Here is a 72,089-nt window from a genome sequence, read left to right on the forward strand (position 1 = left end):
CTAGTACACAAAGTGACCAAACGTACAGGAGACATTTTAACCCCAAAATCACATGTCTTGAATCCCTTTTTAAAATTCTTCACCATACAACCTAAGGGATCCGGAATCGTTGACTGCGACGCGCCCATACTTATCAATGGAACGTCGCTGACAACGAATACTATGCACGCGTACTATTCAACAGTCACACCCGTTTCCTCTGGCAACAGCACCACGTGGTACAGTTACCAAGTGAAACGTATACAATAACACAATAAACACTCAGGGAATTCCCGTACACACACAGCTGTTACACCAGTCACTAAATAATCAATATTATGCCCTTTGGCGTAACTATACAGTCACCCACGCTATAATTCTCTATATATGAATTACCCGTCTATAACACACCCCAGTAACATCGTCTTTTACAAATAGCGGTTACAGTACGGTTAGCATAGGTCAAAGCACAAGTTAAGGTCACAATACAATTATTAGTGGTTATGGTGTTAAACATGCAATGGACGACAATTATTAGTACTTATATACAGTGTCAGTAAATATACAGGGTTATGGTACCGTGCACTATAATACAGCAACACACTATTAACACTCTCGCTAGACGGCTGAGCTCGCGCTATCTAACAAGATATACACTTTACTAACAATCTTTAACACATTTACAATCCCAACTAAACTATTGGCCAGTACCTTGATGGACTACCTAAAACTATATACACCCGTTTTGGTTAGCCACACTGCCCAAGCACCACATATAGCGAGCTAGAGGACCGAATTTACACAGGCGCCTCTTAGTCGATTACTATCAAAAATCTAGTGGGTTCCAAATTTACACGCCTTCCCACTTAGCCAAGATAGGTTGAGAGCTAGCGAACCGAATTTACACAGGCGCCGCTTAGTCTCCCGGTCCCTCCGACCTAGCGAACGTAATATACACCCTAGAACGCTAGTCTAGACAAGACACCGGTGTCCGGCTAGGGCTATTTACACAGGACCCCGCCTGACTAACCAAATCAAACGGTCTGACTAAAGAGCGTTCGATTGAGCGGTGCGCCTTCGCTCCTTCCCTCCGACAGAGGGGGCAGATTCCATACACAAATAACCCCTTATGGGCCTACCGCACAATCGGTATACCCCTAGTGGGTCTGCCGTCTAAAACAGAAGTTGTCTTACCTCCTCGTTCCTGAACCTGAGTTCACACTCATCGACGGGGACACCCCAGCACTTCTCACGTAGAGGCCGATGATCTCCTGGACAACAGACCAGTGGCGCCGAGACGAAGGGAGGTCCACGCAGAAGTTCAGGGGTGCAGCCGTAGAGAACGTGGGCAAAGATAGACCGTCTCACGCCTCTGCCTCTCAGCTACCGTTGAACGATGAGCTTCCCGGCCAATGCACCAAATGATACCGGAGAAACTGACGGAAGCGAAGCACAGAGAGATGGACACAGGTTTCTTCAGGAAGGAAGAGATTCTTTATTGGATCACCGATCGGGACTCAGAGGGACTAGCGTCACCAAAATACCACAAGTTCTGAGCCCCGGACAATAGTGCAGGCTCCTTATATAGGCACATATCTCCTCCCATATTAAGCTCCACCCGCACATTCTCTTGACCAATCAATACAAATAAGAATTAACTTCCTGCTTGACCGCATGGCCTGTCCAGCACAATGGAGGAGGGGGAATACTACATCCTGTATTCTTGCACATGCTCCGTACACTACTGATCGTATCTTGCCTCGTGCAACCAACTGATCGATACGTCAGCATATGCACGTACACATGCCACGTGGTAATCTCGGCCTACTAAATTTATTTTTACCGAGATTCCACCACACCTGAACCTGTGGAACTATTTTTGGGTATACATACAGGCGTGCGGTCGGTCCAAAGGGACTTTTTAATATCTCTGGAACCACTGGACGGATTCTCACGAATTTTGAATATGTTGTTCCACAATTTATGTTGTCCATAAAAATGTAAGTTTTATTCCTGTGCTATGTAAAATGGGAAAGTTATAAAAATGCATAAAAATGTATAAGTTTTAGCTTGGAGATAATTGAGTAGATACAGTAGGAAACTCAATTATCTCCCAAGCAGAGGGGAGGGAACCTGTGGGCTGTACCATTCTGTTATTGGTTATTTTATGCCTCCCCCTGGGTGTGTCCTGTGTGTACTTTTTGTAAATAAAAAGCAGGCTGGGTGTCCCAGACCTCAGTTCTTCTTGACCCTTCAAAACGTAGCCTCGTCTCGTTCTTGGAAGGGGATTATTTGGGAATATTACTCTGCTCCTGTTTACAGCTGAACCTGCCTCTCTCTGGATATCATGGATGGGATTATACCAGCTCTACTTCTCCACAGCAACTTGCAGGGAAAAGGACGTCTCAAACGGCAGATACCCTCTCTCTACTTGGGTAGCCGTTACACTCACATTTGTTTTTTGCTGTTGATCCAAAAGAAGGCAAAAAACCCAGTTTGAAGCACTTCCAATTTTGCAACAAGCTAGGAAAAAAAAATTCCTTCTTGACCCCAGAATGGCAGTCAGATTTATCCTTGGATCAAGCAGTTATTACCCTACATTGAAAGATTATATCCTTGACTATTCTGTTTTTGCAAATATGCATCTAGTAGCTGTTTGACCGTCTGTATGGACTCTGATAAAACCACTTCTTCAGGCAGCGAATTCCACATCCTTATTGTTCTTACAGTAAAAAAACTTTCCTTTGCCTTAGACAAAATCTTCTTTCTTCCAGTCTAAACGCATGACCTCGTGTCCTATGTAAAGTCCGTTTTGTGAATAGATTTCCACACAATGGTTTGTATTGGCCCTGAATATATTTGTATAATGTTATCCTATCCCCTCACAGGCGATGTTTTTCTAAACTAAATAGGTTTAAATTTGTTAAACTTTCTTCATAGCTGATATGTTCCATTCCTTTTATTAATTTTGTAGCCCACTTCTGCACTTTTCTAGTGCCATAATATCCTTCTTTAGAACATGTGCCCAAAATTGCACAGCATATTCAATATGTGGTCTTACCAGTAGGTTGTCTATCCCTGAGTTCATCCTGGCTTTTGGAATTTATAGGGACGTGGTGTGCTCAGTTTATCCGGAATACAGAGAGGCGTTTGACCTATATTTACACAAGTTGGTGGACCTGGGGCATTCATATAGTGGTACATCTTTTTATGATTACCACAAATCATTCTCCGCAAAGGCGTCTGCGGCCCTGGCTAAGTTTAATTTTCAGACAGACTGGAGCCAGTTGGATACAGAACTATTTTGCAGGCACTTCGCGGGCCTCAGGTCCCCAGCTTGTAGTATTTTGCTCTTCATCCTCACACGCCACAAACCCTTTGTCCTAATACCCCTGAGCTGGGGGTGGCCTTTCCTTTTCCTACTCACTCAGCTAAACCTAAGAGAGTGATAAAGGACAAGCTCGGCCGTACTATTGTATTCCTTGATAAATCTCAGATCTGCAATAACTTCAATGCAGGTTCCTGTGGATTTAGCGTGTGCCGGTTATTGCATGTGTGTTCTCTGTGTTTCAGGGCACATGCCAAAACTATGTGTCCTAATAAATTGTGTCCCAAACCCTACATGGCTTCAATTAATGTGACTTTTTTTGCCACTTACTACAGAACCACCCCTCTCCCCACTTGGTGGAGCTTTTGGTGACTGGATTCACGGAAGGGTTCCATACGGGAATCATTTACATGCCTTTTTGCATTGTAGAATGTAAGAACCTACTGTCGCCAATCCAATATCAGTTAACAATCTGGTTACAGATTGAATTGGATCAAGGTTTCCTACTTGGGCCATTCAGTTCCCCACTTTTCTCTGCTTGGAGAACTAACCCAATTGGGGTGGTCTCTGGTAAAAGTTCCGCTAAGCAAAGGGTGATTGTCGACCTCTCTGCTCCCCACTCTTCCATGATCCCCAGTCAGAACTCTCTCATTCCTTCAGAGGAATTTTCCCTGCAGTATGCTACTATTGATAACGCCATCGACGCAATTATGACAGCAGGAAAGGGGGTATGGCTTAGTAAGACCGACATCATCAACGCCTTCAAGCTCCTCCCAATTCTTTGTGGCATCTACACGGCATTAAGTGGCAAGGTGCTTATTATTATTTACTCGTCTCACTTTTGGTACAAAGAGTAGACCCATGATTTTTGATACCTTTGCTGAGACTTTATGCTGGCTACTGCTCAATGTCTGTAGATGCCCTACAGTTATTTACTATTTGGATGACTTCCTGACTATTGAAAGTAACTTATTCCCACCTAGTAGCCTAGGAACCACTATCCAGCTATTCCAATACCTTGGGGTCCCCGTCTCCCCTAAAAAGTCAGAAGGACCCGACAAGATTAATTTTCTTGGTAGCACGCTAGATTCGGTCAGCATGATTGCCAGTTTACCTAGAGATAAGATTGAGCGCATCCTATCCAATATCAACTTATATCTCTCTACTAAATCCTGTAATCGCACAGAACTACAGTCTCTATTAGGCTCCCTCAACTTTGCCATGAAATTATCCCACAGGGTAGGGTTTCCATATCTAGACTGCTCAATCTGTTTCCCCGCTTTCAGTCGGATATTTCCAGCATTATACTAGACGGGCCTGCTACAGCGGATTACCGCATGTGGCAGGAATTTCTCAGAAGATGGAATGGGAAAAGCATGTTTATCCCTTTACTTACCTCTGACTTCCTGATGCAGCAGCCACCTCAGGCTTTGTGGCTATTTTTGGTGATAAATGGCTTTTGGGGGGCTTGACCTATAAAAGTGTATAATGTACGAGGTTTTTCCCTACGTCTGCCCTGTTCGAGCTCTACCTTATCATAGCTGCTGCAGTAGCTTGGGGTACAGTCTGGTTAGGTCAAGTGGTTAGATGCTGTTCGGATAATTTAGCAACTTGCCAAATAATTAACAAAGGTCATTCTAAATCTCTGACCATCATGAGCTTCTGAGGAAATTGACTTAGATGGCAGCCAACTATAATTTCTTCCTGGTATGTGTGCATATTCCTGGCATTCAGAACGTAGCAGCTGATCATTTATCTCACTCTCAATTTCAGGAATTCGACAATGCATTACCAATGGCAGCCCTGGTGGCTACCCCAGCTCCGTCATGGCAGGACACGACATTGGATTCAGAGATCTGCTAACACATGGCATACTCCTTTCATAACTAGCATTGTCCAACAATAAAGTGGGGGCTGCTTGGTGAGAGGTGCCTTAAGGGTGGGTGGCAGTGGCTGCTGGGTGAGAGGGCTGCTGAGTGGGGGCAACATTTCATCCTTTAATCCAGGCAGCAAAATGCATGGTGCATAGGTCCTAAAGTTGTGGTGGCCGACGTTTGCAGGAATTGCAGCTGCGGCCAGGCCCCCTGGAGGGACTGGCACGGTCACACCTATGACTCCTGCGACCATGGTAGGTACGCCACATTTCCCCCTTTATAATATTGTAAAGTTCTGCGGACACTACATAAATGCCAACAGTTTAACCCATCAGGTACCTCCTGGCACTATAACAATGTGGCAAATGTAACCTCATCACGGGATCCTGGAGGAGCCTGCTTGCCAGACTCTTGCCCCCGTACTATGGGCCCTGCAAAAAGAACTGCAAAATACATTTTAAAAGACTCACTTCGTTTGGGTTCCCTGTGCTGTTCGGGAACCGAACAGATCCACGACCTAAAGACCACCCGGGAGCTTGCTAAACATTATTGACACCTTGTAACGATTCTGCCAGCAGTGTTCTAAGTGTTCATTTGGGTTGCCGCCGTTTGTATGCCCGAACACATGGTGGGCCATCTTGTTCCCGCAAACGCAGGCAATGGTGTCGTTGAGTGCATGGAACTAAAATCGGGGAATTTACCTGGAATAGTTTGTCTGAATGGGGTGAACAAGCTCAACATTATACTTATGGATTATGTTCGGAATTTTGGTCGCATGGAACTCCCGAACGGGACCGGCCACAACAACTGAATCCATGGAACTGTTTTGGGCATAGGACCATGTGTACGGCCGGTCAGAACTCCACACGGTGCCGTTTTGGCTGTTGGGCACTCAGATCCAGGCTATCCAGGGATGTATAGAATGTGCGGATTCCTAAATGAGAAATGTGTATTTGTATGTGTTTTTAATATTTTGTATTTTATGCTGAGTCACAGTGACATTGTGTTTTGTGGCACATTGTGGGTGTGTTTGGGGGCGTGTCACTGTGTTCCGATTCTGTATATAAGTGAGCCATTTGGCCGGATTAAACGGACTACCTCCAGCATTCAGTCTCGGCTAATGTCTGCAGGGAAAAGCTATACTTGCTATAATCACTTGCTTTACTGCTCTTTGGATTACTATGCCTGCTATACTCTCTTGGAGGAGAGGTCTTCCCACTGGGAGCTGGATCCAGGAGTTGGTCCAGGGTGGGAAGGTACAGCGAGACCCTAGCCAAGCTGCAGTGGCTAAGGGGACTACAGTGCTTATGGTACTTGGTGATACTAGGAAGCGTGATTGGCGGAGGTACCCAGTCGGTGTGCCTGGCGGTCCGCCGCAAACAACCTATTTCAAATTAAGTTGCTATGGTATCTGGATTGTCCCTTTATATGCATGCAGAGAGCTCGCTTCTATTTAATTTAAACTGAGAATGTTTGTCCACGTTCACACCCCTTCCCACGGTGTCACAGAGCGTGGAGCCATGCATTCTGGGTGCTCTATAACCTATAATCGGGTCCGGGGTGAATGCTAGAATTGTGCTCTTCTATTGCTACCTCTTGGACAGACTTACAGATCTAATCGCACATTATTCACTTTGAAAATGGAGAAAATAAAGAGTTAAAACGTAATGAAAGTGCTTGCAAGACAAGTCAGTACAGGCCACTCGCTGCTCTTCAAAATAGGCGTCAAACAAGGATGAAATATACAGATTAATCATCTTTGGAATAAATCACCAAAACCTGCATGTTTCCTGCACATCTTGGCACAGCCACAAACTGATACCAACCACTGTTACCTGCACTGGCAATTGGAGTTGGCAGATTTGGCAGTTGGAGGTGGCAATTAGAGTTGGCAGGGGGAGTTGGCAGAAATGGCAGGTGAAGTTGGCAGAGTTGGAAGGTGGTGTTGGCAGGTGGAGTTGGCAGAGTTGGCAGTTGGAGTTGGCAGGTGGAGTTGGCAGAGATGGGAGGTGAAGTTGGCAGTTGGTAGAGTTGGCAGTTGTCAGAGATGGCAGGTGGAGTTGGCAGCAATTGGGAAGTGGAGTTGGCAGTTGGCAGAGTTTGAAGGTGGAGTTGGCAGAGTTGGCAGTTGGCAGAATTGGAAGGTGGAGTTGGCAGATTTGGCAGGTGGAGTTGGCAGATTTGGCAGGTGGAGTTGGCAGATTTGGCAGGTGGAGTTGGCAGATGAAGTTGGTAGTTGGCTGAGTTGGCAGTTAGAGTTGACAGTTGGAGTTGGCAGTTGGAGTTGGCAGAGTTGGGAGGTGAAGTTGGAAGTTGGCATTTAGAGTTGGCAGTAGTTGGGAGGTGAAGTTGTCAGTTGGCAGAGTTGGCAGTTAGCAGAGATGACAGTTGGAGTTGGCAGTTGGTAGTTGGAGTTGGGAGGTGAAGCTGGCAGTTAGAGTTGGCAGTAGTTGGGAGGTGAAGTTGGCAGTTGGCAGAGTTGGCAGCAGAGATGACAGTTGGAGTTGGCAGAGTTGGCAGGTGGAGTTGGCAGAGTTGGCAGTTGGAGTTGGCAGAGTTGGGAGGTGCAGTTGGTAGAGTTGGCAGTAGTTGGGAGGTGAAGTTGGCAGGTGGGGTTGGTAGAGTTGGCAGTTGGAGGTGGCAGTTGGAGTTGGCAGAGATGGCAGTTGGAGGTGAAGTTGGCAGTTGGTAGAGTTGGCAGTTGGCAGTAGTTGGGAGGTGAAGTTGGCAGAGATGGCAGGTGGAGTTGGTAGAGTTGGCAGTTGGAGGTGGCAGTTGGAGTTGGCAGAGTTGGTAGGTGGTGTTGGCAGTTGGAGTTTGCAGAGTTGGCAGGTGTGGTTGGTAGAGTTGGTAGTTGGAGGTGGCAGTTGGAGTTGGCAGATGGTTTGCAGAGATGGCAGTCGGAGTTGGCAGAGTTGGTACGTGGTGTTGGCAGTTGGTAGAGTAGGCAGTTGTAGTTTGTGGGGTTGGCAGAGATGGCAGTTGGAGTTTGGAGGTGAAGTTGACAGTTGGCAGGTGAAGTTGGCAGAGTTGGCAGTTGGAGTTGGCAGGTGAAGTTGGCAGTTGGCAGAGTTGGCAGGTGAAGTTGGCAGAGTTGGCAGTTAGAGTTTTACTGTTCCTCCGATTTGGTTACTTTTTCTCACTTCATCCATGAATCTCTGGGTGTCCTGCAACATATATAAATAAAATAATATTTGCAGTTAATTCTGTATACATCTCGAAATGGAACTATTGATTGAAAGTCACGAGGAGAAGTTAAAAAAAAACTATATTCAAAGTTTTTTCTTATTTTTCTTAAGCAGTAAAACATGATTTTAAATTCTTCTTCATCATCATAACTGGGGGATTATACCTTTCTTAACCCCCTTAACCTCCTCCCATCCCCCACTTCCTTCACCCATGTTTGTCAGTGAGTGTTGAGAGTGGGAGCACATTATTTAAGCATGGGATAGGGGGTTCACCCCCACAGGGGTCTTTAACATCAATCCAGTAGGTACAGAGCAGAATCCAAAACCCCCATCTCTGCCAGTCAAACCCTCCTCAGCATCACCCCATCCTGGCACTGAGAGGAGAGAGACATGCCCAGCCCCAAAACCACAGGAAGCCTGTATCTGTCTGAGAGGAGAGACTCAACCAGACACCCAGTGCTCTCAGAGGAGAGAGACAGCCACTCAGTGCTCTCAGAGGAGAGAGACAGCCACTCAGTGCTCTGAGAGCAAAGAGACAGCCACCCAGTGCTCTGAGAGGAGAGACAGCCACTCAGTGCTCTGAGAGGAGAGAGACAGCCACTCAGTGCTCTGAGAGGAGAGAGACAGCCACTCAGTGCTCTCAGAGGAGAGAGACAGCCACTCAGTGCTCTAAGAGCAAAGAGACAGCCACTCAGTGCTCTGAGACGAGAGAGACAGACACCCAGTGCTCTGAGAGGAGAGAGACAGCCACTCAGTGCTCTGAGAGGAGAACAGCCACTCAGTGCTCTCAGAGGAGAGAGACAGCCACTCAGTGCTCTGAGAGGAGAGAGACAGCCACTCAGTGCTCTCAGAGGAGAGAGACAGCCACTCAGTGCTCTGAGAGGAGAACAGCCACTCAGTGCTCTGAGAGCAAAGAGACAGCCACCCAGTGCTCTGAGAGGAGAGACAGCCACCCTGTGCTCTGAGAGGAGAGAGACAGACACCCAGTGCTCTGAGAGGAGAGAGACAGCCACTCAGTGCTCTGAGAGGAGAGAGACAGACACTCAGTGCTCTGAGAGCAAAGAGACAGCCACCCAGTGCTCTGAGAGGAAAGAGACAGCCACCCAGTGCTCTGAGAGGAGAGAGACAGCCACTCAGTGCTCTGAGAGGAGAGAGACAGCCACTCAGTGCTCTGAGAGGAGAGAGACAGCCACTCAGTGCTCTGAGAGGAAAGAGACAGCCACTCAGTGCTCTCAGAGGAGAGAGACAGCCACTCAGTGCTCTGAGAGGAGAGACAGCCACTCAGTGCTCTGAGAGGAGAGAGACAGACACCCAGTGCTCTCAGAGGAGAGAGACAGCCACTCAGTGCTCTGAGAGGAGAGAGACAGCCACTCAGTGCTCTGAGAGCAAAGAGACAGCCACCCAGTGCTCTGAGAGGAGAGACAGCCACCCTGTGCTCTGAGAGGAGAGAGACAGACACCCAGTGCTCTGAGAGGAGAGAGACAGCCACTCAGTGCTCTGAGAGCAAAGAGACAGCCACCCAGTGCTCTGAGAGGAGAGACAGCCACTCAGTGCTCTGAGAGGAGAGAGACAGACACTCAGTGCTCTGAGAGCAAAGAGACAGCCACCCAGTGCTCTGAGAGGAGAGAGACAGCCACTCAGTGCTCTGAGAGGAGAGACAGACACTCAGTGCTCTGAGAGGAGAGAGACAGCCACCCTGTGCCCTGAGAGGAGAGAGACAGCCACCCAGTGCTCTGAGAGGAGAGACAGCCACCCAGTGCTCTGAGAGGAGAGACAGCCACCAAGTGCTCTGAGAGGAGAGAGACAGCCACCCAGTGCTCTGAGAGGAGAGACAGCCACCCAGTGCTCTGAAAGGAGAGAGACAGCCACCCAGTGCTCTGAGAGGAGAGAGACAGCCACCCAGTGCTCTGAGAGGAGAGGCAGCCACCCAGTGCTCTGAGAGGAGAGACAGCCACCCAGTGCTCTGAGAGGAGAGACAGCCACCCAGTGCTCTGAGAGGAGAGAGACAGCCACTCAGTGCTCTGAGAGGAGAGAGACAGCCACCCAGTGCTCTGAGAGGAGAGACAGCCACCCACTGCTCTGAGAGGAGAGACAGCCACCCAGTGCTCTGAGAGGAGAGAGACAGCCACTCAGTGCTCTGAGAGGAGAGAGACAGCCACCCAGTGCTCTGAGAGGAGAGACAGCCACCCAGTGCTCAGAGGAAAGAGACAGCCACCCAGTGCTCTGAGAGGAGAGAGACAGCCACTCAGTGCTCTGAGAGGAGAGAGACAGCCACCCAGTGCTCTGAGAGGAGAGACAGCCACCCAGTGCTCTGAGAGGAAAGAGACAGCCACCCAGTGCTCTGAGAGGAGAGAGACAGCCACTCAGTGCTCTGAGAGGAGAGAGACAGCCACCCAGTGCTCTGAGAGGAGAGACAGCCACCCAGTGCTCTGAGAGGAAAGAGACAGCCACCCAATGCTCTGAGAGGAGAGAGACAGCCACTCAGTGCTCTGAGAGGAGAGAGACAGCCACCCAGTGCTCTGAGAGGAGAGAGACAGCCACCCAGTGCTCTGAGAGGAGAGACAGCCACCCAGTGCTCTGAGAGGAAAGAGACAGCCACCCAGTGCTCTGAGAGGAGAGAGACAGCCACCCAGTGCTCTGAGAGGAGAGAGACAGCCACTCAGTGCTCTGAGAGGAGAGAGACAGCCACCCAGTGCTCTGAGAGGAGAGACAGCCACCCAGTGCTCTGAGAGGAAAGAGACAGCCACCCAGTGCTCTGAGAGGAGAGAGACAGCCACTCAGTGCTCTGAGAGGAGAGAGACAGCCACCCAGTGCTCTGAGAGGAGAGACAGCCACCCAGTGCTCTGAGAGGAAAGAGACAGCCACCCAGTGCTCTGAGAGGAGAGAGACAGCCACTCAGTGCTCTGAGAGGAGAGAGACAGCCACCCAGTGCTCTGAGAGGAGAGACAGCCACCCAGTGCTCTGAGAGGAAAGAGACAGCCACCCAATGCTCTGAGAGGAGAGAGACAGCCACTCAGTGCTCTGAGAGGAGAGAGACAGCCACCCAGTGCTCTGAGAGGAGAGAGACAGCCACCCAGTGCTCTGAGAGGAGAGACAGCCACCCAGTGCTCTGAGAGGAAAGAGACAGCCACCCAGTGCTCTGAGAGGAGAGAGACAGCCACTCAGTGCTCTGAGAGGAGAGAGACAGCCACCCAGTGCTCTGAGAGGAGAGACAGCCAAGGTGGGATCCTGAGGACATGTTCACCAGAGCAGTCAGCAGACTGGGCAGAAAGAGACCAACCTCAGGTAAGGAGACCCCCAGCCCTGTCTGTCTCTGTGTGTGATACTATGTATCTCTGCCCTTTCTGTCTGTCTCTGTGTGTGATACTATGTATCTCTGCCCTGTCTGTCTGTCTGTGATACTATATATCTCTGCCCTGTCAGTCTGTCTGTCTGTCTGTGATACTATATATCTCTGCCCTGTCGGTCTGTCTGTCTGTCTGTGATACTATATATCTCTGCCCTGTCGGTCTGTGTGTGTGTGTCTGTCTGTCTGTGTGTCTGTCTGTGATACTATATATCTCTGCCCTGTCTGTCTGTCTGTCTGTCTGTCTGTGATACTATGTATCTCTGCCCTGTCTGTCTGTCTGTCTGTGTGTGATACTATATATCTCTGCCCTGTCTGTCTGTCTGTGTGTCTGTCTGTGATACTATATATCTCTGCCCTGTCTGTCTGTCTCTGTGTGTGAAACTATATATCTCTGCCCTGTCTGTCTGTCTGTGATACTATATATCTCTGCCCTGTCTGTCTGTGATACTATATATCTCTGCCCTGTCTGTCTGTCTGTCTGTCTGTGATACAATATATCTCTGCCCTGTCTGTCTGTCTGTCTGTCTGTGATACTAAATATCTCTGCCCTGTCGGTCTGTGTGTGTGTGATACTATATATCTCTGCCCTGTCTGTCTGCCCTGTCTGTCTGTGATACTATATATCTCTGCCCTGTCTGTCTGTCTCTGTGTGTGAAACTATATATCTCTGCCCTGTCTGTCTGTCTGTGATACTATATATCTCTGCCCTGTCGGTCTGTGTGTGTGTGTCTGTCTGTCTGTGTGTCTGTCTGTGATACTATATATCTCTGCCCTGTCTGTGTGTGTGTCTGTCTGTGATACTATATATCTCTGCCCTGTCTGTCTGTCTGTGATACTATATATCTCTGCTCTGTCGGTCTGTGTGTGTGTCTGTCTGTCTGTGTGTCTGTCTGTCTGTGTGTGATACTATATATCTCTGCCCTGTCTGTCTGTGTGTCTGTCTGGGTGATACTATATATCTCTGCCCTGTGTGTCTGTCTGTGTGTCTGTGATACTATATATCTCTGCCCTGTCGGTCTGTGTGTGTGTCTGTCTGTGATACTATATATCTCTGCCCTGTCTGTCTGCCCTGTCTGTCTGTGTGTCTGTCTGTGTGTCTGTGATACTATATATCTCTGCCCTGTCTGTCTGTCTGTGATACTATATATCTCTGCTCTGTTGGTCTGTGTGTCTGTCTGTCTGTGTGTGATACTATATATCTCTGCCCTGTCTGTCTGTGTGTCTGTGATACTATATATCTCTGCCCTGTCTGTCTGTCTGTGTGTGATACTATATATCTCTGCCCTGTCTGTCTGTCTGTGTGTCTGTCTGTGTGTCTGTGATACTATATATCTCTGCCCTGTCTGTCTGTCTGTGTGTGATACTATATATCTCTGCCCTGTCTGTCTGTCTGTCTGTGTGTCTGTCTGTGTGTCTGTGATACTATATATCTCTGCCCTGTCTGTCTGTCTGTGTGTGATACTATATATCTCTGCCCTATCTGTCTGTCTGTGTGTCTGTCTGTGTGTCTGTGATACTATATATCTCTGCTCTGTCGGTCTGTGTGTGTGTCTGTCAGGCTGTGTGTGATACTATATATCTCTGCCCTGTCTGTCTGTCTGTGTGTGTGTCTGTCTGTGTGTGATACTATATATCTCTGCCCTGTCTGTCTGTCTGTGTGATACTATATATCTCTGCCCTGTCTGTCTGTCTGTCTGTGTGTGATACTATATATCTCTGCCCTGTCTGTCTGTGTGTCTGTGATACTATATATCTCTGCCCTGTCTGTCTGTGTGTCTGTGATACTATATATCTCTGCCCTGTCTGTCTGTGTGTCTGTGATACTATATATCTCTGCCCTGTCTGTCTGTCTGTCTGTCTGTGTGTCTGTCTGTGTGTCTGTGATACTATGTATCTCTGCCCTGTCTGTCTGTCTGTGATACTATATATCTCTGCCCTGTCTGTCTGTGTGTCTGTCTGTGTGTCTGTGATACTATATATCTCTGCATGGAATGTATTCGATACACAGATCTATAGAAGGTATTTTATGTTTTTGCTGTTTTTCAGTTACTTTGTTTTTATTTTGGATAGAAGTTGTAAAGGTGGGGCAGTAACCATGGTAACGAACAGCTTGCTCCTGGCCTGTGAGGGGCTGCCCATCATTCAGTTGACACATTGTTTGTCATTGCTTTTGCCTGTTTTATTTATTTGTATCAATGTCTGAATACTTGCCTGTTACCCTGATATTGGGCTGCACCTCCTTCCTTCATGTTTGTTTTAATCCAGCCAGCTGTCTATCAAAGGGTTAAACATTTTAGAAATAATTCAACTTTGATCAGTCGCTATCAAATTATTAACTAACGTGAGAATTCAAGGCCAGAGCAGCCGAACTCAGAGCACAAATTAGAGAAGCTTTCAATATGGGCTATTTTGGCCTTAAATTGTCTCTCCAGTAAATAGCTCTGTGTATGTTCAATGAACCCACAGGAAATGCAGTGCGGTTACTATTAAAGTGCAATAAGTCCCATAATGCACTGCCTTAGAACGCGGGATACCAGGTTCGAATCTCGGTCAGACCACCTTAACAGTAAGTGTCCCTGGCAAGACACCTAGTGATCTATATCCACCTACCTCAAATCCTCATAGACTGTAAGCTTTATATAATTGGGAAGCGCTGCTGACTATAGAAATGATAAAGCATTGTATATAAGGCTACCATAGGTGCTATAGAATTTTACATAGGAATGCATTAAGTGATATTGATCCCAGGTCCCGGTTTTGTTTGTTTAGGATGGGATTGACGTGTTTGGGCCGCGCTGGCAGCCTTGTATTGGGGGGGTCTCTCTACATGCAGAAATGGCTGTATTATATCTCAGTAATTGTTGTTTTATCCTTCAGTGTATTGGATGTGTGCAGACCCTGCGTTGGATCGGAAAACCGTAAGCACCACAACCACTATGTCATATTGTGTTATTACAACTTAATGCAGTGGTTATGGTGATAGGAGTCTGTGGGTGAAATGGACCCAGTGTCTGGCTAACCATTCTCCAGCAATGTGACTAATTTTTTTACCTCCTCCATGATGATTACACAGTAATCTGTAGTGGTTATGGTACTTAGTGTGTGGGTGTAACAATGTTGCATAAGCGGAAGTGTTTCATTGAAAAGAGGAAGAAAGTTTTTTGTTTTTTTTTCATTTAAAATATTTTGGAGCAGGTGGGTGCGCTGTAACGCAGAGCTTCCCCAAACTCCGGCCCTCCAGATGTTGCTGAACTACAACTCCCATGATTCTATGAATGAAATAAGCTGAGAATCATGGGAGTTGTAGTTCAGCAACATCTGGAGGGCCAGAGTTTGGGGAAGCCTGTCCTAGTATGTATGTGGGATTAGCTCAGTGGCCTATTCCCCACCATCACACTGGCACTGCGTCAGTAACCATTTACTTTCAGTAGTTCCTGGGGCTGGTAATATAATCAGTTTGTGACCCAATGAGACCGCACGGAGAGCTGACCCAAGCATTGAGCTTCACTCATCTAGGCCCGTCTACACTAATACAGTTACAAGGATACAGACTCTGCCTGCTCGTGCTTTCCGATTTTCACATGTAAATGATTTCAGGCCAGGACATGCAGACAGAGATTACTTGATAGACCCAGGCATTTCCACACCCCATACAGTCCAGAACGGTTTCATGATAATAGCACTAATGGGCAAGACTGGACACGTGCATGTTATACACTGCTCTGTGTGTGCTTCATTCATTCACTGCTCGATGTGTGCTTCATTCATACACTGCTCAGTGTGTACTTCATTCATACACTGCTCAGTGTGTGCTTCATTCATACACTGCTCTGTGTGTACTTCATTCATACACTGCTCAGTGTGTGCTTCATTCATACACTGCTCGATGTGTGCTTCATTCATGCACTGCTCAGTGTGTACTTCATTCATACACTGCTCAGTGTGTGCTTCATTCATACACTGCTCTGTGTGTACTTCATTCATACACTGCTCAGTGTGTGCTTCATTCATACACTGCTCGATGTGTGCTTCATTCATACACTGCTCTGTGTGTACTTCATTCATACACTGCTCAGTGTGTGCTTCATTCATACACTGCTCAGTGTGTGCTTCATTCATACACTGCTCGATGTGTGCTTCATTCATACACTGCTCGATGTGTGCTTCATTCATACACTGCTCAGTGTGTGCTTCATTCATACACTGCTCAGTGTGTGCTTCATTCATACACTGCTCAGTGTGTACTTCATTCATGCACTGCTCTGTGTGTACTTCATTCATGCACTGCTCTGTGTGTACTTCATTCATGCACTGCTCTGTGTGTACTTCATTCATGCACTGCTCTGTGTGTACTTCATTCATGCACTGCTCTGTGTGTACTTCATTCATGCACTGCTCTGTGTGTACTTCATTCATGCACTGCTCTGTGTGTGCTTCATTCATGCACTGCTGTGTGTGCTTCATTCATGCACTGCTCTGTGTGTGCTTCATTCATGCACTGCTCTGTGTGTGCTTCATTCATACACTGCTCAGTGTGTGCTTCATTCATACACTGCTCAGTGTGTGTGCTTCATTCATACACTGCTCGATGTGTGCTTCATTCATGCACTGCTCTGTGTGTACTTCATGCATGCACTGCTCTGTGTGTACTTCATTCATGCACTGCTCTGTGTGTACTTCATTCATGCACTGCTCTGTGTGTACTTCATTCATGCACTGCTCTGTGTGTGCTTCATTCATGCACTGCTCTGTGTGTGCTTCATTCATGCACTGCTCTGTGTGTGCTTCATTCATGCACTGCTCTGTGTGTGCTTCATTCATACACTGCTCTGTGTGTACTTCATTCATACACTGCTCAGTGTGTGTGCTTCATTAATACACTGCTCAGTGTGTGTGCTTCATTCATACACTGCTCGATGTGTGCTTCATTCATACACTGCTCTGTGTGTACTTCATTCATACACTGCTCTGTGTGTACTTCATTCATACACTGCTCTGTGTGTACTTCATTCATACACTGCTCTGTGTGTACTTCATTCATACACTGCTCAGTGTGTGCTTCATTCATACACTGCTCAGTGTGTGCTTCATTCATACACTGCTCGATGTGTGCTTCATTCATGCACTGCTCTGTGTGTACTTCATGCATGCACTGCTCTGTGTGTGCTTCATTCATACACTGCTCTGTGTGTACTTCATTCATACACTGCTCGGTGTGTGCTTCATTCATGCACTGCTCTGTGTGTACTTCATTCATACACTGCTCTGTGTGTACTTCATTCATACACTGCTCAGTGTGTACTTCATTCATACACTGCTCAGTGTGTACTTCATTCATACACTGCTCGGTGTGTGCTTCATTCATACACTGCTCGATGTGTGCTTCATTCATGCACTGCTCTGTGTGTACTTCATGCATGCACTGCTCTGTGTGTGCTTCATTCATACACTGCTCTGTGTGTACTTCATTCATACACTGCTCTGTGTGTACTTCATTCATACACTGCTCAGTGTGTACTTCATTCATACACTGCTCGGTGTGTGCTTCATTCATGCACTGCTCTGTGTGTACTTCATTCATGTACTGCTCTGTGTGTGCTTCATTCATACACTGCTCTGTGTGTGCTTCATTCATGCACTGCTCTGTGTGTGCTTCATTCATGCACTGCTCTGTGTGTGCTTCATTCATGCACTGCTCTGTGTGTGCTTCATTCAGATTACTCTGGTTTCCAAGTTCGTCCTGGGGTTGTTACTATTACTTAATCTAATGGTACTCCTTTTATCTACCTGAAAAGGTTAAAGGGCTGAGTCATCCCTGGCGGGAATTAAACCTGTGACACCCCCAAGGGTTGAAAAGATTCTACTAAGCAACGCATCTCTATGGGGAAAATAGAGCGCCTCCATGCAGAATGTGGAGATGCTGAATGTCCGTGCTGCACACTGTGCCGCATTGTCTCAGGAAGCACCTCTAGTAGCCATCTGAGTGACTGTCACTGAAGGTGTCCCTAGAGAGCAATGTAAACACTGCCTTTTCTTTGAAACAAAGGTAAACCATAGAGAATAACTGTCGGTTTAAAATACTGTCTGACCCAAGGTGCGCATGTATATGGCTGAAGGATCCGGTCATATACTAAAGGTGGGGAGGAGTTTGGAGTTAGGTACGTATACTTAATTTAAATTTTAAAATCTATTTTATTTCAAAACCTGATGAAAGGATTACTATATTAAATATAGTTTTGAGATGACTTTGTCTTTAAAGGAAGACTGTATTATGGGTGAGAATCCATCAACTGCCATGGGGTTGAACTGGCTACTTACATTCCTCATTATATTAACAGGAGCCAAATGCTAGAAACACCTTATTTAATATCCCGTCCGGGTTCTGAATTACTAAGAATCAGGAGAAGAATTGTCTGACACTTGTTAAATGCAAGAGAGAGCTGTAACTGCTACAAGAACACACAGGAAATTAGATCGGATGGGGGATAGTAAATGAGTCACACAGCCCAAAACCACCAGTGGAAAAAAAAAATCAAACACATCATATGAGTAAGAAGTAGGCTACATGAACAAAGATAAAATACAGAAGTAAGAGTCTCTTCTGATGGAGCTGAAAGCAGGTTCTCTTGGTGATGGTGAGGGTTGGAGTGTGTCTTGGTGGTGGTGAGGGTTCGAGTGTGTCTTGGTGAGGGTAGTCTTGGTGGTGGTGAGTGTAGGAGTGTGTCTTGGTGGTGAGGGTTCGAGTGTGTTTTGGTGAGGGTAGGAATGTGTCTTGGTGGTGAGGGTTCAAGTGTGTCTTGGTGAGGGTAGTCTTGGTGGTGATGAGGGTAGGAGTGTGTCTTGGTGATAGTGAGGGTAGGAGTGTGTCTTGGTGGTGGTGAGGGTTCGAGTGTGTCTTGGTGAGGGTAGTCTTGGTGGTGGAGAGGGTAGGAGTGTGTCTTGGTGAGGGTAGGAGTGTGTCTTGGTGGTGGTGAGGGTTTGAGTGTGTCTTGGTGAGGGTAGTCTTGGTGGTGGTGAGGGTAGGAGTGTGTCTTGGTGGTGGTGAGGGTAGGAATGTGTCTTGGTGATGGTGAGGGTAGGAGTATGTCTTGGTGGTGGTGAGGGTTCGAGTGTGTCTTGTCAGTGCTGAGAGGAGAAGGTTCTCTTGGTGGTGGTAAGGGTAGGAGTGTGTCTTGGTGATGATGAGGGTTTGAGTGTGTCTTGGTGATGGTGAGGGTAGTAGTGTGTCTTGGTGGTGGTGAGGGTAGGAGTGTGTCTTGGTGAGGGTAGTAGTGTGTCTTGGTGATGGTAAGGGTAGGAGTGTTTCTTGGTGATGGTGAGGGTAGGAGTGTGTCGTCTTGGTGAGGGTAGGAGTGTTTCTTGGTGGTGGTGAGGGAAGTAGTGTGTCTTGGTGAGGGTAGTAGTGTTTCTTGGTGAGGGTAGTAGTGTTTCTTGGTGAGGGTAGTAGTGTGTCTTGGTGAGGGTAGTAGTGTGTCTTGGTAAGGTTTGAGTGTGTCTTGGTGGTGGTGAGGGTTGGAGTGTGTCTTGTGGTGAGGGTTGGAGTGTGTCTTGGTAGTGATGAGGGTTGGAGTGTGTCTTGGTGGTGGTGAGGGTTGGAGTGTGTCTTGGTGGTGGTGAGGGTTGGAGTGTGTCTTGGTGGTGGTGAGGGTTGGAGTGTGTCTTGGTGGTGATGAGGGTTGGAGTGTGTCTTGGTGATGGTGAGGGTAGGAGTGTGTCTTGGTGGTGGTGAGGGTTGGAGTGTATCTTGGTGATGGTGAGGGTTGGAGTGTATCTTGGTGATGGTGAGGGTTGGAGTGTGTCTTGGTGATGGTGAGGGTTGGAGTGTGTCTTGGTCATGGTGAGGGTTAGAGTGTGTCTTGGTGATGGTGAGGGTTGGAGTGTGTCTTGTCAATGCTGAGAGGAGAAGGTTCTCTTGGTAAGGGTAGGAATGTGTCTTGGTGGTGGTGAGAGCAGGAGGTTCTTTTGGTGGTGATGAGGGTAGGAGTATGTCTTGATGGTAGTGAGAGCAGGAGGCTCTCTTGGTGGTGGTAAGGATAGGTGTTTGTCTTGGCAGTGCTGAGAGGAGAAGGTTCTCTTGTTGGTGGTGGGGGTAGGAGTGTGGCTTGGTGATGGTGTGGGTAGGCGTTTGTCTTGGCAGTGCTGAGAGGAGAAGGTTCTCTTGGTGATGGTGAGAACAGGAGGGGTTGTACATGCCATCACAGCAATACACCGTAATCTCGAGCAGAGGTAGGATCAGCACTCCAGATGTTGTGGACTACATCTCCCATAATACAGTGCTGTTACAGCCACAATGTTGGCAAAGCATCAGGGGAATATAGTCCACAACATCTAGATGCTGAAGGTTGCCTGTTCTAGAATTTAATCTTATCTTCATTGGGTTACAGATCTTGTAGAAAAATCACAGAAATCTTGAAACGGTAGAAGTACATTCTCAGCTTTTCACAAGACACACAAATACATTCTTGAATATTTACAAGTGAATTTCTTGCGATGTTTGCAGGGCCAGAAAGCAGCTGTGACACACAACAATGCAATGTCGTAGACCATACATCCTACAACATCTGCCACCAGCTGGAACTAATGCACATTGAATATACTTAATGAAGTTGTTGAGTGAACTCTGTAGTCAGAGATTGCTGCTAAATGTAAGCTTTTTCAAACACAATGGATCAGATTTCAGATTCCCACTCATTGAGAAAATACGAATTTTAGTGGCAGAGTGCGAGAAATTGTGGACAACATGCTAGTGAGATAGAGACCGGCTATACAGAGAGAAATACTGAATGTGTGTCTAAAAAATCAAGTTGTTAAATCAAAGAAACATCCCATTGTACAGTGCTGTAGAATGTGTTGGCGCTTTATAAATTATAATAATAACATAATGGCTGGATTTGCCACCTCAAACCAGGTATACAATGCTTAAAGGGTTACTCCAACACTTTTATTTTTTTTAATTTGTTTATTTTTACTTTTTTTATGCTCTAGTAGTGTGTCCACTTTCGTTTTTTAAAAACAACTATAAAATAAAGATAAAACTTACTGACAACCCAGCGCCGTCCATGGTATTTACACACCCGTTCCGATGTCGTGCTGCCTCACTCCTTTCCTCTCCTTGGTCCAAGTTAATGGTTCTTATTAAAAAGCATTTGATTGGTCTGAGCCGGGAGTGAGGCAGAAGGGAGCGGACAGTCGAGGGAGGCCATTAAAATAAATAAATAAATAAATGAAATACCCATAGGGAGGGGCAGGCTATCAAGGTGCACTCCCTGCAGGGGTAGAAACGGACTCTCACTGTTGCCATGCATCGTGTCTGCTGATAAGAGACGTAAAATATTCACCACCTGATGTAGAAATCCACCACTGGTGAGGATGCTGAGGCTTTCAGTGTTGAGTAACGTTTAAGTCCTGGCTGGTAGCATAGAGCTTCATATTTTAGGTTCCATAGGTGACATTGTGGTATCTTTGTTGTCTACTCTCAGCAATGCTTTATAAAATGAGAAATAAAACTTGCTAATATTGGTTTTGTGTTCTCGCCCAACAGAAATCCACACCAACCATGGAGCCATCAGCAGTCAAGAAAACGAGCAAAGAGGAAGCCAGAATTGGGCCACGTCTCTGGACAACTTACTGGAGGATCCTCAGGGGGTGATAGAGTTCACAGTGAGTAATGTCCCTAACTGCCCAAAATAATCAATTAGTAGGCCTGAGATTTATGAGAAGCTAAACTTGTACCTCTCTGAGTTTTTATAATAACGAAATTAATCTTCTAACGTGGTTGACATGTTATCATCTTGTGGTTTTTTTTCTAGTAGGTCCTATATTTGAGTTGTTTTGTCCGGGTCACCCTTCGCTGAATGTTAATCTACCTTTATCTGACTCTCATTTCTAGTAAGGTCAACCACCAGTCACGTTATATATGTAGCGTAGCTAATTAACATTCAGCAATCGCAACCAAACAAATCAATCCATAACGCACTATATTCTCTGCCAGTGTTCATTTTGGCCGCAAACTTCTATTTAGTTTTAGTCGTATTTTAGTAGCTTGAAGTAGTCAACTAAGTCTCCAGTAGTCGACACAACTAAAATCTAATGGGTTTAGTTAAAGCTTCTATCTGTCTCTTTTGCCCCTCTGGGTCTCTTTGTATCCTCCCAGTCTCTCTAGGTGTCTCTCTCCCAAGCCCTGGTCTGTCTCTCATGCCCCTTCCCCAGTCCCTCTGGGTCTCTTTGTATCCTCCCAGCCTCTCTAGGTGTCTCTCTCCCAAGCCCTGGTCTGTCTCTCTTGCCCCTTCCCCAGTCTCTCTGGGTCTCTTTGTATCCTCCCAGCCTCTCCAGGTGTCTCTCTCCCAAGCCCTGGTCTGTCTCTCTTGCCCCTTCCCCAGTCCCTCTGGGTCTCTTTGTATCCTCCCAGCCTCTCTAGGTGTCTCTCTCCCAAGCCCTGGTCTGTCTCTTGCCCCTTCCCCAGTCCCTCTGGGTCTCTTTGTATCCTCCCAGCCTCTCTAGGTGTCTCTCTCCCAAGCCCTGGTCTGTCTCTCTTGCCCCTTCCCCAGTCCCTCTGGGTCTCTTTGTATCCTCCCAGCCTCTCTAGGTGTCTCTCTCCCAAGCCCTGGTCTGTCTCTCTTGCCCCTTCCCCAGTCCCTCTGGGTCTCTTTGTATCCTCCCAGCCTCTCTAGGTGTCTCTCTCCCAAGCCCTGGTCTGTCTCTCTTGACCCTTCCCCAGTCCCTCTGGGTCTCTTTGTATCCTCCCAGCCTCTCTAGGTGTCTCTCTCCCAAGCCCTGGTCTGTCTCTCTTGCCCCTTCCCCAGTCCCTCTGGGTCTCTTTGTGTCCTCCCAGCCTCTCTAGGTGTCTCTCTCTCAATCCCTGATCTGTCTCTTTTGCCCCTTCCCCGTCCCCTCTGGGTCTCTTTGTGTCCTCCCAGCCTCTCTAGGTGTCTCTCTCTGTCAGGGTCTTACCTGAGTTGGGAGTCTGTAGCGCAGATATGACGCTCACCCTTGCAGATAGCCACAGACCGAGGTGGTCAGGTAAGAATTCACCTGGCCTGTGGGTCTGTGCACGGGGGCTGTGCAGGATGCAGTACCAAATTCGCAGGACAGGCAAGGACAGAGCCAGCAGGATAGTCGAGGGATAGCCGAGGTCAAAGGATGCCAGAGTTCAGAATAACGTAGTCACAAGCCGAGGTCAAAAATACGAAGCACAATAAACAGGAACACTGGTACGACACAGGAACACAGATCAAAGACTTGACAATGAGTGCAGGGCGAGGCTGGGTTTAAATACCCTGCTAATGAAGATCAGAGTCAGGTGAGAAGCAGACAAGTCAAGGTGCAGCCCCCGGTGTAGTAGCCAAGCCAGGATGAACAAGACCGGAATCAGAAGTCTCTGGTAAAGCTGCTGTGGCTCAGAGGCAGAGAGCAGGACTGGGATAGATAAGTACCCCGGTTCAAGTCCCCTGTTGGGAATTCCAGGAGCGACCACGTCTGGCCGTCTGTCTCACAGGTGAGTACCCTGACAGTACCTCCCCCTTCAAAAACGACCTCTGGGCGCAGGTAGGCTCCTCATTGAAATAATCCGTCTCACCAGAGTCACTCTCAGAATCCGTCGAGTCCCCATAGTGAAAGTCCTCAGTATGGGATCCCTGATTAGCTCGGGATTTCCCAGTACCAGCTTCTGGTACAGCTGACGATCGGTCTAGGTTCCGGGTAGGGGTGACAAAAACTTCCACAACTTCGGGAGGGACAGTGCTCGCAGCTAGCAGTGCTTTTTCGAACACTTCCAGGTCTTTTTTACAGACCGTAGTGCCATTAGAAGCAATGACACAATCCTTAGGTAAATCCTTTTCAAGTGGGCAGGAAGTAGTGGTGGTAATACAGGAAGCAACTTTGGTAGTAAAGGCAGACGACTCTGGAGCAGGAGGTCTAGGAGGGCGAACAGGACAAAGCGTGATGAAGTGTCCACCTTCTCCACAGTAAAAACACAGACCATGGCTTCTCCTTCGGTCCCTCTCCCCCGGTGTGACTTTGCAGTGGACACGTCCAATTTGCATAGGTTCCTCAGGATCAAGTTGAACACAGGATACCTCTGGAGTTCTCCTGGGAACTGGATCATAAGAGGGTATCACCGGGGTGTGGTGACGTAGACTCCGCGATTTTTTAGTAGGTGGAGCTGGCTTGGGCTTAGTGGTCCTGCACTGTGAGTCCAAAGCAATAATAAAGGACTCCCAGCTGACAAGGACAGGACTCTTCCTCTGCAACATTTGGTAAGCCCAAACTTTAATGCGTCCAGACAACAGGTTGATAGCCGCTCTGACCCTGATGAAATCCGTGGCGTAAGTTCGAGGCTTTAAAGAGAACAATACCTCGCAATCCATCCTGAATGACTGGAAGGACGTGTAGTTACCATCAAATCTGTCGGGCATGATGACAAAGGGTTCCGGAGCTGGATGTACTGCGCCTTTAAGAGAAAAAAGTTCCTGCTGCAACTCCGAAACAATCTGGGCCAGGCTGGACACTTGCTGGAGTGAGGGTGAGCACATTTCTGCGGACTCCATATTGGTCAAGTCTTTTGTCAGGGTCTTACCTGAGTTGGGAGTCTGTAGCGCAGATATGTCGCTCACCCTTGCAGATAGCCACAGACCGAGGTGGTCAGGTAAGAATTCACCTGGCCTGTGGGTCTGTGCACGGGGGCTGTGCAGGATGCAGTACCAAATTCGCAGGACAGGCAAGGACAGAGCCAGCAGGATAGTCGAGGGATAGCCGAGGTCAAAGGATGCCAGAGTTCAGAATAACGTAGTCACAAGCCGAGGTCAAAAATACGAAGCACAATAAACAGGAACACTGGTACGACACAGGAACACAGATCAAAGACTTGACAATGAGTGCAGGGCGAGGCTGGGTTTAAATACCCTGCTAATGAAGATCAGAGTCAGGTGAGAAGCAGACAAGTCAAGGTGCAGCCCCCGGTGTAGTAGCCAAGCCAGGATGAACAAGACCGGAATCAGAAGTCTCTGGTAAAGCTGCTGTGGCTCAGAGGCAGAGAGCAGGACTGGGATAGATAAGTACCCCGGTTCAAGTCCCCTGTTGGGAATTCCAGGAGCGACCACGTCTGGCCGTCTGTCTCACAGGTGAGTACCCTGACACTCTCTCAATCCCTGATCTGTCTCTTTTGCCCCTTCCCCGTCCCCTCTGTGTCTCTTTGTATCCTCCCAGTCTCTCTAGGTGTCTCTCTCCCAAGCCCTGGTCTGTCTCTTTTGCCCCTTCCCCGTCCCCTCTGGGTCTCTTTGTGTCCTCCAAGCCTCTCTAGGTGTCTCTCTCCCAAGCCCTGGTCTGTCTCTCTTGCCCCTTCCCCAGTCCCTCTGGGTCTCTTTGTATCCTCCCAGCCTCTCTAGGTGTCTCTCTCTCAATCCCTGATCTGTCTCTTTTGCCCCTTCCCCGTCCCCTCTGTGTCTCTTTGTATCCTCCCAGCCTCTCTAGGTGTCTCTCTCTCAATCCCTGATCTGTCTCTTTTGCCCCTTCCCCGTCCCCTCTGTGTCTCTTTGTATCCTCCCAGTCTCCCAAGCCCTGGTCTGTCTCTTTTGCCCCTTCCCCGTCCCCTCTGGGTCTCTTTGTGTCCTCCAAGCCTCTCCTGGTGTCTCTCTCTCAATCCTTGATCTGTCTCTTTTGCCCCATCCCCTCTGTGTCTCTTTGTATCCTCCCAGTCTCTCTAGGTGTCTCTCTCCCAAGCCCTGGTCTGTCTCTTGCCCCTTCCCCGTCCCCTCTGGGTCTCTTTGTACTCTCTCTGTTTTAACTATGTGTAAACAGACACAATATGACAGATCTACTCTAACAATTCTATATCCAAAACGCCATGTCTTAGCTTTCACATTAGATAATTAAAATTGATTCTCAAACCAATCTTAGAGATCATATCTGCTTTGACCATTCACAAACAGAGGAGGCCACTCATTGCACACGGTGGAATATTTATTAAAAGAGGCAGAATTATATTTTGGGAGAGGTAGGCAAGGCACCCCCGTCTCTTTCCAAGCAATATTTTCCTTAAAGCAGCAGTATGAAACTGTGGCCATCACAGCATTCTGCCCAAGAGCTTGGAATGAAATCCTTTACATACACAATGCCCCCTGTGGGACACAAACAAACCGGTGTGACATTACATTATTTACACACATTGGTTTACGTTTTGGAAAAGTTTTGTTTTTCCTATTATTTGTGAATGTTGGCAATAGTTTTAAAATTATTAAATGCCTACTACAATGGAACGCAGCTAATATGTAGGCATCGCAGCTAATATGTAGGCATCGCAGCTAATATGTAGGCATCGCAGCTAATATGTAGGCATCGCAACTAATATGTAGGCATCGCAGCTAATATGTAGGCATCAAAGCTAATATGTAGGCATCGCAGCTAATATGTAGGCATCGCAGCTAATATGTAGGCATCGCAGCTAATATGTAGGCATCGCAGCTAATATGTAGGCATCGCAACTAATATGTAGGCATCGCAGCTAATATGTAGGCATCAAAGCTAATATGTAGGCATCGCAGCTAATATGTAGGCATCGCAACTAATATGTAGGCATCGCAACTAATATGTAGGCCTCGCAGCTAATATGTAGGCATCGCAGCTAATATGTAGGCATCGCAGCTAATATGTAGGCCTCGCAGCTAATATGTAGGCATCGCAGCTAATATGTAGGCATCGCAGCTAATATGTAGGCATCGCAGCTAATATGTAGGCATCGCAGCTATTATGTAGGCATCGCAGCTAATATGTAGGCATCACAGCTAATATGTAGGCATCGCACCTAATATGTAGGCATCGCAGCTAATATGTAGGCATCGCAGCTAATATGTAGGCATCGCAACTAATATGTAGGCATCGCAGCTAATATGTAGGCATCGCAGCTAATATGTAGGCATCGCAGCTAATATGTAGGCATGGCAGCTAATATGTAGGCATCGCAGCTAATATGTAGGCATCGCAGCTAATATGTAGGCATCGCAGCTAATATGTAGGCCTCGCAGACCATGCATAATATGAAAGCAATTTCTAGGTTATTTGTTGCAATATATGTAAAATTGAATGAAGCCCCCCTTACTCCGGCAGAACTCTGCTAGCCGGTATTGGTCTACGCAGCCAATGTCTACAGCCCGTGTATGCTAGTGATAATTGCCCCATTTGCCAGCCCTTCCCTGCGTGGGATCTCAACAGGTTAAACAAAGAGGATCGGTTTATGAAACTTTCCAAACTGTAACCCGCAACCTCGACTTTTATGGACACGATATCCATCAGTTCATTTATTCTATAAATGTTATGACATATAAACAGCCCAGATGTGTTAGCGGAGTTTACCAAAATAGACAGTATTAAAAAATATTTATCTTTAAGAATGGACTTCCTTTCATTTCAAATGACTTTAACATGAATTTCTTTCATCTGAAGCCACGGAACGATTCTGGACACGGTCGTCTATCCGAGCTCTCAGTCAGGGTAGATGCTCACCATGTGGGCTGTATTTCTTGGGGGGGGGAACCTTTCCAGCAGCCCCCCTTTCCAGTAGCACCCCATGTTTATGGTCTTTATAGGACAGATTTAGAGGACTGGCCACAGAACCCATTTTAAAACCACTATAGACACTACCGAATGTAAACAATTCTTTGCATTTTTAAAAGCCAAGTATGGGGAGTGTTTCCAAATGTGCCATTTCTTCCCTAAATGTTCACAGTTTGATTTTCACTTCTAATCAGCGTATAGTGAACGATGTCAAGCCTTCCTTCCAATGAATGCATTTACGGGCAGTAAGTGGGTTTGCTAATATTTCTTGGTATCTTTTCAATGATATTGGTGGTTTATACAGAACTCCGAAAGGCATCACCACCATCCCATAAACATTACAAACACCGACTTCAAAGTGAGTTTATTACACTAAACATGCTGTTTAAAACTTATCCTTTATGTTGGAGTTATTATTACAATGTCACACCTTCTTAGTTAATTAGGGACAACACAGGGAATGTTAAATCATAACCAGCACTGTGAGCCGCCCTGGAATAATCCAGTCCTTCATACGTCCGTTGGCTTTAACTTGCTGACCACATTAAACTCACCCCCACCTTTCATGTTATGACATCATAACTTTACTGAGAATTCGCTTAAAATACTGCAACACAGCCCAGCCCTGCGTTCCTTCAGGACAAAGCTGAGAAAGTAGGAATTTCCGATTTTGTGAATCTGTAACAATTCCCATCTTGGGCTGCTTTAGTCTCGTATGTCATTGTGCATGCTATCGTTGTACAGATTGATTTTAGGTTCCTGAGGAAGTCCAAGTGTATTTGGACGAGGGGCGTAGAACCAACCTCTGTTTCTAATTTTATTGGTGCATGTTCACCTTTTACTTACAAATAAAGCCGTATATTTTTTACCACCATCTTCTGGATTCCTGTTCTTAAAGGAGTATACACGGACCGAGGTGTGGGTTTATAGCCCCCCAATACCATTGGGGGAGGCACCCTTTGAATGCTTTTACATCTTCGATTCTGTGAGTGCAATGATTATTAGTGCACATATATAATTTATAACAGTACCCTCTCTTATATTATACAGCCATTTCCCATGCTCTGCTGTATGAGACACGTGATATCATGTCCTCGCTGGCGCCCCCTCTCTGCAATAAAGCATGAGGTGATGGGGAGCACATCAGGTTAAGATCAAGGACGATACAGTGTTTCAAAGCCACCTGGGGGTCACTCCTTTGGCAGCCAGAAATGGGCTCTAAAGTGGATTGCAAGACGTGTTCTGGATGGGCCCATGAGGCCTCATTCCATGAGTGTTTGAACCCCTTTGTATTTTTCACAGTCCTCCATCTTTCAGCCCAATAAACACAATGTTTTATTTTTTTCAGGATTTCTTGAAAAAGGAATTTAGCGAAGAGAATGTATTGTTCTGGCTGGCGTGCAAAGACTTTAAAAAGAGCAAAGATAAGAAAGAAGTAAGTGATAGAACGCAATGAATAATCCAAAAATCTATCTGTTCCCTATTAATGTACCACGCTGGACGAAGAACTTGCGTTATAAAATCACATATTTATTTATTGCATTCCGAGACTCAGCCAGGAATCTTCTTAGACCTTTAATATCACCTTATTCCAGCCAGTATGTATATATGTTATATGATGTTACTGTGAATGTGTGTGTGTGTGTGTGTGTTTATATGATGTTATTGTGAATGTGTGTGTTATATGATGTTACTGTGAATGTGTGTGTTATATGATGTTACTGTGAATGTGTGTGTTATATGATGTTATTGTGAATGCGTGTGTGTGTGTTATATGATGTTATTGTGAATGCGTGTGTGTGTTACACAATGTTTTTGAATGCGTGTGTGTTATATGATGTTTTTGTGAATGTGTGTGTGTGTATGTTATATGATGTTATTGTGAATGCGTGTGTGTGTTACACAATGTTTTTGAATGCGTGTGTGTTATATGATGTTTTTGTGAATGTGTGTGTGTGTGTATGTTATATGAAGTTTTTGTGAATGCGTGTGTGTGTTACACAATGTTTTTGAATGCGTGTGTGTTATATGATGTTTTTGTGAATGTGTGTGTGTATGTTATATGAAGTTTTTGTGAATGTGTGTGTGTGTGTGTGTTATATATGATGTTTTTGTGAATGTGTGTGTGTGTGTGTTATATGAAGTTTTTGTGAATGCTTGTATTTCATGTCCAGCTGTGGGCTGCAAGCTGTGGAGAGGGTTGAGGAGACCATAAAGTGTAACTCGTTTCCTGACCTGGTCAGCCAGAGCACGGTTTAACCCAAGCTATACTACATTCGAAGGCTCTAAATAAAATGGAGTAATAATAGAGAACATTAAATGCATATGTCACCTGGTGTCACTGGAGCCTGAATATCAGCACTGTGGGTGCTCCAACTGTATATATATTGCACCTTTATAGGGAACTCATAATAAAAATAACACATCATAGAGGGACCCCAAATAAAAAGCTTGTTCTTACCGATCGTCATTGAGATTCCTCTCTAACCGCTTCTCCATTTGGCGCACTCTCGCTCACATTTACAAAATACAAAATGTATAATTTCCAGTCTTTCTAGTATCAGAATCAATGGACCCCCAGTGCTCATACGGTGAATGTGTCAACAATGTAATCAGTTTTCCTCAACTTGGACTAAAAGCAACTTGGACAAAAATAGTCTATTTCTCCCCATGATTTTTAAGGCCAGTCCAGAGATCAATATTTGACTAACTACTGGATTCTGGCACTTTGGTGTTCCCTGTGACCCTGTGACACTCCCTGTCCCATTACATGAAGCAGCAAGACTCGTTCTGCCTGACAGCTTGCTGACATTTCAAGAAAACATCCAGTTTGTAAAGGGGATGGTTGTAGCCTTGGAATACTGACTGCAATGTGCAATTATAAATAAACCTAGATATAGCGTTTTTTGTAAGCTTTAACCCCTGCTTTGCCAGGAATGTCATTATATAACGGGACCGGATTCTTGCACCAAAGAGGTTAATTCCTAATAATTAGTATATTCTGTCTGCCAGTAGATAGAGATTTACTATCACAATAAATACTGCAAACCTCTCAGTAGCCAGTTTTTACACAACGTTGACAAAGGCTATTTTTTTAAGGATGTCCATGTATTTCCGTTTTAATCTGTGCCGTTAGTTGGATCAATCAGGCTTCTCCTTTTAAGGGGGAAAGTTACTGAAATATATCGGACACGGCTGCATGAACGTTACCGGCACCTTTATTATTACTGTCGCTGTTTGTGGGTTAAATTCCATTAACAATTATATAACCTTTTATTTATAGTTTGTTAATACTAAGCCAGAAATGGTATAATCGTTACATGCCGCACAATTACAGTACCTCTAATAGCAGCACATATCAATTCCTCCCAATATTTCACATGAACAAATTGGGGCACTTTAACTTTAGGGGGGTTACTGGGACTTGGCCAGGAGATTTTAGGTGACTTATTAATGACAATTTATGTAATTTAGAACAATTTCCACTGAATGATTTCTAAACACATTTATTGCAGTTTAAAGTCACATTACTGGGAGTATTATTATTACACATCTGAATGGCCCTATGGCTGCTGTTTCCCAATAGGCACTTGCCTATTATAAAGTAAGTGGGTGTGTTTTACTGCTGGTTCCACTACTCCTGTCATTAATTATTTATGGCGGTCGGAGTCACACCCAATCCCGAAGATATTCTAATGACTGTCATGCTGGCCTTGCAGATATTTGTAATGAGTTTCTCCTTATGTTCCTCCCAAGATGCAGAAAAAAGCCAGAGAAATCTACACAACGTTTCTGTCCAGTAAGGCGACGTCTCAGGTGAATGTAGAGGGTCAGTCCAGGATCAGTGAGATGATGTTAGAAAATCCTCATCCGTTAATGTTTCAGAAGCTGCAGGAACAGGTGAGAATCTAGTATCTATACGTCCTGTATCGGTATAGAATATTATACAGTATAGAGATGCAGGTGAGAATCTAGTATCCATACGTCCTGTATCGGTATAGAATATTATACAGTATAGAGATGCAGGGGAGAATCTAGTATCCATACGTCCTGTATCGGTATAGAATATTATACAGTATAACGATACAGGGGAGAATCTAGTATCTATACGTCCTGTATCGGTATAGAATATTATACAGTATAACGATACAGGGGAGAATCTAGTATCCATACGTCCTGTATCGGTATAGAATATTATACAGTATAACGATACAGGGGAGAATCTAGTATCCATACGTCCTGTATCGGTATAGAATATTATACAGTATAACGATACAGGGGAGAATCTAGTATCCATACGTCCTGTATCGGTATAGAATATTATACAGTATAACGATACAGGGGAGAATCTAGTATCCATACGTCCTGTATCGGTATAGAATATTATACAGTATAACGATACAGGGGAGAATCTAGTATCCATACGTCCTGTATCGGTATAGAATATTATACAGTATAACGATACAGGGGAGAATCTAGCATCTATACGTCCTGTATCGGTATAGAATATTATACAGTATAACGATACAGGGGAGAATCTAGTATCCATACGTCCTGTATCGGTATAGAATATTATACAGTATAACGATACAGGGGAGAATCTAGCATCTATACGTCCTGTATCGGTATAGAATATTATACAGTATAACGATACAGGGGAGAATCTAGTATCCATACGTCCTGTATCGGTATAGAATATTATACAGTATAACGATACAGGGGAGAATCTAGTATCCATACGTCCTGTATCGGTATAGAATATTATACAGTATAACGATACAGGGGAGAATCTAGTATCCATACGTCCTGTATCGGTATAGAATATTATACAGTATAACGATACAGAGGAGAATCTAGTATCTATACGTCCTGTATCGGTATAGAATATTATACAGTATAACGATACAGGGGAGAATCTAGTATCCATACGTCCTGTATCGGTATAGAATATTATACAGTATAACGATACAGGGGAGAATCTAGTATCTATACGTCCTGTATCGGTATAGAATATTATACAGTATAACGATACAGGGGAGAATCTAGTATCTATACGTCCTGTATCGGTATAGAATATTATACAGTATAACGATGCAGGGGAGAATCTAGTATCCATACGTCCTGTATCGGTATAGAATATTATACAGTATAACGATACAGGGGAGAATCTAGTATCTATACGTCCTGTATCGGTATAGAATATTATACAGTATAACGATACAGGGGAGAATCTAGTATCTAAACGTCCTGTATCGGTATAGAATATTATACAGTATAACGATACAGGGGAGAATCTAGTATCTATACGTCCTGTATCGGTATAGAATATTATACAGTATAACGATACAGGGGAGAATCTAGTATCCATACGTCCTGTATCGGTATAGAATATTATACAGTATAACGATACAGGTGAGAATCTAGTATCTATACGTCCTGTATCGGTATAGAATATTATACAGTATAACGATACAGGGGAGAATCTAGTATCCATACGTCCTGTATCGGTATAGAATATTATACAGTATAACGATACAGGGGAGAATCTAGTATCTATACGTCCTGTATCGGTATAGAATATTATACAGTATAACGATACAGGGGAGAATCTAGTATCCATACGTCCTGTATCGGTATAGAATATTATACAGTATAACGATACAGGGGAGAATCTAGTATCCATACGTCCTGTATCGGTATAGAATATTATACAGTATAACGATACAGGGGAGAATCTAGTATCCATACGTCCTGTATCGGTATAGAATATTATACAGTATAACGATACAGGGGAGAATCTAGTATCCATACGTCCTGTATCGGTATAGAATATTATACAGTATAACGATACAGGGGAGAATCTAGTATCTATACGTCCTGTATCGGTATAGAATATTATACAGTATAACTGTGGCAGAAGCAGCCACCAGAAACTCGTATTTACCTTGTTATTTGTCCCTACCCTATATGTCCATGCATCCTGTATATTGTACCAGCGTGTTAAGGGAGAATCAATGTGCACATACCGTTATTGGGTCCGTGGGTGGCCGCCGTTCGCCTAATCTCCACGTGGCGGCGGCCATCTTAACTGCCGAACAGCGGTGTTTGGTCGTCGAGCGTCTGGAACTAAAATCGGACGCTCGACTACCCAGACACCGCTCAGACCTCCAGGATCTCCAAAGTGTATGATCCAAACTGCCGAACGGCCCGCCGTTCGGTAGTTTGCATTCCCCAGTCTAGGGGATTCATCCGAACCAAAGATTGGGGTCGGATGGCTGAGCAGTTCGGCACTTTCCATGCAGTGAAGTAGACCGACTACAGGGCCAGAATCTATGGAGCCGTTTTCGGCTACTGTGTCCCTGCAGTCGGTCAAATCTTTAAATACCTGTAACTCCCGAACCCCTGGTCTGATCTGGGTGAAATTTGAATATGTTACTCACCCAGAGCAGACCTACCAGGGGACCCCTCGTTTATCCTTGTACCCCCCGTATTTAGGGGTCCTTCAGAAACTGGGGAAAACTCGGTTCCCTCTAATTAATTTACCTGCTAATCTAAGGGGAGGAGAGGGAGGGGAGGTGATTGTGAGGTGATTGGTTGTTTTGAGTTACCTCCCTTGCATGGGAAAAAGCCATAAAAGAAATTGTGTGAATAAAGCTGACAGTTGACCTCCAAGCTATGTGTCGTCTAGTTCTTGGAGGGAAGGGATTGTAACTACGCTACCCGTTTGATACCAGTATTGGATTGCTGTTCCTGTCTACCAGCGGAGCTACCTTGGATCGTACCTCTACTCCGCTACAATAACGATACAGGGGAGAATCTAGTATCCATACGTCCTGTATCGGTATAGAATATTATACAGTATAACGATACAGGGGAGAATCTAGTATCCATACGTCCTGTATCGGTATAGAATATTATACAGTATAACGATACAGGGGAGAATCTAGTATCTATACGTCCTGTATCGGTATAGAATATTATACAGTATAACGATACAGGGGAGAATCTAGTATCCATACGTCCTATATCGGTATAGAATATTATACAGTATAGAGATACAGGGGAGAATCTAGTATCCATACGTCCTGTATCGGTATAGAATATTATACAGTATAACGATACAGGGGAGAATCTAGTATCCATACGTCCTGTATCGGTATAGAATATTATACAGTATAACGATACAGGGGAGAATCTAGCATCTATACGTCCTGTATCGGTATAGAATATTATACAGTATAACGATACAGGGGAGAATCTAGTATCCATACGTCCTGTATCGGTATAGAATATTATACAGTATAACGATACAGGGGAGAATCTAGCATCTATACGTCCTGTATCGGTATAGAATATTATACAGTATAACGATACAGAGGAGAATCTAGTATCTATACGTCCTGTATCGGTATAGAATATTATACAGTATAACGATACAGGGGAGAATCTAGTATCCATACGTCCTGTATCGGTATAGAATATTATACAGTATAACGATACAGGGGATAATCTAGTATCTATACGTCCTGTATCGGTATAGAATATTATACAGTATAACGATACAGGGGAGAATCTAGTATCTATACGTCCTGTATCGGTATAGAATATTATACAGTATAACGATACAGGGGAGAATCTAGTATCCATACGTCCTGTATCGGTATAGAATATTATACAGTATAACGATACAGGGGAGAATCTAGTATCCATACGTCCTGTATCGGTATAGAATATTATACAGTATAACGATACAGGGGAGAATCTAGTATCCATACGTCCTGTATCGGTATAGAATATTATACAGTATAACGATACAGGGGAGAATCTAGTATCTATACGTCCTGTATCGGTATAGAATATTATACAGTATAACGATACAGGGGAGAATCTAGTATCCATACGTCCTGTATCGGTATAGAATATTATACAGTATAACGATACAGGGGAGAATCTAGTATCTATACGTCCTGTATTGGTATAGAATATTATACAGTATAACGATACAGGGGAGAATCTAGTATCTATACGTCCTGTATCGGTATAGAATATTATACAGTATAACGATACAGGGGAGAATCTAGTATCTATACGTCCTGTATCGGTATAGAATATTATACAGTATAACGATACAGGGGAGAATCTAGTATCTATACGTCCTGTATCGGTATAGAATATTATACAGTATAACGATACAGGGGAGAATCTAGTATCCATACGTCCTGTATCGGTATAGAATATTATACAGTATAACGATACAGGGGAGAATCTAGTATCCATACGTCCTGTATCGGTATAGAATATTATACAGTATAACGATACAGGGGAGAATCTAGTATCTATACGTCCTGTATCGGTATAGAATATTATACAGTATAACGATACAGGGGAGAATCTAGTATCCATACGTCCTGTATCGGTATAGAATATTATACAGTATAACGATACAGGGGAGAATCTAGTATCCATACGTCCTGTATCGGTATAGAATATTATACAGTATAACGATACAGGGGAGAATCTAGTATCCATACGTCCTGTATCGGTATAGAATATTATACAGTATAACGATACAGGGGAGAATCTAGTATCCATACGTCCTGTATCGGTATAGAATATTATACAGTATAACGATACAGGGGAGAATCTAGTATCCATACGTCCTGTATCGGTATAGAATATTATACAGTATAACGATACAGGGGAGAATCTAGTATCCATACGTCCTGTATCGGTATAGAATATTATACAGTATAACGATACAGGGGAGAATCTAGTATCCATACGTCCTGTATCGGTATAGAATATTATACAGTATAACGATACAGGGGAGAATCTAGTATCCATACGTCCTGTATCGGTATAGAATATTATACAGTATAACGATACAGGGGAGAATCTAGTATCCATACGTCCTGTATCGGTATAGAATATTATACAGTATAACGATACAGGGGAGAATCTAGTATCTATACGTCCTGTATCGGTATAGAATATTATACAGTATAACGATACAGGGGAGAATCTAGTATCCATACGTCCTGTATCGGTATAGAATATTATACAGTATAACGATACAGGGGAGAATCTAGTATCCATACGTCCTGTATCGGTATAGAATATTATACAGTATAACGATACAGGGGAGAATCTAGTATCTATACGTCCTGTATCGGTATAGAATATTATACAGTATAACGATACAGGGGAGAATCTAGTATCCATACGTCCTGTATCGGTATAGAATATTATACAGTATAGAGATACAGGGGAGAATCTAGTATCTATACGTCCTGTATCGGTATAGAATATTATACAGTATAACGATACAGGGGAGAATCTAGTATCCATACGTCCTGTATCGGTATAGAATATTATACAGTATAACGATACAGGGGAGAATCTAGTATCTATACGTCCTGTATCGGTATAGAATATTATACAGTATAGAGATGCAGGGGAGAATCTAGTATCTATACGTCCTGTATCGGTATAGAATATTATACAGTATAACGATACAGGGGAGAATCTAGTATCCATATGTCCTGTATCGGTATAGAATATTATACAGTATAACGATACAGGGGAGAATCTAGTATCCATACGTCCTGTATCGGTATAGAATATTATACAGTATAACGATACAGGGGAGAATCTAGTATCTATACGTCCTGTATCGGTATAGAATATTATACAGTATAACGATACAGGGGAGAATCTAGTATCCATACGTCCTGTATCGGTATAGAATATTATACAGTATAACGATACAGGGGAGAATCTAGTATCCATACGTCCTGTATCGGTATAGAATATTATACAGTATAGAGATACAGGGGAGAATCTAGTATCTATACGTCCTGTATCGGTATAGAATATTATACAGTATAACGATACAGGGGAGAATCTAGTATCTATACGTCCTGTATCGGTATAGAATATTATACAGTATAGAGATACAGGGGAGAATCTAGTATCTATACGTCCTGTATCAGTATAGAATATTATACAGTATAACGATACAGGGGAGAATCTAGTATCCATACGTCCTGTATCGGTATAGAATATTATACAGTATAACGATACAGGGGAGAATCTAGTATCCATACGTCCTGTATCGGTATAGAATATTATACAGTATAACGATACAGGGGAGAATCTAGTATCCATACGTCCTGTATCGGTATAGAATATTATACAGTATAACGATACAGGGGAGAATCTAGTATCTATACGTCCTGTATCGGTATAGAATATTATACAGTATAGAGATACAGGGGAGAATCTAGTATCTATACGTCCTGTATCGGTATAGAATATTATACAGTATAACGATACAGGGGAGAATCTAGTATCCATACGTCCTGTATCGGTATAGAATATTATACAGTATAACGATACAGGGGAGAATCTAGTATCTATACGTCCTGTATCGGTATAGAATATTATACAGTATAACGATACAGGGGAGAATCTAGTATCCATACGTCCTATATCGGTATAGAATATTATACAGTATAACGATACAGGGGAGAATCTAGTATCCATACGTCCTGTATCGGTATAGAATATTATACAGTGTAACGATACAGGGGAGAATCTAGAATCTATACGTCCTGTATCGGTATAGAATATTATACAGTATAACGATACAGGGGAGAATCTAGTATCTATACGTCCTGTATCGGTATAGAATATTATACAGTATAACGATACAGGGGAGAATCTAGTATCTATACGTCCTGTATCGGTATAGAATATTATACAGTATAACGATACAGGGGAGAATCTAGTATCCATACGTCCTGTATCGGTATAGAATATTATACAGTATAACGATACAGGGGAGAATCTAGTATCTATACGTCCTGTATCGGTATAGAATATTATACAGTATAACGATACAGGGGAGAATCTAGTATCCATACGTCCTGTATCGGTATAGAATATTATACAGTATAACGATACAGGGGAGAATCTAGTATCCATACGTCCTGTATCGGTATAGAATATTATACAGTATAACGATACAGGGGAGAATCTAGTATCTATACGTCCTGTATCGGTATAGAATATTATACAGTATAACGATACAGGGGAGAATCTAGTATCTATACGTCCTGTATCGGTATAGAATATTATACAGTATAACGATACAGGGGAGAATCTAGTATCCATACGTCCTGTATTGGTATAGAATATTATACAGTATAACGATACAGGGGAGAATCTAGCATCTATACGTCCTGTATCGGTATAGAATATTATACAGTATAGAGATACAGGGGAGAATCTAGTATCCATACGTCCTGTATCGGTATAGAATATTATACAGTATAACGATACAGGGGAGAATCTAGTATCCATACGTCCTGTATCGGTATAGAATATTATACAGTATAACGATACAGGGGAGAATCTAGTATCTAAACGTCCTGTATCGGTATAGAATATTATACAGTATAACGATACAGGGGAGAATCTAGTATCCATACGTCCTGTATCGGTATAGAATATTATACAGTATAACGATACAGGGGAGAATCTAGTATCTATACGTCCTGTATCGGTATAGAATATTATACAGTATAACGATACAGGGGAGAATCTAGTATCCATACGTCCTGTATCGTTATAGAATATTATACAGTATAACGATACAGGGGAGAATCTAGTATTTATACGTCCTGTATCGGTATAGAATATGATACAGTATAACGATACAGAGGAGAATCTAGTATCCATACGTCCTGTATCGGTATAGAATATTATACAGTATAACGATACAGGGGAGAATCTAGTATCCATACGTCCTGTATCGGTATAGAATATTATACAGTATAACGATACAGAGGAGAATCTAGTATCTATACGTCCTGTATTGGTATAGAATATTATACAGTATAACGATACAGGGGAGAATCTAGTATCTATACGTCCTGTATCGGTATAGAATATTATACAGTATAACGATACAGGGGAGAATCTAGTATCCATACGTCCTGTATCGGTATAGAATATTATACAGTATAACGATACAGGGGAGAATCTAGTATCCATACGTCCTGTATTGGTATAGAATATTATACAGTATAGAGATACAGGGGAGAATCTAGTATCCATACGTCCTGTATCGGTATAGAATATTATACAGTATAACGATACAGGGGAGAATCTAGTATCTATACGTCCTGTATCGGTATAGAATATTATACAGTATAACGATACAGGGGAGAATCTAGTATCTATACGTCCTGTATCGGTATAGAATATTATACAGTATAACGATACAGGGGAGAATCTTGTATCCATACGTCCTGTATCGGTATAGAATATTATACAGTATAAAGATACAGGGGAGAATCTAGTATCCATACGTCCTGTATCGGTATAGAATATTATACAGTATAGAGATACAGGGGAGAATCTAGTATCCATACGTCCTGTATCGGTATAGAATATTATACAGTATAACGATACAGGGGAGAATCTAGTATCTATACGTCCTGTATCGGTATAGAATATTATACAGTATAACGATACAGGGGAGAATCTAGTATCTATACGTCCTGTATCGGTATAGAATATTATACAGTATAACGATACAGGGGAGAATCTAGTATCTATACGTCCTGTATCGGTATAGAATATTATACAGTATAACGATACAGGGGAGAATCTAGTATCCATACGTCCTGTATCGGTATAGAATATTATACAGTATAACGATACAGGGGAGAATCTAGTATCTATACGTCCTGTATCGGTATAGAATATTATACAGTATAACGATACAGGGGAGAATCTAGTATCCATACGTCCTCTATCGGTATAGAATATTATACAGTATAACGATACAGGGGAGAATCTAGTATCCATACGTCCTGTATCGCTATAGAATATTATACAGTATAACGATACAGGGGAGAATCGAGTATCCATACGTCCTGTATCGGTATAGAATATTATACAGTATAACGATACAGGGGAGAATCTAGTATCCATACGTCCTGTATCGGTATAGAATATTATACAGTATAGAGATACAGGGGAAAATCTAGTATCCATACGTCCTGTATCGGTATAGAATATTATACAGTATAACGATACAGGGGAGAATCTAGTATCCATACGTCCTGTATGGGTATAGAATATTATACAGTATAACGATACAGGGGAGAATCTAGTATCCATACGTCCTGTATCGGTATAGAATATTATACAGTATAGAGATACAGGGGAGAATCTAGTATCTATACGTCCTGTATCGGTATAGAATATTATACAGTATAACGATACAGGGGAGAATCTAGTATCTATACGTCCTGTATCGGTATAGAATATTATACAGTATAACGATACAGGGGAGAATCTAGTATCCATACGTCCTGTATCGGTATAGAATATTATACAGTATAACGATACAGGGGAGAATCTAGTATCCATACGTCCTGTATCGGTATAGAATATTATACAGTATAGAGATACAGGGGAGAATCTAGTATCTATACGTCCTGTATCGGTATAGAATATTGTACAGTATAACGATACAGGGGAGAATCTAGTATCCATACGTCCTGTATCGGTATAGAATATTATACAGTATAACGATACAGGGGAGAATCTAGTATCCATACGTCCTGTATCGGTATAGAATATTATACAGTATAACGATACAGGGGAGAATCTAGTATCCTTACGTCCTGTATCGGTATAGAATATTATACAGTATAACGATACAGGGGAGAATCTAGTATCTATACGTCCTGTATCGGTATAGAATATTATACAGTATAACGATACAGGGGAGAATCTAGTATCCATATGTCCTGTATCGGTATAGAATATTATACAGTATAACGATACAGGGGAGAATCTAGTATCCATACGTCCTGTATCGGTATAGAATATTATACAGTGTAACGATACAGGGGAGAATCTAGTATCTATACGTCCTGTATCGGTATAGAATATTATACAGTATAACGATACAGGGGAGAATCTAGTATCCATATGTCCTGTATCGGTATAGAATATTATACAGTATAACGATACAGGGGAGAATCTAGTATCCATACGTCCTGTATCGGTATAGAATATTATACAGTATAACGATACAGGGGAGAATCTAGTATCTATACGTCCTGTATCGGTATAGAATATTATACAGTATAACGATACAGGGGAGAATCTAGTATCCATACGTCCTGTATCGGTATAGAATATTATACAGTATAACGATACAGGGGAGAATCTAGTATCTATACGTCCTGTATCGGTATAGAATATTATACAGTATAACGATACAGGGGAGAATCTAGTATCTATACGTCCTGTATCGGTATAGAATATTATACAGTATAGAGATACAGGGGAGAATCTAGTATCCATATGTCCTGTATCGGTATAGAATATTATACAGTATAACGATACAGGGGAGAATCTAGTATCCATACGTCCTGTATCGGTATAGAATATTATACAGTATAACGATACAGGGGAGAATCTAGTATCCATACGTCCTGTATCGGTATAGAATATTATACAGTATAACGATACAGGGGAGAATCTAGTATCTATACGTCCTGTATCGGTATAGAATATTATACGGTATAACGATACAGGGGAGAATCTAGTATCCATACGTCCTGTATCGGTATAGAATATTATACAGTATAACGATACAGGGGAGAATCTAGTATCTATACGTCCTGTATCGGTATAGAATATTATACAGTATAACGATACAGGGGAGAATCTAGTATCCATACGTCCTGTATCGGTATAGAATATTATACAGTATAACGATACAGGGGAGAATCTAGTATCTATACGTCCTGTATCGGTATAGAATATTATACAGTATAACGATACAGGGGAGAATCTAGTATCTATACGTCCTGTATCGGTATAGAATATTATACAGTATAGAGATACAGGGGAGAATCTAGTATCTATACGTCCTGTATCAGTATAGAATATTATACAGTATAACGATACAGGGGAGAATCTAGTATCCATACGTCCTGTATCGGTATAGAATATTATACAGTATAACGATACAGGGGAGAATCTAGTATCCATACGTCCTGTATCGGTATAGAATATTATACAGTATAACGATACAGGGGAGAATCTAGTATCTATACGTCCTGTATCGGTATAGAATATTATACGGTATAACGATACAGGGGAGAATCTAGTATCCATACGTCCTGTATCGGTATAGAATATTATACAGTATAACGATACAGGGGAGAATCTAGTATCCATACGTCCTGTATCGGTATAGAATATTATACAGTGTAACGATACAGGGGAGAATCTAGTATCCATACGTCCTGTATCGGTATAGAATATTATACAGTATAACGATACAGGGGAGAATCTAGTATCCATACGTCCTGTATCGGTATAGAATATTATACAGTATAACGATACAGGGGAGAATCTAGTATCTATACGTCCTGTATCGGTATAGAATATTATACAGTATAACGATACAGGGGAGAATCTAGTATCTATACGTCCTGTATCGGTATAGAATATTATACAGTATAGAGATACAGGGGAGAATCTAGTATCTATACGTCCTGTATCGGTATAGAATATTATACAGTATAACGATACAGGGGAGAATCTAGTATCCATACGTCCTATATCGGTATAGAATATTATACAGTATAACGATACAGGGGAGAATCTAGTATCCATATGTCCTGTATCGGTATAGAATATTATACAGTGTAACGATACAGGGGAGAATCTAGAATCTATACGTCCTGTATCGGTATAGAATATTATACAGTATAACGATACAGGGGAGAATCTAGTATCCATACGTCCTGTATCGGTATAGAATATTATACAGTATAACGATACAGGGGAGAATCTAGTATCCATACGTCCTGTATCGGTATAGAATATTATACAGTATAACGATACAGGGGAGAATCTAGTATCCATACGTCCTGTATCGGTATAGAATATTATACAGTATAACGATACAGGGGAGAATCTAGTATCTATACGTCCTGTATCGGTATAGAATATTATACAGTATAACGATACAGGGGAGAATCTAGTATCCATACGTCCTGTATCGGTATAGAATATTATACAGTATAACGATACAGGGGAGAATCTAGTATCCATACGTCCTGTATCGGTATAGAATATTATACAGTATAACGATACAGGGGAGAATCTAGTATCCATATGTCCTGTATCGGTATAGAATATTATACAGTATAACGATACAGGTGAGAATCTAGTATCTATACGTCCTGTATCGGTATAGAATATTATACAGTATAACGATACAGGTGAGAATCTAGTATCCATACGTCCTGTATCGGTATAGAATATTATACAGTATAGAGATACAGGGGAGAATCTAGTATCTATACGTCCTGTATCGGTATAGAATATTATACAGTATAACGATACAGGTGAGAATCTAGTATCTATACGTCCTGTATCGGTATAGAATATTATACAGTATAACGATACAGGGGAGAATCTAGTATCTATACGTCCTGTATCGGTATAGAATATTATACAGTATAACGATACAGGGGAGAATCTAGCATCTATACATCCAGCAGAGACAAAGGAGAAGAGAAACCACAAGGTCTGATCGTCCGTCTCCAAATTGACAGTTATAGGTACAGTGGGGTGGTTACTCAGAGTTTGGGTTTGGTGGGAGCCAGGGGAGCTTCAGAGAAGTTTGCTTCAAAGTAAGTCAGGAGGGGAGATGACCCATTACATTATTTGTTGGAGGTGGATTGCTTTGTGATATTTGGGGAGGTCAGAGAAGCCCAATCCCCAGTGTGCATTTGGCCTCGTCTTTTAGTTGTGCCTTTCGGCGATGCCACATATATTCTGAGAAAATAGAATGACGACAAAGCGTTAATTCACCATCTTCCTATAATGTATTATGTAAATAGTTTTGGTATTGATATCACAGAACTATGACTCTCATCCTGCTAAGCCAGCCAGGTCTAGAGTCTCGTGATAGCGTAATGAGCTGCCTGTCTTTTTGGCCTGATTTATTTTGTCCATAACCCAGTACTCCACCCTCTCTCCCACATACCTGTGACATGCTTCGAATCCCCATTCTGAACTCTGTGCAACTTGTCTCATCTGCCTGATCATCTCTAATTCTCTGTATTAGAAAACTGTGATTTCATTGCCATAAGCCAGTACTGAATCAAATTGTTGGACATTTTCCGTGTGAAGGCTGGTTGTGCAGCTTGGGGATGTGCCAAGTTTGGCGATTTTATAATGAATTATCTTAGTGACATCAGACTTTGTGCTGCGTGACTCACGTACATTCTGTCTTCCGGTCTTTCTAGATCTTCAACCTCATGAAATATGATAGCTACAGCCGGTTCTTGAAATCCGAGGCTTTTCTGAAAAACAAAGCATCTGAAGATAATGAACATGCAGGTTCCAGTGCGGGCGAATCGGCTCCAAAACGTGCCTCTAGAATCTACAACACGTGATGTGGCCTCCATCTTCTTCTTCAATTGAATCACGTGGACAGATTTGTTTATTATTCAAGAATCTCCAAACTGAGAACTATTTTCCAATCAGTGGAGCTTCACTGCACCAGGAAAGGCATAGGGGCCGATCATTAGTGTCGCCAGCAGTTTGCGCACAGGAATAATATTTCGCTTTCGTTTTCTGCAACCTTCTAAGTAATGCCAGAAGTGAAATGAAAAGCCTTTTGGAATCTTTTCGTAGTTGCCTTGTTTTGAGTAGCCCAGCTCTGTTGCTTTTATAATTAAAAATGATATAACAATTGGCTGAATGAACAGAATTGTGCTGATAACCGCCACAGGGCGAGCCATTAACCTATTCAATGTCGGGATCTGACGGACATTGTAAAATCAAATCACTTTATGATCAGCTAAGATGGAACCCTTGGAATGAACGAACAATGCATGCCGGGTCCGATCCCTGATTTTTTAATTGTTCCATAAATGATGCATTTGAAAATAAAATATGCAAATATAATTTAATTTAAAAAAAAACAAACCTGCTGTGATTATTTCTCAGGGCCTGGAAATGGCTATGAATCTCTGACAATCCCAGGTTCCCAGGTGAATTAGTTGAAATAACTCTGTAAGTAGCACTGGGGAGCACAGGAAGGGTTGTGCTGCTGCCTATTCCCTCGCGTGACTATTGACATGTGGATGGGTTTGAAAGAGAGCATTGTGGGATGAGGAATTTGTACATATTCTGTCACAGCCTTTTACTTCCCCTTTCAAATGAGGGATGTAGGGGTGGACCTAGAATTGAAAAAAAAAATGCTTTTATGGGGAGGTTGCTTGTTAGATACAAGTGATTTTGACCAAAAAAACGTTCTGTGCAATCAATTGCTGACGGATAATCTAACAGAAAAGTGATCTGTGGCACAGCATGGGTTAACTGACCATGTGACAGTCTTGAGTGTGCAGCAGGTGGGATCTGATTGGTGGGAGAACGTGCAGTGGTTGTGGTTATAATTGATCAGGGGCATGGGCGTAGGAACCCAAAAAAATCTGGGGGGGATAGCATTTTTACTCGCCGGGTATATTCTTATTCCGTAAATTAGTTGTTTATCCCATTGTACAGCGCTACGGAATTTGCAGTCGCTATATCAATGATTAAATAATAACATTAAAGGGTCACTACAAGGAAGGGGTTTTACTTACCCGGATACAGCGCCGGGATCCTCCTGATTAGAACCACCCCTACCCTTCCCATGAATATTAGAACCACCCCTACCCCTTCCATACACAAAAGAACCCCACCTACCCCTTCCACGCATATTAACCCCCTACCCCTTCCATGCATATTAGTACCCCCCTAACCACTTCCATGCATATTAGTACCCCCTAACCCCTTCCATGCATATTCGAACCCACCCTACCTCTTCCATTCATATTAGTACTCCCCGAACCGCTTCCAATAATTTTTCTACCTCCCCCCTCCTCCCATCCATATTAGTAGCCCCCTAAACCCTTCCAATTATTTTTCTACCTACCCCTCTCCCCCTATCCTTATTAGTAGCTGTAACGGACCGTTTCACTTACAAGAGGATAAAACCCAGTTTAGGCGATAATCCCCTTTCCAGATGCACAGGCAGCTACTGCAAACACCATTCTCCCGACTGGAACCACACGAACACTGGAACAGAAGAGGATAAAACCCAGTTTAGGCGATAATCCCCTTTCCAGATGCACAGGCAGCTACTGCAAACACCATTCTCCCGACTGGAACCACACGAACACTGGAACAGCTGAACAAGAAAAGCAGACATCGGCTTACACTCTTGGCAGTCAGCATACAATCCCATTCCCCCAAAGACCGAGACGACACATCGCTTTGAGGGTTAAGCAAGACCTCTAGACTGGGACACCCAGTCTGGCTTTTATTACAAACAAGTACATACAGGACACTCCCAGGGGGAGGATGAAATTAACCAATCACATGGATGTACCTCCCACACATTTCCTCCCCTTAGATTAACACTTAACACAATTATACCGTACACCTTTTTCCCCAATTCCTGGATGTACCCCAAATACATAGGCTACACCTCCAAAACAGGTATCCCCTGATAGCCCTTATTCAGGGGGACAACATATGCAAGAATCAGCCCATTCGGATAAACGGTTCGGGAGTTATGGGACTTTAAAGTATTGACCGACCGCATGGGTAAAGTATCCGAAAACAGTTCCATGCATTTTGGCCCTGCGGTCGGTCACAAACAAGGGAATGAAAACAGGCGAATTGCCTGTGTTATAGAGCCTGGAGAGGGTTTGAATGAATTCCCTTGTTTGTGGGGTTCTTTCTACCGAACGGCTGGTCATTCGGTAGTTTTATACGAATTTCTGGAAGTATGGAGGTCTCAGCGGTGTTTGCCTAGTCAAGTGTCCGATTTTAGTTCCAGACACTCGACGGCAAAACACCGCTGTTCGGTAGTTTAAGATGGCCGCCGCCACGTGTTTGTTTCCCGAATGGCGGCCACCCAGAGGACAAAGAATACATTACATGGATTGCCAATTACCTGTTTGCAACATTGTTGCAAACTGTAATTGGAGGCACACTTAGTCCTGGGTGGTCTGGTTGTTCGGTAGTTTCCTCCATACAATGAATGGAGTGATTCTACCGAACAATCAGATGAATGCTGTACATATATATAACCCAGGTTAACTGCATACAAAAATACATACATGACATTAAAGTATTAAAGGCAGGATTACTGTACTACGCTCCACAACCTTAAAGGTACAGTAGTCCCAAAAGTTCCAATATGTCCATCACTGCTTTTAAAGGGCCAGCAGCAGCAATACAAATTATTACATGCCCAAATATAGTTTCTAAAGTGCAACACGTCCAGGGGCCATAGTCAGCGGGCAGGAGGCCAGCAGCCAGGCCTCTCCAGTTCACAGTGGCGAAGCTGGTTTCGCCACAGTAGCCCCCCTAACCGTTTCCAATTATTTTTCTGCCATGTTAACTAATGCCAGTGCTGGAGTGCCGCCGTGTTTACATTAAAAGGCCTGCAGGGACAGGCTATAGACACCAGAACCACTACATTAAGCTGCAGTGCTTCTGGGGACTATAGTGTTTCTTTAATGTGAGGTAAATTAGAGATTAGTGCCACGAATAATATGCTAGATTGCCTACTTACAACCAGATGAGGATGATGATGGGCTCTAGCTGCAGTCTGGCTCCACTGGTCTGGTGTAGAGCAGGCTCTCTGGAGGCTGTTTGTAACTGGTCCCAAAAATCAATGTTCTGTGAGAACGGGAAGCAGCTCCATTTTTTGGGGGCCCTTTACACAGCTCAAGGTCTGGGTCTCAGGGTCCATCTTCAGGTTCCACCAATGAGTTTGTTCACAGGGGGTGGAGTGTGTAGGTGATGTCCTGATATATGTGTGCAAGGGCTGCAAGGTGTGATTCTGTGTATGTACGGGATGCAGTGTGTGCGTCTGTAAGGGGTGCATTGAGTGTGTGTACGGGGTGCATTGAGTGTGTGTACGGGGTGCATTGAGTGTGTGTAAGGAATGCATTGTGTGTTTCTGTGTGTGTAAGGATTGCATGATTGTGTGATTGTGTGTGTGTGTGCACGGGGTGCATTGTGTGTTCTGTGTGTGTAAGGGTGGCATGATTGTGTGAGTGTGTGATGGATGTCACTCTTTCTCCCCCCCTCCCTCCCTGTTTCTTTCTCTCCCCGTTTCTTTCTCTCCCCCCTCACTCTTTCTCCCCCCTCCCTGTTTCTTTCTCCCCCCTCCCTGTTTCTTTCTCCCCCCTCCCTGTTTCTTTCTCCCCCCCTGTTTCTTTCTCCCCCCTCCCTGTTTCTTTCTCCCCCTCCCTGTTTCTTTCTCCACCCTCCCTGTTTCTTTCCCCCCCCTCCCTGTTTCTTTCTCCCCCCTCCCTGTTTCTTTCTCCCCCCCTCCCTGTTTCTTTCTCCCCCCTCCCTGTTTCTTTCTCCCCCCTCCCTGTTTCTTTCTCCCCCCTCCCTGTTTCTTTCTCCCCCTCCCTGTTTCTTTCTCCCCCCCTCCCTGTTTCTTTCTCCCCCTCCCTGTTTCTTTCTCCCCCCTCCCTGTTTCTTTCTCCCCCCTCCCTGTTTCTTTCTCCCCCTCCCTGTTTCTTTCTCCCCCTCCCTGTTTCTTTCTCCCCCCCTCCCTCCCTGTTTCTTTATCCCCCCTCTCTCCCTGTTTCTTTATCCCCCCTCCCACCCTGTTCCTTTATCCCCCCTCCCTCCCTGTTTCTTTACCCCCTCCTCCCTCCCTGTTTCTTTATCCCCCCTCCCTCCCTCCCTGTTTCTTTACCCCCTCCCTGTTTCTTTATCCCCCTCTCCCTCTTTCTTTATCCCCCCTCCCTGTTTCTTTATCCCCCCTCCCTCCCTGTTTCTTTATCCCCCCTCCCTGTTTCTTTATCCCCCTCCAATCCCTGTTTCTTTATCCCCCCTCCCTGTTTCTTTATCCCCCCTCCCTGTTTCTTTATCCCCCCTCCCTGTTTCTTTATCCCCCCTCCAATCCCTGTTTCTTTATCCCCCCCCTCCCTTCCTGTTTCTTTATCCCCCCTCCCTCCCTCCCGGTTTCTTTATCCCCCCTCCCTCCCTGTTTCTTTATCCCCCCTCCCTGTTTCTTTATCCCCCCTCCAATCCCTGTTTCTTTATCCCCCCCCTCCCTTCCTGTTTCTTTATCCCCCCCCCCTCCCTCCCGGTTTCTTTATCCCCCCCCCCCTCCCTCCCGGTTTCTTTATCCCCCCCCCCCCCTCCCTCCCGGTTTCTTTCTTCCCCCCTCCCCTACCTATGTTGTAGCGTGGCCGAGCTCTGTACTGTCCGCGGGTACAGGGAGCTTTTGTTTCCTGTACCCGGCGGACTAACAGGAAGTGCACACTCAGTGTTCACTTCCTTTTAGTCCGGCCGGGTACAGAAGACAGATGCTCCCTGTACCGGCGGACTATACAGCGCTCGGCCACGCTACATTGACGGAGTGACAGGAGGGAGCGCTGAGCGCTTCCCTCCTGTCAGCCCCTCTCCTCTGGCTGCGCCCGGGCGGTGCGCCCTCATGGACGCACCAGCCCGGGCAAAGCTGCAGCCGCCTGAGGCTCTCTGCAGAGCGCTCGGGCGGCTGCAGCAAAAGGGGGGCCGGCGGAGCTGGGGGGGGATTTCTCCATTACCTGTCCCCCCCGCATGATTTGCTGGGGGGGATGCGTCCCCCCCATCCCCCCGGTTCCTACGCCCATGATCAGGGGCCTGTCTAGTCTTAGTAGATATCTCTGTTAAGCTAATAGTCTAGAGCCCCCTTGTGGATATTAGAAGAACTGCTGTGAACTAAATCAAACCAAACTTCAAGTCCGATCAATGGATTTGGGGTTCTAACACTTTAGGGAATAACAAGAGCCTATAGCCCTGAAACCGCCCGGTGCTATTTTTCATTTATTCAAGGTGTAATACTGCATATTACACAGGTCTATTATATGAAATATTAAAACATTTCTTCACCACTATTCTTCCACCAAAAAAAGAGAGGCTGAATGAGAAGAGACTGCGGACAGGCCAGGGAGACGTAGAAGGGCGCAGCGTTGGTTACATTATGGCCAGATATGGAGCTCTTTGTAGAGAGCAGGAAAGACACCAGAGGACAAAGAGCGATAATATTACAGTGAGAGACAAGGTGTGAGGGCATGGACTGGAGCCTGATGGCGGTGGGGCAGAAGGACAGAGGACGACACGGTGGGTTTGAGAAAATATAAACTTTCTGTCTTTGGTCCTAAAGTGGCCGATTAAACACATCATATGAATGCTACACAGGTTATTGCTTGTGTGTCTGTGTATATGGCTACATATTCTGTTCTGCATATCTCAAGTTGGACTTTAAGAAGTCTTGTTTGGGCATAGAAACTTGAGAAATCAAACTATCCAAGCGTTCCTAGCTTGGCAGACGGCATTGTGCTCTGCAGATACGATTAACAGTAGACACTGTTTAAACCCAGATATATACCGTATACAGTTCTAAACACCGATCTATACCGTATACAGTTCTAAACACGATCTATCCCGTATACAGTTCTAAACACGATCTATCCCGTATACAGTTCTAAACACCGATCTATCCCGTATACAGTTCTAAACACGATCTATACCATATACAGTTCTAAACACCGATCTATCCCGTATACAGTTCTAAACACCGATATATCCCGTATACAGTTCTAAACACCGATCTATCCTGTATACAGTTCTAAACACAGATTACGTATACAGTTCTAAACACCGATCTATCCCGTATACATTTCTAAACACGATCTATACCATATACAGTTCTAAATACCGATCTATACTGTATACAAGTCTAAACACTATCTATACCATATACAGTTCTAAATACCGATCTATCCTGTATACAGTTCTAAACACAGATGACGTATACAGTTCTAAACACCGATCTATACCGTATACAGTTCTAAATACCGATCTATCCCGTATACAGTTCTAAATACCGATCTATATCATATACAGTTCTAAACACCGATCTATCCTGTATACAGTTCTAAACACAGATGACGTATACAGTTTTAAACACCGATCTATCCCGTATACAGTTCTAAATACCGATCTATCCCGTATACAGTTCTAAACACGATCTATCCCGTATACAGTTCTAAATACCGATCTATACCATATACAGTTCTAAACACGATCTATACCAAATACAGTTCTAAATACCGATCTATACTGTATACAAGTCTAAACACGATCTATCCCGTATACAGTTCTAAATACCGATCTATACCAAATACAGTTCTAAATACCGATCTATACTGTATACAAGTCTAAACACGATCTATCCCATATACAGTTCTAAACACCGATCTATCCCGTATACAGTTCTAAACACGATCTATCCCGTATACAGTTCTAAATACCGATCTATACCATATACAGTTCTAAACACGATCTATACCAAATACAGTTCTAAATACCGATCTATCCCGTATACAGTTCTAAATACCGATCTATCCTGTATACAGTTCTAAACACCGATCTATCCCGTATACAGTTCTAAATACCGATCTATCCTGTATACAGTTCTAAACACCGATCTATCCCGTATACAGTTCTAAATACCGATCTATCCTGTATACAGTTCTAAACACCAATCTATACCATATACAGTTCTAAACACAATCTTTACTGTATACAGTTCTAAACACCGATCTATATCATATACAGTTCTAAACACGATCTATCCCGTATACAGTTCTAAACACGATCTATCCCGTATACAGTTCTAAACACCAATCTATCCCGTATACAGTTCTAAACACCGATCTATCCCGTATACAGTTCTAAACACCGATCTTTACTGTATACAGTTCTAAACACGATCTATCCCATATACAGTTCTAAATACCGATCTATACCATATACAGTTCTAAATACCGATCTATCCTGTATACAGTTATAAACACAGATGACGTTTACAGTTCTAAACACCGATCTATACCGTATACAGTTCTAAACACCGATCTATACCGTATACAGTTCTAAATACCGATCTATACCATATACAGTTCTAAATACCGATCTATCCTGTATACAGTTCTAAACACAGATGACGTATAGAGTTCTAAACACCGATCTATCCCGTATACAGTTCTAAACACCGATCTATACCGTATACAGTTCTAAATACCGATCTATCCCGTATACAGTTCTAAACACGATCTATCCCGTATACAGCTATAAATACCGATCTATACCATATACAGTTCTAAATACCGATCTATACTGTATACAAGTCTAAACACGATCTATACCATATACAGTTCTAAATACCGATCTATCCCGTATACAGTTCTAAACACGATCTATCCCGTATACAGTTCTAAATACCGATCTATCCTGTATACAGTTCTAAACACGATCTATACCATATACAGTTCTAAACACGATCTATACCATATACAGTTCTAAACACGATCTATCCCGTATACAGTTTTAAACATCGATCTATACCGTATACAGTTCTAAACACGATCTATACCGTATACAGTTCTACACACCGATCTATACCGTATACAGTTCTAAACACGATCTATCCCGTATACAGTTCTAAATACCGATCTATACCATATACAGTTCTACACACCGATCTATACCGTATACAGTTCTAAACACGATCTATACCATATACAGTTCTAAACACCGATCTATACCGTATACAGTTCTACACACCGATCTATACCGTATACAGTTCTAAACACGATCTATACCATATACAGTTCTAAACACCGATCTATACCGTATACAGTTCTAAACACCGATCTATACCGTATACAGTTCTAAATACCAATATATCCCGTATACAGTTCTAAACACCGATCTATATCATATACAGTTCTAAACACGATCTATCCCGTATACAGTTCTAAACACCGATCTATACCGTATACAGTTCTAAATACTGATCTATCCCGTATACAGTTCTAAACACCGATCTATCCCGTATACAGTTCTAAACACCGATCTATACCATATACAGTTCTAAATACCGATCTATCCTGTATACAGTTCTAAACACAGATGACGTATACAGTTCTAAACACTGATCTATACCGTATACAGTTCTAAACACCGATCTATCCTGTATACAGTTCTAAACACCGATCTATACCGTATACAGTTCTAAACACCCATATATACCGTATACAGTTCTAAACACCCATATATACCGTATACAGTTCTAAACACCGAGATATATTGTACACCGTTTTAAAACCCAGATATAAACTGTGACGAAGTGAACCTTGTCACGTGTGCTTGGAAGGGCCTGCTGGCCAATCTTTTGCCAAAAGACTACGGGCCAAGTCAACAACTGGCGGCTAGCTCCCTGGTGGCCGTTCGCATTGACCAAAATCGCAAATAGACTTCAGGGGGACTAAGCCGCGAATGCCCTGGAACTATTTTCGGCATGAAGACTTTGCAGTTTCCGGTCGGTCCCCTAGCGGCACTTAGCCGCGATTCTATGGAACTATTTTCGTCATGAAGAGTTTGCGGTTCCTGGTCGGTTGGCCGCAATTCTATGGAACCGTTTTGGGCATGGGACCACGCGTGCGGTCGGTAATAACTACGACTTCCAGGAAATTCCTGAACCCCTGAACTGATCTGGTTGATTTTTGGATATATTTGTCACCCAGATCAGGGCTATCAGGGGATGTAACCTTTGTGGGGATTTTTTGTGTTTTAAGGTATCTTTGGGGTTTTGTAAAAATTTGTGTTTTTTGTGTTTGGAGCTAATTGAGTTTAGTATAGTGCATGACTCAATTACCGTATCTCTTAAGTAGAGGGGAAGGCTTATTGTATTGTATATGGGAGTGTCATGCATTTAATCACTGTTCTTATGGGTCTGAGTCTTTGTGTTGGAGTCCCGAACAAGGTCCATGTGGGAGTACCCCTTGCATAGAGACTGTCATAAAAGGCCAGTGTGGCACCATTAAAACTCTGTCCTGCTTTACCCTCAACATAGAGCCTCGCCTTGTGTTTGTAGGGACCTGCTATACAATCTATATCACTAGCTTATATAAGAGCTTTACAGCTATATCACCCACTGGAAGCTGGATCCTCGTCCTGGGTCCAGGGTGGGTAGAGGATGGCAAGACCCCAGCCAAGCTATGGCGGCTAAGGGGCTACAGTGCTCATGGTGTCTGGTGGAGTGCTTGGAGTCCTCGGTGAGCACTAGGAGCATCAATTGACGGAGATACCTGGTCCGTCACATATACCATATAAAGTTTTAAACCCAGATGTATACCGTATAGTTATAAACACAGATACAGTATACTGTATACCGTTTTAAATACATATATAACTATTAAAACATTGTGATCTACAGTATTTCAACACAGAATAACTCCATTTTCAGCCCTTGCTGTGCATTGTGTTCCCATACACACTGGTCAGTAATATTTAAGCTAAATATCACCCCGTCCTCTAAGAATTATATACAAATAAAGGTGACCAGTTAGTGATATGACATTTCCATTCCGTAACATCTGAATTTGGCTGCTGTCCATTCATATCATACGGCTCAGACTAGTTATCTGCTGAGCGCTAGGGGATCAAAGAATCGGCCAGAAGCGTTTTATAAACATGAGACAAAATTAACACTGAACCAGTAACGAAAAGATCAGGATATCAGATAGTATTATACCAGCAAAGAACGCAACATGGGCTCTCTGCTGCCATGGGGATTTATCCACTAAACCGTGAATTTCAGGGAATTGAAAACAGAATTCCAAAATTTAGGCAAAAAGTGTATTTTAGGGAAGGGGCAAGTTAACTCCGCTATAGTCTGTTTTATCCTGAATGATGCCATTTGGTTTTCAATTCACTGACATTTCATGTCTAATGCGGAACCTGCTACAGAGAAGTGGCTGAGATCTGGTACGTTTTAGATGTTCTTGGTGAGAACGTCTCGCCTACTTAATCCTTTGTAGCCACATTCTATTGGTTTAATGAGGGGACACTATCGATCAGTCATAACCCAGAGTCCATTATGTCTGTACGTCTGTTCTTCTTACTTGCATTACTCAAATGGCATCAAGGGGAACACTGTAGATTCCACAAGAGTCCAGATTTGGTTTATCAAACTGCCTGAAAACAGTGTGACTCAAACCTGAGGGACAACAGCTATAGACTATTTACCATAACCACTACAGAGAGGACTAAGATCGCACAGGGCCCAATGTAGGTTATTATTTTCACAGCTCCAGGGCCCCTGTTTTACCCCTAAGTAGTTCTTCCTAGAGCCGGCAGTGAGATCACGAGCCTGCACTCCCTCAGTTTGTTGAGGTACCAGTATCCGGTACAGACAACTTTTAAAGCGCCCTTCAGTTCCCTCGGTACTTATTGATGAGCGCCACATCACTCACAGAAAAAGAGGAGGCCCCAATTTGGAAACCTGCCTAGGGCCCTGGGCAACCTTTGACTATGCAATGAGCTACAATAATAGAATGAGCTATAGTGGTTATGGTGTTTAGAATGTCCCTTTAGAAATCGACTCTACAGCATATTTTAAAAGTATCTCTAGTAAATCTGTGATATGGCTGCACTGTTTAGTTTTCAGTGCTAACATTTACAGAATTTTAATGTAAGCAAATTAATTAAAATAGCAATTTAACGGAGTACAAAACGTTGTGAATTTCTGAAGGGCTGTTGTCTGGGATTGTGTGGTTCTATGGGGATTGTAGTTGATCAGAGACTGGTTGGCTGGTGATGATGTGACTGCCAGGCTTGGGGTGGAAGCATTGTACCCCAACAGAAGAACCTGAAATATCGGTCTTGTTGCTTTTCATTAGAAATGGTTTCCACTAGCAGACCCTGACACCAGGCTGCACTGGGTGGCAATGATACACAGGAATACGATTGCCCAACGCTTGCTGTTAGGAACTGAAGTAAGACAAGTATTAGACACACATTGTGCTTACGTACATGTTACGCAATAGCACATTTGAATTCCACACACGGGAGCAGTTAATCCAGGAGACACATGGTCAGGGCAGGTTCCATCACCATGGATAGTGAGATCCTTCCAGCCAGCAGCTCCTACTGACACTCTGAGCCGCTTTCTTTGTCCGGATTAATAGGGAACAATGTATGGCTGCTATCCTGTCAGTGTGGCACCCTCCTGGCACACTAAGAGAGGCTGGCTTGGCATGGACGCCTGGCTAGTTCACATTGTATTTAGCCCTATCTGACCCCCTGTCAGTACATCGTTAACCCCTTTATGGGGAACAGCCTATTATCAGCTTGACAAATGTGCCAGATGGAAGCCTGCGGTGACAGGGTCCTGAAACCATTACTAGATCAGTGAACGGAGGTGGTTTTGTGCTTTTAAAGCAGGTTTCAGTTCTGATAACGTTACAAATAACACTGTAGCCCATGGAACAGCGCAGCTAAGAGGAGTGGGCCTTGACAGAGCTAGGAGGCGGGCATATGTGGAAAGGGTAGTTATGGTCAGGTGGTCACAAGGGGTGTGGCCATTAACAGGATGCCAGATATTAATAACCAGCATCTTAGATAAGGAGCCATTTTAAGTAATCACACTTACCTGTTGTTGTGGCAGGCTTTGTGTGGCTTTTCTTTGCCTCCTATGCAGGTTTGCAGCCAGATGGAGGATTAGCTGACAGGAGTCTGGGCATCAGAACAAGAGAGGGGCGTCGAGTGGCTGAGAGACTGCCTTGGTGGGGCCTTGCCGTCCGGCTCTGGGATCTCCCTGGGACAGAGGCCGGTCAGGAGGACAAGGCACCCCCTCCCTTTCAGAGGTTGAGCCTCAGCGCGGTTACAGGCTCCCGGCATCCACGGAACTGGAGGCGGCGGGCAGGAAGGCCGCAAGTGGAATGAGGTCGCGGGAGGTGTCGCAGGGCGGCCGTACGAACACGGCGTTGAGTGAGGTAGGAGTTGCAGGCTGCTGGTACGGGAACAGAATCTGCAACTGCCGAACGTTCGGGAAGTGAACGTGGAGGTAGGGGAAGTAGCGAAAGGGTCGAAACTGCAGAACGTTCGGGAGGGGAACGTGGAGGTAGCCATACTGCCGACCGTTCGTTTGCCGAACGGGGAGGTAAGAAAACTGCCAACCGTTCGGTAGTTGAATGCGGAGGTAGCCATACTGCCGACCGTTCGGCTGCCGAACGGGGAAGCAGGAAAATCTGCTGAACGTTCGTTTTTTTGCTTCCTCTGTTGCAGGTACAGCAGGAGAGGTGACGGATGGAAACAGGAGTTCGGGCAAACGGCCAATACAGAAGGGGATCTACAAGGAAGGGAGGATCGGTACGGCAGGCTTGGCAGCAGGACCTGGAAACGCTGGAAGTGCTGTTGGCAGTGGTGGAGTTAGGACAGCGGGAGTTCATCACCCGGGTGAGTCGACCTCTGACACCATTGCCCCTCCGGTTGCCATGCCAAGGGTAGCCCCGGTGGTTGGTCCCGGTACGGGTCAGGCTGGTGACGGCAGGGGGGGGGCAGTTGGTAGGCGGGGGGCTAGAAGGGCAGCGACTGGACCGGAGGGTTATGGTGACACACGAGACGCCCTACCTAGGTCTTCTTCTCCTCCTTACTGATCACTGGAGCATCCTTCCATGGGCCATGAGCGGGCCCAGGACACAGGGACCGGATGGTTGGCAAGAACTCCTGGGTCCTTGGACGGCGGAATCTCGACGGATCCCCCCACGCTCTCGACCAAAGGAGCGACTGGTGAATCTGCTAATACAGATAAGTCTGGCAATTTTACAGGGTTTGCGGTCATTTTTAGATAGTTGGGGCTCTGGGCAGGATCAGCCAGGGTTTTTTGGGGGGCGTGTCTGGGAACCAAGCCCGGGGGTTTAGGGGTTTAAGTTAGCGCAGTCAGAAGCAGGAAAGTTGGTAGTCACGGCTGGGGCATCAACATCGATGTGTACGGAGGGCGGAAATGAACGCGCCGAACTGGCGGGTAGCAACCTGATGCTGCACGGCAGGATGTGCACATATCCTTCGCAGGGCCGCTTGATTGCCAATTAAAACATTGGACTTGAAGGGAAGGCTTTGGAAGGGTGAGTTCCTTGAAATGTTGTGCTTCTCCCATTGGGGAAGTGCATTTGATTTGAAGGACAAGGACGCTAACAAGGAGGGGGAGAAAAAAAGTATAGGATGATCCTGAAGTCCTTTGGCAATTGGTTGCGAGCGTTCTGCATTTGGGCCGGTGTAATTGGCAAGAAGTGTCCGGAGAAGTGCTCACAGCTCTTTTGTTATTTAGACGGCAATTGGGAGGCTGCGGGAGGGTTTCCCACACGGTTTTGTTCCCCCCTTTTTCTGGATCGCCATCCGGAATGTCAGTTGCATAAATAGAAATCGGTGGCGGAATTTCCAGAGGTAGTGCGAGTAAAACTTGCTAAGGAGGTCCAAATGGGTAGGTTGGCGGGACTCCCCTTCACCGTCCCGCAATTGGTGGGTCTTCGGGTGTTCCCCCTTTGGGGGTAGTGCCGAAGAAGGAGCCGGGAAAGTTCCGGCTCATACATCACCTTCGTACCTAAAAGGGTCGTCAGTCAACGACGACAGTGACGAGGGTTTATGCTCGGTGTCTTCTACATCATTCGACCCGGCTGTCGAGTTGGTTTGGCACGCAGGGCAGGGGGCGGTAGTGGCAAAAACTGATGGGGAATCGGCTGTCTGTCTGTTACCTTTTGGGTTGTTGGGTTGACGGGGAGCTCTTCATTGACCTTTGTTTGCCCATGGGATGTTCCATCTCATGTATGTATTTTGAGAAGTTTAGTACTTTCTTGGTAGGGATAGTGAAGGTGGAGTCGGGTAGCAAGTTTATAGTTCATTATCTGGATGACTTCCTCCGTGTCGGTCCCGCCGGTTCGGATGATTGCCGTTTACGGTTGCGAACTCTGGAATGGGTCGCCCAAGTGTTTGGATTCCCTTTGGCGGCTGACAAAACAGTGGGACTTACCCTTATGTCTCAGTTTCTTGGGTTTGGAAATAGATTGGATTGCAGGGGAATGTCAATTGCCGGTAGACAAATTGGTGGCATTACGTCAGGCTGTCCGGGAGGCTGGGGCAGCACGTAAGGTGACGTCGATATCGATGCAATCATCGCTCGGGCGTTAGAACTTTGCTTGTAGCATTGTGCCAGTGGGGCGGGTTTTTAAATAGGTTGTTAGCAAAGGCGACATGTGGGGTTAGTTCCTCTCATCATTTATTTGGGTTACGATCCCGATGTGGGAGGATTTGGCAGTGCGGGATGTGTTCCTTAGGGACTTTCTTGGCAGAGTCTATTCCGGGAGCCCACGGGTCAAGCTAAGGAATTGGAACTTTTTACAGACGCCTCGGGGTGTGTGGGGTTTGGAGCGTTTTTTGCGGGATAATTGGGTGCAGAACCGTGGCTGGAGGAGTGGAAGGCGGACGCTATAATTCGTAATCTGGAATTTTGGAATCATCTCCCTTGGTAGTTGCATTGGCACTATGGTGTCCTAGGTTACGGGATACTAAAGTGAGCTTTCTTTCAGACGACATGGCGGTCGTGTCCGCGGTTACTCATTTGTTGGCCTCGTCTACTCCGGTTATTCGCTTGTTGCGGCATTTTGGGTTGTTTTTGCATGCAATTTTAACAGAGTTTTTAGGGCACGTCATGGGCCCGGTTTCTTGAATGTTGTCACTGACGCGCCGTCTCGTTGCTGGAAGAAATTCTGTGCGGCTGCGCCGGGGGCTCAGTTGGAGGGTCTGGTCTGTCCAGACGACATGTGGCAGCTAGGGACCTCCTGTTTGGACGCCCAATCAAGGAATCGTTAGCCCCGAGTACTTGGAAGGCGTATGTTAAGGTCAGGAGGGAGTGGGAGGAGATGTGCGGATGCGCGGGTGGCCACCATTCTGCTGAGGTACGGGAGGATACACTATTGTTGTATTTGCGCAGGTTGTTTGCTGCTGGGGCCTCTCATCTCATGGTGGCTAGGCACATGGCTGCCTTGGCGTTTCTGTTTAAGTTGAGTGGCAGGCAGGACATTAATAAGAGTTTCCTTATCCGCCAAGCTGTCGGAGGACGCCTGATCCCAGGAGGCCGGTGTCGATTCTGGGGCAGCTGGTAGGGGTGCTCCCGGGCCCCTGTTACTCTCCCATGAAGTACTTTTAATCTCGCTTGCGTTTGCTTTAGCGTTCTTCTTCTTTGGGGCGTTCCGGGTAAGTGATTTAGTGAGTGGTTGTCGAGCGGGTAGTGGAAGAATCCAGGTGGAGGATGTTGACGTGCGGCAGGATCACATTTGTCGCGAGTTTGAGGCGCTCAAAAAAAAATAAAAAAAATAAAAATAACAATGTTTTACTTGGGGTGCTTGGTCACACTTTATGAGTTTCCGGGGTCGTCAGTGTGTCCGGTTGCCTGTGCAACTGCATATGTGTGTGCCCGCCCAAGGGGGATGGGCTCCCTTCTAACTCATGAGGATGGGTCGTCATTATCGGAGTACCAGTTTTCAGGGTTTTCAGTAGGGGTTGGGTCCTCGGCAGTTTGGTACACATTCGCTCAGAATTGGGGCTGCTGCAGAAGCAGCCAGGTTGGGCCTTGGTGACGAGTTGGTTAAGCGGATTGGACGGTGGGAGTCCGTCAGGTTCCAGTCATATGTAAGGTTAGACTGTATAAAAATAAATAAATAAATAAATAAATAAATAAGATGAAATGAAAAAACAATGTTGCAATTAAATGGTACAGTTACGCTTACGGGTTGTGGTTACATGTGGTTAACCTGTTTCTTTTCCTCCGTAGGTTGGGTCGCCTGGTTGGTGGGCAACTCATTCATCCATTGGGCGCACAGGAGAGCTGCAGTTCGACCCCAAGGAGAAGTTATTGTGATTTGGCTATAGGGATTTTTGTTGGACGGAAGTCTGCTTGGAACTTTGGAGGCATTTAGGTGCAGGGCAGTTACGAGATTTTCTGCTGCTTTATGCAGGTGGTAATAATTTTGGGGGGGTACCCCAGAGGGAGCTAGTGCACCATAGGTAACAGGATTTAGACGTATTGAGGGCTCGGGTGCAATCTTGATTTGGTCGTAATGGGTGCCCCGGTTCCTTGGGCGTCACGCTAGGGATCTGATGGCAGTGTCTGGGAGCAGGGGACAAGTTAATAAGCGGTTGTCCATTTTCGTGAGACGTTTAGGGGGAGTGGTTGTGAGACATATAGATCTGGAAGCGAGGCTCCATGGTTATTATAGGTATGATGGGGTGCACCTTTCCAATGTCGGTAATGAGTTTCTTAACTTAGGTTCAAGAAGGCCTGCAGCGTGCTTTGTTTCTGCCGGGGGGGGGGGGGGGGGGGGGTTGGTTAACAATGTTTACATGGTTGAATTTGGTATTTGGTAGGTTGGAGCCCGTAGGTGGTTCTCAACCTGGTGGTGTAGGGGGTGTCTCGGTATGCCCCTGCAAGCAAAATTGGTAGGTTGGAACCCGTAGGTGGTTCTCAGCCTGGTGGGGTAGGGGTGTCTCGGTATACCCCTACTATGAAAATCAATTGGTATGAGGCATTTTGTGGCCATGTTGGTTATGTCAAATATGTATGGTTATGTGTTATTGTATTATATGTTAGGGGTCATTGCCGGTGGGTCTAGTACTGTTAATAATAGGGGGAAAGTACAGATTATGTGATCTTGGGAATGTTTGGCAATGACCCAAATTATTATTTATATATTTATTATATTTAATAAAGCCGTGGCAAAGTTTTCTCCGTATTGCATCCAGAGAGAGAGCATATTGACCTTGGCATAACATGTACGCCTGTACGTAATGAAGTATTTATTTATCAAATATTTTACCAGGATGGATACATTGAGATTTCTCTCGTTTTCAAGTATGTCCTGGGTGGAGGCATTCATTGTGGGCAGGGCCGGATTAACATAGGGGTACTGTTATCACACCTCCCAAGTGTCCTTACGTAGGAGTCCCTATTTTTGGCCCAAATCCTTCTCCCCTCTTTTCTAGGAGCTCCATATTATTGGGGTGTCTGAGTGTATAACAGAGCTCCACAGCAATAATACTCCCAGTAATGTGTCTGAGTGTATAACAGAGCCCCACAGTAATAATACTCCCAGTAATGTGTCTGAGTGTATAACAGAGCTCCACAGCAATAATACTCTCAGTAATGTGGCTGAGTGTATAACAGAGCTCCACAGCAATAATACTCCCAGTAATGTGTCTGAGTGTATAACAGAGCCCCACAGTAATAATACTCCCAGTAATGTGTCTGAGTGTATAACAGAGCTCCACAGCAATAATACTCCCAGTAATGTGTCTGAGTGTATCACAGAGCTCCACAGCAATAATACTCCCAGTAATGTGTCTGAGTGTATAACAGAGCCCCACAGCAATAATACTGCCAGTAATGTGTCTGGGTGTATAACAGAGCTCCACATCAATAATACTCCCAGTGATGTGTCTGAGTGTATAACAGAGCTCCACAGCAATAATATTCTCAGTAATGTGGCTGAGTGTATAACAGAACTCCACAGCAATAATACTCCCAGTAATGTGTCTCAGTGTATAACAGAGCTCCCCGGCAATAATACTCCCAGTAATGTGTTAGAGTGTATAACAGAGCCCCACAGCAATAATACTCCCAGTAATGTGTCTGAGTGTATAACAGAACCCCACAGTAATAATACTCCCAGTAATGTGTCTGAGTGTATAACAGAGCCCCACAGCAATAATACTCCCAGTAATGTGTCTGAGTGTATAACAGAGCTCCACAGCAATAATACTCCCATGAATGTGTCTGGTTATAACAGAGCCCCACAGCAATAATACTCCCAGTAATGTGTCTAAGTGTATAACAGAGCCCTAGAGCAATAATACTCCCAGTAATGTGGCTGAGTGTATAACAGAGCCCCACAGCAATAATACTCCCAGTAATGTGTCTGAGTGTATAACAGAGCTCCGCAGTATTAATACTCCCAATAATGTGTCTGAGCGTATAACAGAGCTCCACAGCAATAATACCCCCAGTAATGTGTCTGAGTGTGTAACAGAGCTCCACAGCAATAATACTCCCAGTAATGTGTCTGAGTGTATAACAGAGCTCACAGCAATAATACTCCCAGTATTGTGGCTGAGTGTATAACAGAGCTCCACAGCAATAATACTCCCAGTAATGTGTCTGAGTATAACAGAGCTCCACAGTATTAATACTCCCAATAATGTGTCTGAGCGTATAACAGAGCTCCACAGCAATAATACTCCCAGTAATGTGTCTGAGTGTGTAACAGAGCTCCACAGCAATAATACTCCCAGTAATGTGTCTGAGTGTATAACAGAGCTCACAGCAATAATACTCCCAGTAATGTGTCTGAGTGTATAACAGAACCCCACAGTAATAATACTCCCAGTAATGTGTCTGAGTGTATAACAGAGCCCCACAGCAATAATACTGCCAGTAATGTGTCTGGGTGTATAACAGAGCTCCACATCAATAATACTCCCAGTGATGTGTCTGAGTGTATAACAGAGCTCCACAGCAATAATATTCTCAGTAATGTGGCTGAGTGTATAACAGAACTCCACAGCAATAATACTCCCAGTAATGTGTTAGAGTGTATAACAGAGCCCCACAGCAATAATACTCCCAGTAATGTGTCTGAGTGTATAACAGAACCCCACAGTAATAATACTCCCAGTAATGTGTCTGAGTGTATAACAGAGCCCCACAGCAATAATACTCCCAGTAATGTGTCTGAGTGTATAACAGAGCTCCACAGCAATAATACTCCCATGAATGTGTCTGGTTATAACAGAGCCCCACAGCAATAATACTCCCAGTAATGTGTCTAAGTGTATAACAGAGCCCCAGAGCAATAATACTCCCAGTAATGTGGCTGAGTGTATAACAGAGCCCCACAGCAATAATACTCCCAGTAATGTGTCTGAGTGTATAACAGAGCTCCGCAGTATTAATACTCCCAATAATGTGTCTGAGCGTATAACAGAGCTCCACAGCAATAATACCCCCAGTAATGTGTCTGAGTGTGTAACAGAGCTCCACAGCAATAATACTCCCAGTAATGTGTCTGAGTGTATAACAGAGCTCACAGCAATAATACTCCCAGTATTGTGGCTGAGTGTATAACAGAGCTCCACAGCAATAATACTCCCAGTAATGTGTCTGAGTATAACAGAGCTCCACAGTATTAATACTCCCAATAATGTGTCTGAGCGTATAACAGAGCTCCACAGCAATAATACTCCCAGTAATGTGTCTGAGTGTGTAACAGAGCTCCACAGCAATAATACTCCCAGTAATGTGTCTGAGTGTATAACAGAGCTCACAGCAATAATACTCCCAGTAATGTGTCTGAGTGTATAACAGAACCCCACAGTAATAATACTCCCAGTAATGTGTCTGAGTGTATAACAGAGCCCCACCGCAATAATACTCCCAGTAATGTGTCTAAGTGTATAACAGAGCCCCACAGCAATAATACTCCCAGTAATGTGGCTGAGTGTATAACAGAGCCCCACAGCAATAATACTCCCAGTAATGTGTCTGAGTGTATAACAGAGCCCCACAGCAATAATACTCCCAGTAATGTGTCTGAGTGTATAACAGAGCCCCACGGCAATAATACTCCCAGTAATGTGTCTGAGTGCATAACAGAGCTCCAGAGCAATAATACTCCCAGTAATATGTCTGAGTGTATAACAGAGCTCCGCAGTATTAATACTCCCAATAATGTGTCTGAGCGTATAACAGAGCTCCACAGCAATAATACTCCCAGTAATGTGTCTGAGTGTGTAACAGAGCTCCACAGCAATAATACTCCCAGTAATGTGTCTGAGTGTATAACAGAGCTCACAGCAATAATACTCCCAGTAATGTGTCTTAGTGTATAACAGAGCTCCACAGCAATAATACTCCCAGTAATGTGTCTGAGTGTATAACAGAGCTCCACAGCAATCATACTACCAGTAATGTGTCTGAGTATAACAGAGCTCCACAGCAATAATACTCCCAGCGTACACTCAGTAATGTGTCTGAGTGTATAACAGAGCTCCACAGCAATAATACTCCCAGTAATGTGTCTGAGTGTATAACAGAACTCCACAGGAATAATACTCCCAGTAATCTGTCTGAGTGTATAACAGAGCTCCACAGCAATAATACTCCCAGTAATGTGTCTGAGAGTATAACAGAGCTCCACAGCAATAATACTCCCAGTAATGTGTCTGAGTGTATAACAGAACTCCACAGCAATAATACTACCAGTAATGTGTATAATAGAGCTCCACAGCAATACTCCTCACAGTAATGTGTCTGAGTGTATAACAGAGATCCACTGCAATAATACTCCCAGTAATGTGTCTCAGTGTATAACAGAGCTCCCCAGCAATAATACTCCCAGTAATGTGTCAGACGGTATAACAGAGCTCCACAGCAATAATACTCCCAGTAATGTGTCTGAGTGTATAACAGAGCTCCACAGCAATAATACTCCCAGTAATGTGTCTGCGTGTATAACAGAGCTCCACAGCAATAATACTCCCAGTAATGTGTCTGAGTGTATCACAGAGCTCCACAGCAATAATACTCCCAGTAATGTGTCTGAGTGTATAACAGAGCCCCACAGCAATAATACTGCCAGTAATGTGTCTGGGTGTATAACAGAGCTCCACATCAATAATACTCCCAGTGATGTGTCTGAGTGTATAACAGAGCTCCACAGCAATAATACTCTCAGTAATGTGGCTGAGTGTATAACAGAACTCCACAGCAATAATACTCCCAGTAATGTGTCTCAGTGTATAACAGAGCTCCCCGGCAATAATACTCCCAGTAATGTGTTAGAGTGTATAACAGAGCCCCACAGCAATAATACTCCCAGTAATGTGTCTGAGTGTATAACAGAACCCCACAGTAATAATACTCCCAGTAATGTGTCTGAGTGTATAACAGAGCCCCACAGCAATAATACTCCCAGTAATGTGTCTGAGTGTATAACAGAGCTCCACAGCAATAATACTCCCATGAATGTGTCTGGTTATAACAGAGCCCCACAGCAATAATACTCCCAGTAATGTGTCTAAGTGTATAACAGAGCCCCAGAGCAATAATACTCCCAGTAATGTGGCTGAGTGTATAACAGAGCCCCACAGCAATAATACTCCCAGTAATGTGTCTGAGTGTATAACAGAGCTCCGCAGTATTAATACTCCCAATAATGTGTCTGAGCGTATAACAGAGCTCCACAGCAATAATACCCCCAGTAATGTGTCTGAGTGTGTAAAAGAGCTCCACAGCAATAATACTCCCAGTAATGTGTCTGAGTGTATAACAGAGCTCACAGCAATAATACTCCCAGTATTGTGGCTGAGTGTATAACAGAGCTCCACAGCAATAATACTCCCAGTAATGTGTCTGAGTATAACAGAGCTCCACAGTATTAATACTCCCAATAATGTGTCTGAGCGTATAACAGAGCTCCACAGCAATAATACTCCCAGTAATGTGTCTGAGTGTGTAACAGAGCTCCACAGCAATAATACTCCCAGTAATGTGTCTGAGTGTATAATAGAGCTCACAGCAATAATACTCCCAGTAATGTGTCTGAGTGTATAACAGAACCCCACAGTAATAATACTCCCAGTAATGTGTCTGAGTGTATAACAGAACCCCACAGCAATAATACTCCCAGTAATGTGTCTGAGTGTATAACAGAGCTCCACAGCAATAATACTCCCATGAATGTGTCTGTTTATAACAGAGCCCCACAGCAATAATACTCCCAGTAATGTGTCTAAGTGTATAACAGAGCCCCACAGCAATAATACTCCCAGTAATGTGGCTGAGTGTATAACAGAGCCCCACAGCAATAATACTCCCAGTAATGTGTCTGAGTGTATAACAGAGCCCCACAGCAATAATACTCCCAGTAATGTGTCTGAGTGTATAACAGAGCCCCACGGCAATAATACTCCCAGTAATGTGTCTGAGTGCATAACAGAGCTCCAGAGCAATAATACTCCCAGTAATATGTCTGAGTGTATAACAGAGCTCCGCAGTATTAATACTCCCAATAATGTGTCTGAGCGTATAACAGAGCTCCACAGCAATAATACTCCCAGTAATGTGTCTGAGTGTGTAACAGAGCTCCACAGCAATAATACTCCCAGTAATGTGTCTGAGTGTATAACAGAGCTCACAGCAATAATACTCCCAGTAATGTGTCTTAGTGTATAACAGAGCTCCACAGCAATAATACTCCCAGTAATGTGTCTGAGTGTATAACAGAGCTCCACAGCAATCATACTACCAGTAATGTGTCTGAGTATAACAGAGCTCCACAGCAATAATACTCCCAGCGTACACTCAGTAATGTGTCTGAGTGTATAACAGAGCTCCACAGCAATAATACTCCCAGTAATGTGTCTGAGTGTAAAACAGAACTCCACAGGAATAATACTCCCAGTAATCTGTCTGAGTGTATAACAGAGCTCCACAGCAATAATACTCCCAGTAATGTGTCTGAGAGTATAACAGAGCTCCACAGCAATAATACTCCCAGTAATGTGTCTGAGTGTATAACAGAACTCCACAGCAATAATACTACCAGTAATGTGTATAATAGAGCTCCACAGCAATACTCCTCACAGTAATGTGTCTGAGTGTATAACAGAGATCCACTGCAATAATACTCCCAGTAATGTGTCTCAGTGTATAACAGAGCTCCCCAGCAATAATACTCCCAGTAATGTGTCAGACGGTATAACAGAGCTCCACAGCAATAATACTCCCAGTAATGTGTCTGAGTGTATAACAGAGCTCCGTAGCAATAATACTCCCAGTAATGTGTCTGCGTGTATAACAGAGCTCCACAGCAATAATACTCCCAGTAATGTGTCTGAATGTATAACAGAGCTCCACAGCAATAATACTCCGTTGTAATGTGTCTGAATGCATAACAGAGCTCCACAGTAATAATAGTCCCAGTAATGTGTCTGAGTGTATAACAGAGCCCCACAGCAATAATACTCCCAGTAATGTGTCTGAGTATAACAGAGCTCCACAGTATTAATACTCCCAATAATGTGTCTTAGCGTATAACAGAGCTCCACAGCAATAATACTCCCAGTAATGTGTCTGAGTGTGTAACAGAGCTCCACTGCAATAATACTCCCAGTAATGTGTCTTAGTGTACAACAAAGCTCCACAACAATAATACTACCAGCAATGTGTCTGAGTGTATAACAGAGCTCCACAGCAATAATACTCCCAGTAATGTGGCTGAGTGTATAACAGAGCTCCACAGCAATAATACTACCAGTAATGTGTCTGAGTATAACAGAGCTCCACAGCAATAATACTCCCAGTAATGTGGCTGAGTGTATAACAGAGCCCCACAGCAATAATACTCTTAGTAATGTGTCTGAGTGTATAACAGAGCTCCACAGCAATAATACTCCCAGCGTACACTCAGTAATGTGTCTGAGTGTATAACAGAGCTCCACAGCAATAATACTCCCAGCGTACACTCAGTAATGTGTCTGAGTGTATAACAGAGCTCCACAGCAATAATACTCCCAGTAATGTGTCTGTGTGTATAACAGAACTCCACAGGAATAATACTCCCAGTAATCTGCCTGAGTGTATAACAGAGCTCCACAGCAATAATACTCCCAGTAATGTGTCTGAGTGTATAACAGAGCTCCACAGCAATAATACTCCCAGTAATGTGTCTGAGTGTATAACAGAACCCCACAGTAATAATACTCCCAGTAATGTGTCTGAGTGTATAACAGAACCCCACAGCAATAATACTCCCAGTAATGTGTCTGAGTGTATAACAGAGCTCCACAGCAATAATACTCCCATGAATGTGTCTGTTTATAACAGAGCCCCACAGCAATAATACTCCCAGTAATGTGTCTAAGTGTATAACAGAGCCCCACAGCAATAATACTCCCAGTAATGTGGCTGAGTGTATAACAGAGCCCCACAGCAATAATACTCCCAGTAATGTGTCTGAGTGTATAACAGAGCCCCACAGCAATAATACTCCCAGTAATGTGTCTGAGTGTATAACAGAGCCCCACGGCAATAATACTCCCAGTAATGTGTCTGAGTGCATAACAGAGCTCCAGAGCAATAATACTCCCAGTAATATGTCTGAGTGTATAACAGAGCTCCGCAGTATTAATACTCCCAATAATGTGTCTGAGCGTATAACAGAGCTCCACAGCAATAATACTCCCAGTAATGTGTCTGAGTGTGTAACAGAGCTCCACAGCAATAATACTCCCAGTAATGTGTCTGAGTGTATAACAGAGCTCACAGCAATAATACTCCCAGTAATGTGTCTTAGTGTATAACAGAGCTCCACAGCAATAATACTCCCAGTAATGTGTCTGAGTGTATAACAGAGCTCCACAGCAATCATACTACCAGTAATGTGTCTGAGTATAACAGAGCTCCACAGCAATAATACTCCCAGCGTACACTCAGTAATGTGTCTGAGTGTATAACAGAGCTCCACAGCAATAATACTCCCAGTAATGTGTCTGAGTGTAAAACAGAACTCCACAGGAATAATACTCCCAGTAATCTGTCTGAGTGTATAACAGAGCTCCACAGCAATAATACTCCCAGTAATGTGTCTGAGAGTATAACAGAGCTCCACAGCAATAATACTCCCAGTAATGTGTCTGAGTGTATAACAGAACTCCACAGCAATAATACTACCAGTAATGTGTATAATAGAGCTCCACAGCAATACTCCTCACAGTAATGTGTCTGAGTGTATAACAGAGATCCACTGCAATAATACTCCCAGTAATGTGTCTCAGTGTATAACAGAGCTCCCCAGCAATAATACTCCCAGTAATGTGTCAGACGGTATAACAGAGCTCCACAGCAATAATACTCCCAGTAATGTGTCTGAGTGTATAACAGAGCTCCGTAGCAATAATACTCCCAGTAATGTGTCTGCGTGTATAACAGAGCTCCACAGCAATAATACTCCCAGTAATGTGTCTGAATGTATAACAGAGCTCCACAGCAATAATACTCCGTTGTAATGTGTCTGAATGCATAACAGAGCTCCACAGTAATAATAGTCCCAGTAATGTGTCTGAGTGTATAACAGAGCCCCACAGCAATAATACTCCCAGTAATGTGTCTGAGTATAACAGAGCTCCACAGTATTAATACTCCCAATAATGTGTCTTAGCGTATAACAGAGCTCCACAGCAATAATACTCCCAGTAATGTGTCTGAGTGTGTAACAGAGCTCCACTGCAATAATACTCCCAGTAATGTGTCTTAGTGTACAACAAAGCTCCACAACAATAATACTACCAGCAATGTGTCTGAGTGTATAACAGAGCTCCACAGCAATAATACTCCCAGTAATGTGGCTGAGTGTATAACAGAGCTCCACAGCAATAATACTACCAGTAATGTGTCTGAGTATAACAGAGCTCCACAGCAATAATACTCCCAGTAATGTGGCTGAGTGTATAACAGAGCCCCACAGCAATAATACTCTTAGTAATGTGTCTGAGTGTATAACAGAGCTCCACAGCAATAATACTCCCAGCGTACACTCAGTAATGTGTCTGAGTGTATAACAGAGCTCCACAGCAATAATACTCCCAGCGTACACTCAGTAATGTGTCTGAGTGTATAACAGAGCTCCACAGCAATAATACTCCCAGTAATGTGTCTGTGTGTATAACAGAACTCCACAGGAATAATACTCCCAGTAATCTGCCTGAGTGTATAACAGAGCTCCACAGCAATAATACTCCCAGTAATGTGTCTGAGTGTATAACAGAGCTCCACAGCAATAATACTCCCAGTAATGTGGCTGAGTGTATAACAGAACTCCACAGCAATAATACTACCAGTAATGTGTATAATAGAGCTCCACAGCAATACTCCTCCCAGTAATGTGTCTGAGTGTATAACAGAGCTCCACTGCAATAATACTCCCAGTAATGTGTCTTAGTGTACAACAAAGCTCCACAACAATAATACTACCAGCAATGTGTCTGAGTGTATAACAGAGCTCCACAGCAATAATACTCCCAGTAATGTGGCTGAGTGTATAACAGAGCTCCACAGCAATAATACTACCAGTAATGTGTCTGAGTATAACAGAGCTCCACAGCAATAATACTCCCAGTAATGTGGCTGAGTGTATAACAGAGCCCCACAGCAATAATACTCTTAGTAATGTGTCTGAGTGTATAACAGAGCTCCGCAGTATTAATACTCCCAATAATGTGTCTGAGCGTATAACAGAGCTCCACAGCAATAATACCCCCAGTAATGTGTCTGAGTGTGTAAAAGAGCTCCACAGCAATTATACTCCCAGTAATGTGTCTGAGTGTATAACAGAGCTCACAGCAATAATACTCCCAGTATTGTGGCTGAGTGTATAACAGAGCTCCACAGCAATAATACTCCCAGTAATGTGTCTGAGTATAACAGAGCTCCACAGTATTAATACTCCCAATAATGTGTCTGAGCGTATAACAGAGCTCCACAGCAATAATACTCCCAGTAATGTGTCTGAGTGTGTAACAGAGCTCCACAGCAATAATACTCCCAGTAATGTGTCTGAGTGTATAACAGAGCTCACAGCAATAATACTCCCAGTAATGTGTCTTAGTGTATAACAGAGCTCCACAGCAATAATACTCCCAGTAATGTGTCTGAGTGTATAACAGAGCTCCACAGCAATCATACTACCAGTAATGTGTCTGAGTATAACAGAGCTCCACAGCAATAATACTCCCAGCGTACACTCAGTAATGTGTCTGAG

The 72,089-nt window shown here is 44.1% G+C and overlaps 1 protein-coding gene across 1 annotated transcript; it reads left to right on the plus strand.

The window, feature by feature from the left end:
• Positions 1 to 11,576: 11,576 nt before the first annotated feature.
• Positions 11,577 to 45,124, plus strand: RGS10 (regulator of G protein signaling 10). Its single transcript, XM_063434240.1, has 5 exons — positions 11,577 to 11,654; positions 21,260 to 21,378; positions 28,613 to 28,699; positions 31,021 to 31,164; positions 44,619 to 45,124. The coding sequence occupies exons 1-5, from the start codon at positions 11,606 to 11,608 to the stop codon at positions 44,766 to 44,768; spliced, it is 549 nt and encodes a 182-aa protein (XP_063290310.1). The 5' UTR covers positions 11,577 to 11,605; the 3' UTR covers positions 44,769 to 45,124.
• The last annotated feature ends 26,965 nt before the right edge of the window (positions 45,125 to 72,089 follow it).

This window comes from Pelobates fuscus, chromosome 10, assembly GCF_036172605.1.
Source record: "Pelobates fuscus isolate aPelFus1 chromosome 10, aPelFus1.pri, whole genome shotgun sequence".
NCBI classification, from domain to species: Eukaryota; Metazoa; Chordata; class Amphibia; order Anura; family Pelobatidae; genus Pelobates; species Pelobates fuscus.

Bases quoted from the DNA above. Each gene is read 5' to 3' on its own strand.
- RGS10 (XM_063434240.1), top strand. From the start codon at position 11,606: ATGTTCACCAGAGCAGTCAGCAGACTGGGCAGAAAGAGACCAACCTCA. The intron at 21,379-28,612 runs GTGAGTAATGTC...TATTTTTTTCAG, and splicing joins AGGGGGTGATAGAGTTCACA to GATTTCTTGAAAAAGGAATT. The intron at 31,165-44,618 runs GTGAGAATCTAG...CGGTCTTTCTAG, and splicing joins TTCAGAAGCTGCAGGAACAG to ATCTTCAACCTCATGAAATA.